Genomic DNA, 69,083 nt, shown 5'->3' on the forward strand with positions numbered 1-69,083 from the left:
CGGGTGTCGTAAATGTCCTGGAGGGATGGGAGAGAGGCACAGACTATCCTTTCAGCTGCTCTCACTGTGCGCTGGAGGGTCTTTCTACAGGATGCGGTGCAGTGATGCAGCTGGTCAGGATGCTCTCAATTGAGCCTCTGTAGAAGGTGCACATGATGGGGGCTGGGGCTCTGGCTTTCCTCAGTTTGTAGAGGAAGCAGAGGCGCTGTTGAGCCTTCTTGGCCAGTGATGCTGTGTTGGTGTCCCAGGAGAGGTCCTCTGTGACGTGCACACCCAGGAACTTGGTGCTGCTCACCCTCTCCACAGCAGCACCGTTGATAGACAGAGGAGCATGCTGGGTGTGTGCTCTCCCGAAGTCCACAACAATCTCATTTGTCTTGTCCGCATTCAGAGAGAGATTGTTGAGTGGTCACCACGTGGACATGTCGCTCACCTCACTCCTGTAGTCCGTCTCACCCCCGTTGCTGATGAGACCCACCACAGTCGTATCATCCGCAAACTTGATGAGGATGTTGGAGTTGTGCATTGCTGTGCAGTTGTGGGTCAGCAGGGTGAAGAGGAGGGGGCTCAAAACACATCTCTGGTGGGTCCCCGTGTTCAGGGTGATGGTGCTGGATGTGTTGCTGCTGACCCGTACTGCCTGTGGTCTCCTGGTCAGGAAGTCCAGCAGCCAGTTGCAAAGCGAGGTGTTGAGTCCCAGCCGGTCCAGTTTGTAGATCAGCTGTTGGGGGATGACTGTGTTGAATGCTGAGCTAAAGTCTTTGAACAGCATTCTAACGAATGCTTAGTGTCCAGGTGTGTGAGGGCTGAGTGGAGGGCAGTGGAGATGGCATCGTCAGTTGATCGGTTGGACTGACATGCAAACTGGAGGGGGTCAATGGAGAGGGGGAGGGAAGACTTGATGTGATGCATGACCAGCCGCTCGAAGCACCTCATCAGGATGGGAGTGAGTGCTACTGGACGGTAGTCGTTGACGCAGGAACGAGACGACTTCTTCAGGACCAGGATAATGGTGGAGGCTTTGAAGCAGGTGGGGACAACAGCCTGACTCAGTAGATATCCGTGAAGACATCTGTGAGTTCAGCTGCACAGTCTCTCAGCACATGACCAGGTATGTTGTCTGGGCCTGGAGCTTTGTGTGTGTTGATCCTGCTGAAAGATCTCCTCACACTGTCTGGACTCAGCATCAGCACCTGGTCACCTGGAGGGGTGGAGTCTTGTGTGCAGGGGGGTTGTTGTCTGCCTCAAAATGAGCGAAGAAGTTGTTCAGCTCATTCAGCAGGGAGGTGGGCTTATAGTGCGTAATGGTCTGTATTCCTTGCCATAGACTCCTGGTGTCTCTGCTGTTGCTGAAGTTGTGGCTGATCCTCCTGGAGTGCTGCCTCTTGGCCTCTCTGATGCCACGGGAGAGGTTGGCCCTTGCTGTCCTCAGGCTCTCCTCATCCCCGGATCTGAAGGCGGTGTTCCGGACCCTCAGTAGCCTGTAGACCTCCCCTGTCAGCCACGGCTTCTGATTGGCCCAGACAGTGATGAACTTAGTGGTGGTGACATCGTCCATACACTTGCTGATGAAGGCAATTACTGTCTCTGTGTACTCCTGGAGGTCAGTGGTGGAGTTGTAGGTGGCAGCTTGTTTGAACATGTCCCAGTCTGTAGAGACGAAACAGTCTTCTATTCAGAGCTACTATGTCCAGTCAACAGCCTTCAGAAGCCAATGAGAGTCAGTGCTGGAAAGAAGCCCCTCCCCCTTCTTTTAGCCACAGACTGAACCAATTGCAGCCAGTTTAGTGGATGATTGATGTTCCATGAAGCCAATGAGCTGCTCTAAACAACGATATGCTACTTGCTCTCTAATAGAGAATCTGGTTACAAAATATAATTCCTCTGAGTGTCACCTTTCAGTGGAGCTCAAGTTATGGATTTTTTATTCAAATATGTGTCTGAATGGTACAGTTTGGAAACACCTGGTTATAAACTTAGAAAAAAGGGCAAAAGAAACTCAGTTTTGGTCATTTTTATATGTTATAACAAAGACTTTATTCTCTGATAATTTTGTGTTATCCAGATGAGATCTGTCCTCAGTTTCCTCTGAAGGCAACAGACAGCAAAAAATAAATGAATAAATTCAGGTGAACCCAACAACTTCTTATTTTTAACTGTGTGCCAACTTTGATTCTTCAACAACAAAACCATTTAGAGTGATTTTGACTTTTGTGATAGAAATTTCAGAGTTCAGCTTTCAGAAGAGACCAAGACCATGAATGAGCTCCAAACTATTCATGAACAGCATTCAATTTACTTTGGGTTTGTCCTAAATAGGTGTTTTTCTACAAAAAGGCCAGAATACTAAACTTATTAAGTTTATTAATTATAGCTTAATAAAGACAAAAATAGATTACATGTTAGATGCTCACTTTAAATATATGGCTTTAGAAAACTAAAAACTATCAAATGGGATTGAAGTGACTCTAGAGTGTGAGTGTTCTGAAGAAGATTTAATTCATGTTCAGGAACATTATTTAGACTTTATTCCAAATCAGTTGAAGTGCTGAGATCAAAATACAAAACTACAAATCCACATAGCTCCTCAACTCTGACTGAAATCTTCAATGTGTTTCACTTCATTCAATAATGGAAGTGAATTTCTAGTGACTTGAATTCTTTTCCCACTCTGTCTCTCTGTCCATTTTCAGCTGAGGTGAAATTTAATACTCTTCTATTAAAGGACTGTTCTCCTGAAGCACATTCACACTTTGCACATAATCAGTTCAATGACTCTTAAAGGTGACAGTAGGATTATTTCAAATGAGAGGAAATAATCTGTAGCTACATGAATTATTTTCTGTATCGCAATAAATCTCAATAAATGTTTAATAGATGGAATGAAGCTGTTTCAATCATCCTTTTCAAATAATTAACGAACACAGATTATAACACTGCCATGACGTAAATAATACATCGTGGCTTTTCAAAATAAAAGCAACACAGTTGTATTGCACAGCATAAATACTTGTTCATTTGCTTGTGACTGACAGACCGCGGGCCAGACAGGGATGTCCAAAGGGCCGTATGTGGCCCGCGGGCCGTAAAATGCCCACGTCTGAATTAGATGATTCGTTTAACATCTGCTTTAATTTAAAACAAGATGAACTTCTGGTCTTATTTTATTTATTTGACATTTTAAGAGATGAAACCAGTCTATCTCTAAGTTTAACACAGAGAGACAAACAACCATTCTCACTCATAACTATGACCAATGTAGAATCACCAATGAACCTTCATGTCTTTGGAGGGTGGGAGGAAGCTGGAGAACCTGGAGAGAACCCACACAGACACAAGGAGAACATGGAAAATCCAAACAGAAAGGTCCCAGTCGGCCGATGGATTCAAACCCTTCTTTCTGTGAGACATCAGTGCTAACCACCACTCCACTGTGCCGTCCCTTCTATGTGTTGTTTTCATGTGTTTTCTTAATTTCTAACTGTTGAAATATCAACAACATCAATAAATATGATGTTAAATGTCAAAACGAATCTGTTTAAACTGGTCTACTCTGTGTTTGGACTCTGCTTCATGACCTTCACTACCCTCCCTGTCCACTCTTGTTGTTGTTGTTGTTTGTTTCTGATTGTTTTGTTATATATATATATTTTATTTAGTTTTGTCTATTGTTTATTCTCTGTGAGGTGACCTTGGGTGACCTGGAAGGTTCTAAAAAATAAAATGTATTATTATTAATATTATTATAATTCTCATCTGATCTTCTACCACTTAATCCTCACTAGGGTCGTGGGGGTTGATGGAGTCTATCCCAGCTGTCAAATGTCAAGAGTTGGGCTACACCCTGGACAGGTCTCCAGCCTGTCACAGGGCAAACACAGAGACAAACAACCATTCACACTCACACTCACATCTAGGATCCATTTAGAGTCACTAATCAGCCCAATGAGCATGTCTTTGAAGGTGGGAGGAAACTGGAGTATTATTATTATTATTATTATTATTATTATTATTATTATTATCATTATTATTATTATTATTATTATTATTATTATTATTATTATTATTATTATATTATTATTATTATTATTATTATTATTATTATTATTATTATTATAATTATTATTATTATTAAATAAATAGTGAGAGCAGGAAAGAAGAATCTCCCTCAGCTCAGTAGTTTGTGACTCTGTCTGAGATGGAGGTGAAATATGTGAACCTGGGCTCTGGTTTACTGCTCTCTTCCTGTCACAAACACTGTTTGACATCTGTTCATCTGTTGGTTTTTGTTCAGGCTGCTCACATCATTTCTCACTGTGGGTATCATAGCAGGAGCAGTAGTAGGAGGCTGAATGATTGACTTTAACTTTCTTTATCTCCAACTCCCAACTGTTCTGTTTATTCACAGATGAGAAATCATTTTCCTGAGGATGATTATAACCTTTAGTAATTTCACCATCACTTTTATCAATATCAAGAATCAAAGTGAATGTTTCTTTCTTCTGGTACCAGTATATATCATCATCATAACACTGGCCAGTTCCTTCACATCTGAAGGAGACTGTTTGACCAACTCTCCTGGTCCATGTTAACTGGTCCTGGGTCAGATCTGCTGCCATGGCAACCAGGGCTGTAGAGACACAGACAGATAGATGAAGGTTAGTGAGACAGCGTTTGTTAAAGGTGGAGTTTGTTGGAAACACTCACCTGAACACGGACAGCACAGAGCAGCAGCTGGGAGGAAAAGCATTTTGTGTGGTGGTGTATCCTCTGGTGAACCTGGGGAGAAGTGGAGCTCTGATGCAGCTGAGGCCCAACAAGGACGAGCTGTGACACGAGACGAGGCCACGTGGTTTCTAGCAGGTCCTCAAAGCTCCCATCAGCCCCTGCAGCCCACAGATGAGACGGCTGCTGATGAGTGACAGCTCAGATCAAGCTGCTGTGTCCTTTCATGGTCTTGATTTGAATCTGACAGCAGATGAAACAAATCTGGGTCACATGATGCAGAAAGACTAAAAAACATTCATGTTCCCACAAACACATTCAGGTTGGTGGTGACTTTAGTAACACAGACTGTTCTCTGTTGTTGAAGAACATTTTAAGAGATGAAACCATTAAAAATCCTCCACAGAGCAGGTTTACTGTGTAATATGTAACATCAATGTGCAGCTTTAATATCTCTCAGGACATACAGGAGGAATTTGACAAGTGAAAGCAGAAGATCAAATGTTTGACTTCAACTCCTAAAAGTAGAATCAAAGCTCAGTGACTCTGAGAGATTCTGGTCAGTTAGAAGAGATTTCCTGCTCTGACATGTTTGATAAATACAGACCTGATCAGCTCTGATCATTTTGTTGCTGCCTGAGACTGAAATGAAGAAGCAAAGAGAAGCATCGCCACCCTGTGGTGAGTCACTGGAAGTACAAAGGCATCCAGACACAAATGACTCGCAGTGGTTCAGTAAAACAGCTCTGAGCTCTGGATGCAGAACATCCACCATGTTATGGACAAACAGAGTCATTATGGAGCCAGCTGCTTGTTCATTACCACTGTAGCTGTTCACATCTGCAGCTTCACCATTCAAAGAAAAACTCCAATGATGAGTTTGATCAATGAAAGGAAGAAAGAAAATGAAAATCTCATCCTCCACAAATCATTTCATTCCTCCTTCTTTTCATACTGGATCTCTACTTTCATGATATTCAGCAGATATGTCTGCTGTAAAACATGTTCTATGGAGAGAAGAAGGTTATGTTCCATGTGAAGGTTTTTCAGGGCAGCAGTTAATGACTGAATCAGCAGAAAAGGAGTGGTTTAAAACTGGTTTCAGGATTAAATTTGGATTTACTACAGTAAACACACAGGTGTTGGACTTATACCATAGACTGTAAATATACAATCAGTGGTTAGAGGTGATAGCATGAAATGTACAGTCAGTAAAGTTATGCATACATTCATTACCACCTGCTAGGACTACTGCAACTCTCTCTACACCAGAATCAATTAATCATCTCTCTCCTGTCTACAATTAATTCAAAATGTTGCAGCCAAATTCCTGACAGGGTCTCGAAAGAGAGACCACATCACCCCTGTCCTTCCCTCCCTCCACTGGCTGCCAGTTAAATTTCGAATTGATTTTAAACTTTATTTATTTATTCGTTTATAAAGCCCAGAATGGAGCAGCCCCCTCCTACCTGTCAGAACTTCTAACTCCTTACTACCCTTCCAGGCCCCTCAGGTCCGCTGACCAAGGGCTTTTAAAAGTTCCACGCTCTCTTCATTAACTCAGGGGTGACCGTGCTTTTGTGGCCGCTGCCCCAAATTTGATTGATTGATTGATTGATTGATTGATTGATTGATTGATTGATTGATTGGTTGATTGATACGTACTTTAAAAATCAAAAGTAAGTATATCATAAAAACAATATCAAGAGGACATTTCAGAGCATCACTGCAACAACAAGAAACAAGAAAAGGTGTCATTGAAATTGAGTCATGTTGTAATGTGATTTTTATGTTTTAACGTCATATAACACGTTATGATGTGAAAACTGACCCATTTTTATTTTTCTGGTGTTTCAGCTCTTCTCTGTTTATATATTTTACTATGAGATAGAATTACTTGCATGCTTTTGTGAATAAAATAACATAATATATAATCAAATATATCAATTTCATTGTTTTCAATTCCAACAATTTCATCATTGATGATATTTAAAGCATTGAAATGAATTCATATGTTTAAAAGTCACATTTCTCTTCCTGTCTGATTCTAAACATCTAAAGAGCCAGATGTGTTGAGTTCATCTTAATTATTTTCAACCTTCAGATTGATTCAGTGTTTCAGAAAGCTTCGGTTTCTCCATCACTACTTCCGCCTGGTGTCCCACTGTGAAGGTCTGGATGAAACAGGGAGTAAATCTTTGGTTCCTTGTCGATATGTTCGTTATTCTGGTGCAGACTTTAAACTGTCGACTGTATAGAGAAGACAATGACACTAATTTATAGAAAAAATCTTTCAATAACCACAATGATTTAAATATTGTGTCAGAGTGAATACATTTAGTCTTCAGTTGAAAAAAAATCCAATATTACATAGAGTATATGTATTCAAAGGTAACTGAAACAATCCCATCAAGCTTTGGTACAATGTTGTGTCCTGTTGGGAGATGAGGAGGATGAAAGGGATGGAGCCTGCTGGGTGAGCATCCAGTTGCAGCCAATCACAAGTTAGATGTGGTCCGTTCTCCCAATCACCTCTGGCACAGTCCTATTATTAGATAGGGATTAGAAACAAAGAAAAAACACAGCACACATGCAGCACACATGACAGCCCTGTAAAATGACCACAGTCATAACACTATGGTTACACTTGGTGGTGAGCGCTCAGTACGTTTACATGCACGGCTTAATTGAGCTTTGCTCGATAATCAACTTTCTGATTGCGGCGAATAAACAGGATCATATAATAAATAAGAGTCGTTCATGTATCAGGCCGGCATTTCAAACAATCACCAGATGGATAATAGTTCAGCTTTTTTAATGTTGTACGTAATGTGTGCGTTTCTTATGGTGCAGATAAGATGGCGCTATCCCTCAGGTAGTTCTTCTACCAGCTCTGTTTACCTTCTTCTTCTGCGTCAGTGTTTCTTGGATGTTTTTGTTCCAGGGTCATATGCCAGCGCTGTGGTTGTCGCACATGTTCACACACGTTATCCACTTAAAAGTCTGACTAAGGCATATACATGCCGGAGATAATTGATTTCCAATCACATTATTTTGTGTGTTAATCAGATAGGGAGAACATGTTTCTTAGGTGATGGTCTTGATGTGTTGTATACATTGCACTTCCAGGAAAGAGGACAGTTCTAAGGAAGTAAACTGTGGGCCGGGCCATTACCTGTTAATGTTATGGTGCTCTCAGTTACAACATTCCCCTTTTGGCCAACAATGTCCACACCGAGTTTGTGCCAAGGTAAAGGGGGACAGGTGTCATCGGTGCAGTCCTCCTTGTTTGTCACTGTGAATGATTTAAGGGATTTAGTAAAGGACAGGATCATCGTTCATCATAACTTCCCTATTTTACCAACACGTTCAGCGGCAGTAAAAAGACTGGGTTTGGGTGTGGTCGCATCAACTGTGCGGCTCACTCAACGCCTGTTCTTCCCTAAAAAGGATTTTGGACAGTTTTGGACATTTTACGTTACCCCTACTTCACCTGCCTGGCTCATGAGTAATTCTTTTTTTGATTAGGTAATTTTTAGAACAGGATCTGTTAGGGATATTTCTAATTAGGTATTACATGATTGAGATTTTAATTGATTTTTAGATATTCATATCTTATGTTAACAAATATCTGATTTTGGATTTGATTGATTAATTGAGCTGTTGCAAATTGCTTATGCTGAACCTGCAAATAAAATTTGGCTCTAAAGGTCAGAAGTCTTTGCTGACGATTATTTCTCCCTTTTTGCTGGTACTCAAGACAGTAAAACTATAGGCAACCTGAATGGTAGCTCCGACACCTAGCTCTATTTGGTCACACTAGTCGATTCCACTTAAAACTATTCTTATGTCCCTAGGGCTTCCAGCCTAGCCTTTAAATTATAACCTGGCACGTACCAAGTGCACAGATCCATTAGGGGTAAGCCACCACAACTGACGGGACTCAACATCGGACCCAGCTGCGGGAAGCCTCCCTGACTGGCGGGTCAGGGGGACGTGAGGAAGTGGAGCAGACGTCAGAATTAAGGGTGGTTAGAAGCCAGGCGAGTTACCCCGCCTACAGCTTGAGCAGTGCTATCACTGAGTTCAGTTGGAGTAATACTCTGCTGATGTGAAGCCGTAACCCTATATAAACGAAGAAGCTGTCTTACCTGTTACCTGTGGGGATCTAACAAAACCCTCTCTGTGTCCAAGCTCTCACAAAGAGATGGAACTTCAGCACTGGACAGCTCCCTTGAAACCCCTCTATTGCCAAGCTCTGACTTCAGCACTGGACAGTTCCTCTGAACCCTTCTCTACTCTACTGAAACATTACAAGAAACAAATCAAGAACATACCCACTCCCTCCCCACCCACACACACACGCCCTACACACACACACTCACACCCATATACAATGTAAGAGCTGTTGAGACATGGCAGGGCACTGAGGGTTAGGACAAGGAGGATGCTACCTTTAGGGGGCCCGTCCATGCAACCAAGGGGATGCCGCTGTGAGGCTCACCCAGTGAGTGTGGCAGGCCCCCACGAGGAAACACTGGAGAATTAAAAGACTAAGACAGTAAGATGTGGTAGGGATAAGAATAAATAAATAAATAAATAAAATAAGTTAATGAAATGAAATTAGCAAGAAAGTAATACAAACATATCATAAACGTAAGTAAATGAGTAAGTACTAAGAACAGTGGAATAAAAGTATTAAAATGCATGAAAAACACTAATAAATAAACAAATAAATAAAACAAAATAATGTAAAAGCCTGATTAAAGAGATGAGTCTTGAGACTCGTTTTAAAAGTTCAACAGTCGCTGTGGCCCTGAGTTTCTCCAGCTGTTCTACAGTCGGGGGCCATAATAACTGAAAGTCACCTCCTCATGTGTCCTAGATCTAACTTGTGGTTGGTTAAAAGGCCAGTGCCAGAGGACCTCAGGGTCGACAAGGGTTGATACGGTAAAAGCAAGTCAGACAGATAAGAAGGCCTAAGACCATTAAGACCTTTACAAACTACTAAAAGAACGTTAAAAAAAGTTAACTTCAGCACTGGACAGCTCCTCTGAACCCCTCCGTATGCCAGACACATACACACACAAGCAAGCAGCCCCTCCCAGAATAATCTTTTGTCAAAGATTGAAACCATCTGCTTCAAGTAAACGAGCTAAACTACCATCACCTATTTGCCCAGTTCACAAGATAAAGGCAGTTGCTCAAAGCAAGAAACTGTCTTTGAACTTGTGACATCCTCTGCAACTTGTGAAGAACAGAGTGACACTAGGAAATAAAAGGAACTGCTGCAAACTTCCATGCAAGCTCATTTGCTGTCAAGGTTCCATGTCTGTCTGTGTCATGTTCCATGTCTGTCTGTGTCATGTTTTGATGTCTTGTTCCATGTTTCTATGTCATGATTGTTTTGTCAAGGCTCCATGTCTGTCGATGTCATGTTGTTTCCTGTTTTATTTTGTTAAGTAGCTGGGGTTCCTTTTTTGTTTCTCCTTGTCTGTTTATTGTTAATTTGTGTCACCTCCATTTTCTTGTCATCCCTCAGTCCTCATGTGTATGTATAGCCCTACCTTTCCCTTTGTTCCTTGTCGCGTCGTTGATGTTACCTTTACGTCTCCACGCCATGATCCATGTTTCCTCGTCCCTGTTCCATGTTGTGTTCCATGAACACAACATGGGACAATACCACTGCTAGCTGGGCCTCCACCTCTGCTAGCTGGGCTCCCACCTCTGCTAGCCGGGCCTCCACCACCGCTAGCTGGGCCTCCACCTCTGCTAGCCGGGCCTCCACCACCGCTAGCTGGGCCTCCACCACCGCTAGCTGGGCCTCCACCTCTGCTAGCTGGGCCTCTACCTTTGCTAGCTGGGCCTCCACCTTTGCTAGCTGGGCCTCCACCTCAGCTACCTGGGCCTCCACCTCAGCTACCTGGGCCTACACCCCCATTAGCTGGGCTTCCACCTTCGTTTACTGGGCCAACGGTAGGCGGAGGTCTTTTGGCTGATGTGGAAACAAGCAGTGCAAAGCCACTTGCAAACATTGCCAATAAAATAAACAAGAGGCTGCCAAATCCTGCAATATTAAAACACTGTAAATTTAGGGTGTTTCAAACCGTGAATAACTCTAAACTAATATGGGATTCAATACATAAATCAAAAGGCATTCTCTGTGCACACTTAAATATACGAAGTATTCTACCAAAAAGTGATCAGGTCCATCACCTTCTCACCGACTCTAATATTGACTTCCTCTGCCTATCTGAGACATGGCTTCGTGAATCTTCGCCCTCAGCAATACTGTCTGTACCTGGTTATAAAATTTTCAGAAAAGACAGACAGGGTTCCAAGGGAGGAGGTGTTATGATTTATGCCAAGACACCTTTAACTGCAATGAGATATATGTCACAGATGAAAATGGATTAGAAATTCTTGGACTAACTGTTTCCTTGTCACAGCAAATGTCTTTTATTCTTATAGTTATTTATAGGCCTCCTTCTTCTAATGTGGATTTTTTTGAAAAGTTGGAAATTTTATTGAAACAACTCAATCCTGCAAAAGAGGTGATAATAATGGGTGACTTAAATGTTAATTGGAAAGTTAACAAAGTTAGGAAAAATTTGAAAAAGGTTATGGATGAGATGGATATGACTCAGGTAATTAATGGCCCTACAAGAATTACAAATTTCACGAGCACCCAGATTGATTTAACTTTTACTAATAGACCAGAAAGGATTTTGAAGTCATACAATATGCTCACAGGAATGTCTGATCACAATCTTATAATGATCACAAGAAAATTAAATAAAAAACGCTTCAAACCCTTGGCCGCTACTGAACTCTATAGGATACCAAAACAGGAAAAACAAAACTTTCAAGACTCAATCAAAGAAGTAAACTGGGATAAATTGTTCACCGGCAAAAACTTGGATATGGATTGTTCTAATATGGCTAATAAAATACAACAAATAATTACACAATTTACACGGATAATTAAATTAAAAGCTAGAAAGAACGGCCTTCCCTGGTTAAACAGATCTATTCTTAAACTCATGAAAGAACGAGACAACTCTTTGAAGTTGTCACTCAAATTAGGGCACAACAGACACCAATTTGTTTCGTTGAGAAATAGGGTAGTGAAAGAAATAAGAAAGTCTAAAGCTGACTTTTTCATTACTGCCTTGAATAGTGCAAGGGGGAATTCTAAAATAACCTGGAATTATATTAAAAAACTATTGGGTGATCCCCAAAAAACAAAACAAAACTAATGCAAATTCAATTAAATGGAAATGTCTTGACAGAACCTCAAGTGATGGCTGACGCTTTCAACAACTACTTCATTGAGTCTGTGTCAGAAATTTCTGATAAGTTCACAGTAAAACAAAGGAGGGAATAACCTGTATCGTCTGCAACGCAGTCTTTAACCTTTACAAATATTACTGAGACTAAAGTTATTGATTTAATTCGATCACTCAAACCATCAAAAGCAAAGGATGTTTTTGGAATGGATTCGAACATGCTCAAAGATCTAGGTTCAGCTCTTGCCACTCCGATTGCCTCAATCATCAATCTTTCAGCTTCATCGGGTCAATTTCCAAAGGCCTGGAAATCTGCCATTGTTACCCCTGTCTTTAAATTTGGTGACCCAACATCTCTGCATAACTACCGCCCAATAAGCATTCTTCCAGCCATTTCCAAAATCGCAGAAAAATGGGTGTCGCAGCAGATTGTCCATCATTTAAACAGCAGCTCCCCCTCTCTCCATGCCATGCAGTTTGGTTTCAGATCCAAGCATTCCACTGAGATGGCTACTTGCTTCCTTATTGAGAAAATAAAAAAATTTCTCGATAAGGGTGGAGTTGTAGGGGCGGTGTTTTTGGACCTCAGGAAAGCTTTTGATACAGTAAATCACTCTGTTCTTCTAATCAAACTCTCAAAATTTAACTTCTCTCAAAACGCTGTGGGATGGATTGAATCATATCTGCATGACCGAACACAATCTGTATCTGTTAACAACTGCATATCTGACTCTCTTAGGCTAACCTCTGGAGTCCCTCAGGGATCAATATTAGGCCCCCTTTTATTTAGTCTTTATATTAATGATTTGCCCACTGTCTGTCCAGAAACTGAATGCGTAATGTATGCAGACGATACGGTTTTCTTTGTTCATGGTCACACCAAAGACATTGTTGCCGCTCAACTCATCAAAGCAATGTCCTGTGTTACAAGTTGGTTGCAGGAGTGCTGTCTACAGCTAAATGTTTCTAAAACTGTAGGCATGTATTTCACTAAAACAAACAAAGTATCACTTGACCCCGACATACATGTTAATGGAGAAAAAATACAAATTGTCAACCAATATAAATATCTTGGGATAATAATCGATTCTGAGCTTTCCTTTAAAGCCCATATTGGCAAATTGTGTAAAAAAATCAAGTTAAACCTCGTTAATTTTCGTGCAATTCGAAATTAAATGTCTACTGAAGCCGCAAAAATGTACTTGCATTCGATGATTTTCAGTCATTTCAACTACTGCCTAACTAGCTGGTCCCAGGCTGGTCAGAGCTCAAAAAAACCATTGGAAATCTTGTACAAACAAGCAATTAAAGTTATGGATAAAAAACCTAGGCACTATCATCACTGTGAAATTTTAAAAAAGTATAGTATTTTAAATTGGGACAGTCTTCACACATTTGCAGACCTAAAACTGACCTACAAAGTGCTCCATAAATTGGCTCCAGATCCTCTGGCAGAGTTCATCAGCCAAAGAAACAGCCTTGAGCGTGTCACTCGAGGCTCTGTCAGAGGTGACTGTTATATTCCTTTGCGCAGGAGCACTTTCAGTTAGTCGGCCTGGTCAGTAAGGAGTGCAAGTTTGTGGAACTCAATACCTGAGGAGATTAAACTGCTCACGACATACAAGGGCTTTACAAAAAAACTGAAAACGTGGCTTATCAACACCTATAGCTGCCAACACTAAAATATGTTGTGATGCTCTGATGTTTTGATGTTATGATAAAATGTTGTGTTGTATTTTGATTGTTTTTTTTTTTTTTTTTTTTTTTTTTTTAATTATACAGTAAGTGTTGTTTATGTATCTTGTATTATATTGTACATGTATTGTATGCTTCTCATTGCCTTTTTTACATCAAGGCCAGGGGACTACAGATGAAAACTAGCCTTCTGGCTAATTCTGGCTTTTTTAACCATGGGTAATCATGTGTTCTATGAAATTGCACTGTCCCTTTCTTAAATAAACAGTATACCATGATACCTTGACATGTTTGATGGTTTTTTTCTATTTTTGGATTTTGGTTTTCCTGTCGTTGGCAGCATTTTTGGTTAATTATTAAAGACCTTTTTGTTTGAGATCCTGCCTCATCAATAGTCCTGCATCTGGGTCCTCACGTACAAACTCCAACCTCAACTCCCCAATGTGACATTTGCAGGCTGTCTAATGGGAATCAGTGTCACTTCAGGCGTAGCTAAAACCTTTCCTCTGGGTAAAGTCAACGTCAATCCCGTTAATGGGAAAACAAGGGCAAACTCCCACAGCCACTTCACCTGAAACCAAATCTAATACAGTAAAGACTTAATGCAACAATACACCAACATCTGTAATGCCAGAACAGAGAGTTATCTGTTATCAAAGGCTAAAACTCCCTCCAAAATGAAAGGCCTTCAATGGTATTTGAAACTACATCTGAGCATCAATTATGTAAATGTCCGGGGGGGCGCCGTCCCTTGGGTCCCTTGGGTCCCTTGGGTCCCTTCAGCCTTGGAAACGTCTTGGCAACCATTATGAATACTTGAATAAAGTAAAACATTCTGGGAGATAGTATTCAATGTTTTTCACCATTTTCCATAAGTTTGAAAGCTACAATAGATCAAAATCAATGATATTATTCATGATATACTTGTCTGTGCAGATACTCTTTAAGTCTATAGAGGAAGTGCATTTTATTCTATCACATCTCATTATTGACTGTATATCTACTTCATGCTCTATGGTAACCTACGTGTTGCAGTTCCTCCCTTTGGCCAGTAGAAGGCAATAAATGATTAAAATGCTGCGTTAAACGTCAACAAAACATGTTTAATGTTTATTTTTCAATAATGACGATAATACCAATTTATTCATTTTTATTTGGACAGTTTATATATAAAGGAAGAATAGGACATGTGAGCTAGGCTCTGAGAAGGGTTATTTTTTTTTTTTTGTTGTTATCAGGGTGAGAGGCAACTGAAGCCACTGCTGTTTGTTTGCTCTTTGTCAATTAAAATAAACCACACCAAATTTATATTAGCATTAGCATTAGCATTAGCAGCAGGTCAGAGCATCACTGGAAATTAACTGTTTGAGAGCTGAACACTGAAAGTTCATGGTCCTCTAACTGGACCCGTTAGGTCCAACAACTGCCGCAGCTGCGGAAGACAACGCCACGCTGGCAGAGGAGCTGAACCTCTTCTTTGCCCGCTTTGAGGTGAAACCAACACAGGCAGCCACACTACATCAAGCGACCCATAACACCATACTCCTCGTTGTAGAGGAACACGAGGTGAGGCGCACACTGCGGGCCGTCAACCCAAGGAAGGCTGCTGGACCTGATGGCGTCCCTTGACGTGTCCTGAAAGACTGCGCCGATCAGCTGGCTGGGGTCTTTACCAGGATCTTCAACCAGTCCCTAGCCCTGTCTACAGTCCCATCCTGCCTGAAATCTTCCACCATAGTCCCCATACCCAAGAAACCACACATTTCTTGCCTCAACGATTACCGGCCAGTGGCACTAACCCCTGTGGTGACGAAGTGTTTTGAAAAACTGGTCCGGGGTCACATCACAGCACTTCTCCCTCCTGGCTCTGACCCCCATCAGTTTGCCTACAGAGCTAACAGATCCACAGAAGACGCCGTGACCACAGCCCTCCATGCTGCTCTGTCACATCTGGAGCAGCAGGGGAGCTATGTGCGGATGCTCTTTGTGGACTACAGCTCTGCTTTTAATACTATTCTCCCTCACAGACTGGTGGACAAATTGGGGGACCTGGGTCTCCCTCACTCCACCTGCATGTGGATTCTGAGCTTCCTGACCAACCGACAGCAGAGAGTTAGGGTGGGAAAACATACATCCACTGCCCTCAGCCTTAGTACTGGCTCTCCACAGGGCTGTGTGCTGAGTCCCCTGCTCTATTGTCTGTACACATACGACTGCACCTCTGCCCAACACAGCAACACCATGTGGTGCAGGGAGAACAATCTGCTCCTCAACAACTCAAAGACAAAAGAACTCATAATAGACTACAGGAGGAAAAAAACGGACATTACATCACTAACCATCGGGGGAAAATGTGTGGAGAGGGTAGCTGACTTCCGTTTCCTGGGGGTCCACATTGAACAGGACCTCACATGGAACGCAAACACCTTTGAGCTGATAAAAAAGGCCCAGCAAAGACTGTACTTCCGGAGGGTTCTCAGGAAGAACGATATCAAGGAGAAACTGCTGGTGTCCTTTTACAAGTGCTCCATAGAGAGCATACTGACTTACTGCATCTGTGTATGGTACAACAGCAGCACTGTGGCTCAAAGGAAAGCTCTCCAAAGGGTCGTGAATACAGCCCAAAAAATCATTGGCTGCCCTCTCCCCTCACTGGAGGACTTGCACAGCGACCGCTGTTTCAAAAAAGCACAACACATCACAAAGGACACTTCTCACCCCGGACACTCTCTGTTTGCACTGCTGCCTTCAGGCAGACGATACAGAGCAATAAGAACAAGAACTAACCGTCTCAGAGACAGTTTTTACCCAACAGCTATAACAAAACTCAATGCAATCAAAACAACCCTCAATCAATATGAATGATGTGATGTGTGAGAATGTGGCTATTCTTATTTATTAGTTTTGTTTGTTTATTTATTTTTATTTTTTTGCACTGGCTGATGGCACTTTTAATTTCGTTGTACTCGTGACAATGACGATAAAGATCTATCTATCTATCTATCTATCTATCTATCTATCTATCTATCTATCTATCTATCTATCTATCTAGTGGATAAATCCTAATCACTCATTAATCACAGAGGTGTCTGATCAATAAAATCACATTTAATTAAAGTTGTTATTGTTTATTTCAAACTGTAAAAAGCATCTTTAATCATCAGAACCTCCCTGAACATGTTACCAGGACATGAGCTTGGACTCACTTCAACTCAGCTCAACTTCAGCTGTGTGGGTGGAGGCTCAGACGACAAAAGGTTTAAAGTAAACAAGAGAAAGGGAGGGGAGGCAGTGAGTGTGTACAGAAGCAGATATGAATCTGTTCTCAGTGGTTATTAGGCCAGAAAACAAACTGCTGACAGCCAATCAGACTTCCTTCCTGCAGCAGACGGGCTGTGTGGGTTTGTGCTCTGCAGCCTCCACACCGTTAGCTGTGGCTTTTCACTTTAATGACAGTTTCAACCACCAGCTCTGGTTAAAGAATCTTTCCAGGAAGCACCTGTGTTCTTCAACTGAGAGACAAGAAACACATTTATGTTCATCATTAAAAATTAGAACCAGTTCTTTTCATGTTAAATTGTTTTTCCAATTAAATGAAACTAATTATTTCATTGTTGTGATTAAAATCTTTCATCCTCTCATAAATTTCTCTCTCTGATGAATATAACTTTAAAGAAGTTGAACTCTGCCTGCAAAGAGTTTAAATTGATCCAATGAGAAGATTTTCAACTTCTATATGAAACAATGATGCTTCCTGTTCTTTATCATTAATCAGAACCCAACACAAACGTCACTGAGACAGAGACACAAACCCACGATATAAACAAGTCATGCTGTTGTTGTGAAGCAGGCGTCCATGTTAGTTCACCTCAAGTCTCATTATTTCCATGAGTTATAGTTGACAAAAGAGTCTGAATGTCCCAATCAGTTGTAATTCACCATGAGTTCACCTTATTAACCACACTGACCTACATTTCTCATGGAAATTAAATTCAAGCTTAATTTTTTATCAGTGCAGTCTGTGCTTCATTCACATGGTTCATAGACATCACATCCAACAGTCACTAATATACGAGCTAAAGTATTTGACTTGTTTTATTAAGTGACATGAAAAGAATAAAAATGTGTTTATTGAGTGTGATCCAGTGAAACAAAAGAGCAGCCTGGTGGAGTTTGATTTATTAGAAAGAAGAAACACAAGAGCAGAAGAAACGGCTGGAAACTGATGATGATTCAGCTTCGTTTTCATTATTATACAAGTCACAGTTAAAAGTGGAAATAAACTAGACGACTAGAGAATGAACATGTCATAAGAGCAGAATTCTATGTGAATATATGTGTTTCTATTTACAGGACGACAATCAACACGTGAAAGAACAGATACAGATTACAAAGAAGAACATTTCAACAACATTTACTGAAAACTGATGAAAGTGATGAATGAGATGAAGTGATGAGATGTGATGGAGAGAAAAGAGGAGCAGAAAACAGTCAGTCAGCATGTGTGGAGCTGGTGGACGGTCCCTTGTTTGTGAGGCTCGTCAGCAGAGAGAGTCCACAGCAGTACACCAGACTCTTCACTATCAGCACTGTGTACAGCAGACAGAGCAGCTTCACCCTGCACTCAGACTGGAAGGACACTGACAGACACACACACACACACACACACACACAGATATGAATTAGTGCAAGTGTCAGATTGATCCTGTGAAGTTGTTCTAGTGTCCTCATTGGACATTGGAGCTGTCCATGCAGAGAGGCAGCAGGTGATCTTACAGTGATGTTGCTGCAGAGCTGCCAGGTCTGCTGGCTCTCTCTCTGGAGGACAGGAGGCTGCTGGAGCTGGAACCCCTGAAACAGAAAAGGAGTCAAATGTTTGGAGCTGCAGTGACAAATGTCAGTCCTCTGCTCCTCTGATCTCTTTGACAGCGTCTCCACATGAAGCTGAACCACTGCTGGACACAGTCACCAAGCCTTCATTACCTTGTAGTGCCTGGGCCTCCACTCTGTCCTCCACTCTTTCTTCCAGTGTGTCCTCCACTATGCCTCCCTCGTGCTTGACGGAGCAGATGTATTTATATGTGTACAGATCATTTCTATCCACCAGTCTGATGGAGGCTCTGTGTCCTGACTCTCTGAGCTCCAGCTGATCTCCCTGAGCAGAGGTCAGATCCTCCAGAGAGCCGCCCTTCTTCTGTCTTTTCCAGGAGAACTGGACCACAGGAGGAAACATGGATGAGGCCAGACACAGCAGGGAGCTCTTCCCCTCCTGGTTGGGTCTGGATGCTGCTGGGTACATGCTCACCACGGGCTTCACTACCCGCTCATCTGAAGTTTGAAAGCACACACACATTGACACAGTCAACAGCAGCTTACAGCACTGATCTGGATTCAGCCTGATCCTGGAAACTACATGGACTCTGATCACTAAACTGCTCATCAATACACAACAAACATCAACCAGCATTAATGTTTTCAGCAGTCTGAGCTACAGTAGCTCGTCTGTTGGATCGGACCACAAGGGTCAATGATCCTCTGCTGCCCATGACCACCCTGTCTCTGGTTCTTGTCCTTCCTTAGACCACTTTTGATAGATACTGATCACTTTAGACCAGGAAAACCCCACAAGAGCTGCAGTTCTGGAGATGCTCTGAACCCAGTCGTCTAACCACTTCAACGGTCATAATGTTATGGCTGATCATTGTACATTTTCAGTATATATGATTAAATGTCTTCATGTAAATTTCTGTTTCTAAAATAACTGATGTTACATAAAATACATAAATAAATCAGAACAGGATACAGTAGTTGATCAATCATCAGTTGTATAATCAAACCTGCTCCCAGTAGAACAAACACACACTGGACAATCACAACACAAACTGGAATATCCTATATAGTACATTTGGAATAACTTGTGTTTCTATATCATTTATTCTTTCATATACAACATACATGAATGCATACGTAAATAGGATTTCTATTGCATTCAAATTACTATTTTTTGTATTTCTTTAATATTTTATTACTTCTTTATATTTCCTCTGTGCTCTGTCCTCAACCTGTCTAGTGCTGCAACGCTGCAAATTTCCCCACGATGGAATAAATAAAGGATTATCTTATTTTATCTTAATCAAATGACATTATTTGCTCATTTTCAACTTGTTTCAAAGAAGTTCGGAAACATGTCGACTGTGTTTCAGTACGTCGTCTTTTATTAATTAGAGTTATTGTAGTTTACAATATGAAATATTTTCCTTTTTATTTTATTTTATTTTATTTTATTTTATTTTATTTTATTTTATTTTATTTTATTTTATTTTATTTTATTTTATTAATTAGAAAGTACTTTCAGATTAAGACGTCATCTGTATAGCCACATTTGTTTCTCCCAAACCTCTACATAAGGTTCAGCGTTAATGGTTCGTTCACAAATGTGTAAGTTAATGAAGATCACCAACATTCAACACTGCTTTTTATTTTATGATATTATGAACTGTAGACCATGAAATACACAAATTATTTTCAGCTTCACGTTGAGAAATATTATTTGGTCCAAAAGTCGTTCACAGAGTCATGAAGCCTCTCTCCTCCACCACCATTTATTTCTAATTAACCTAATTAGCTGTGACATGAAATTTAAAGCAACTTCTCCTTAATATGTTTCATGTCTTTGTAATATTTTCAATAAAATAAAATTGAATAATTTTTAAATCCCTGATTTCTGTTTCTTGTTGTACGTTTGTCATTTCAGTGATTACAACATGTATTGAATATTACACATTTAAGACTTTAATCACTAATAAAACTCATCAATGTACAAATTTGTGTAAGTCATGTTCAAATGTTTAAATACTTTATGCTGATGATAGTAATAAAACATTGTTTGAGTTAATTCTATTTATTCTAACATCACATTCACTTAATGTTTTTATTCTTTTTCTATTAAAACATCATCAATTAAAGACACATTTACATCATATAAATATTAACTGACAGAGATTAGATCTGACAAGGTTCTAACTTTCAGAAATGATCCAGTTCAATCGATAGACACTTCAAAAAAATGTGAAATAGTTGAACATCAAATATCATCTTGTTTACACAGAATTACTGAGACGATCAAATCCTAAATGTTTGTAACGTCACTAATATTTACAGAAATAAAGAATAACTTTAGTTGTTGAGTGAGATTTCAACATGTTTTCAGAAGTGATTGAGCTTTTCTTATGTAACAATGGCTGCAGGATGAATTTGCTAATAATGAGGAAAAAACTAACATGTAAAGCCTGAAGCAGCACAAACTGACTTTAAACACGTTTCAGCTTCTACAATAAAACAAATGAAGGAAAAGAAATGTTTGTTCTTACCTGTGACAATGAGTTTAGTTCCAGAGCCGAAGATGTAGTACCAATAGCCGCTGTCCCACAGTGAAAAAGACTAATACAAAAACCTGTGTGCCGTTGAGAGAGTCAGCTGAGGTGAAGGAGTCAAAAGAGGAAGTGGGATCATATTTCAGCTCCTTGATGTGTTTCTCTATTGTTCAGATCTACATGACTGTCTCTTCTTCTTTTTTCTTTTCTCCACACTAGCAGCATGGCTCTGATGTTAATGTCAGTGGTTGGTCAGTCCACTACTTTAGTGATGTGTCATCAGCGCCTTAGAGACAGCTCATCCTGATGACGTTATTATCACTAAGGGGGACTTCAATCAGGGCAGGCTACAGACTCTATTCCCCAAATACTACCAACATGTGGACATGTTGCAAGAATAACACCTTAGATCATGTCCACAGTAACATACGGCTGCATACAGGGCTGCACACTCCCCCCACTTCAGACACTTGGACCACATCTCTTTGTTACTGTACCAGCCTACAGACCAATAAGTTTAATCTCTGGAGCACCCTGCAGGACTGTTTCTCTAGGACAGACTGGGATGTGTTTAAAGCTGCAGCCACAGTGGAAGACTCTTCTGTTAGCACACAGGACTACGCTGAGTATGTGACTGGGTACATCAGCACTTGTGTTTGTCCAATATTGTACACCCACGACCAACCCACAACACAGACAAGACTGAGGAGATGATAATTTCCATGAGGAAGGAGAGGAGCCCTGATCAGCTGCTGTTTACACAGGAAATTTGCGTACCTAGGGGTCCACATCATTGAAGACCTCACCTTGACACTGAATACCACACAGCTGGTCAAGAAGGCTCAACAGTGACTCTAATTCTTGAGGACACTGAGGAAGTTCAGCATGACGCCTTAGATCCTCAGCAACTTCTACAGCTGCATCGTTCAGAGCATCTTAACAAGCTGCATCACCGTGTTCTACAGCAGCACTAAGGACTGAAAACGCCTGCAGAGAGTGATGAAGACTGCTGAGAAGATCACCAAGACTCCACAGGAGACTCCACAGGACCACCAAGGACCCCACCCACCCCCCAAACAGACTGTTCACACTCCTACCCTCAGGCCTGATGTGCTGGAGTATGAAATGTAGTGACCTGATGAAGAAGTCCCTTTTCCTCCTCGACATTAAACTAAGTGTATATTATAGACAGGAGTCTATAATCATGGACTAAAATCATGGACGAGATCATCTCACACAATGTTTCTGTTTCTGTTCACATTTCATTTAATTGTGTACACTCATGTCCATTTAGATATTTGCACTAGTCTTTTTCTTTGATCTTTTTACATTCTGTTACTAAGATTTTTATATCGTTATGTATTTGGGTGGACGACAAAAGAAGAATTTTGTTATAAAGGGAAACATTTCTATACTACGGTGGCGACAAGGGCCAAACGGATGGCAACGACCTAATACGTCTCAGTTCGAGAAAAACAGCTTCAAGTACAGAAACGATGCAAAATCACAAACTCAAACACACAAACTCAAACGAGGTACAAAAAGGGGAACGTGGTGCAAATGAAAAAAGTCGTTTACTTATTTGCTCAACTAACTACTATTACTGACTTCATTTCCCATTGTTGTTGTGTTGTTGACATTGTTATATTTATATTTTTGTTACATCATATGCAATTTTGTCAATAATGCAAACCATTGTGAGTTACGGTAATTCAACAACTGTGTACTTTAACAGATCGCTGAAGATCCCCTCGGTTCTGAAAGAATTAAAACAGGTTAAAAAAGGTGCTCATGAATACTGGTAAATTCAGGTAATTCAGACACACACACTCTGTCAGCTGACAGTTAAAACAATTGTAGGGGAGAGTGGGGTAAAGTGGGACATGTTTTACATTTGCTGCCCTCTCAGCGAGCTAAAATGATATGTCATGATATATGTTATCAGTAAAATGTACACATTTTCCATTAATTCAGGATGTTTCCTATCAATGGAAATGGTCAGAATGTATTCAGGATGAAGGGCAGTGAAAATGTAATTGTTTTTTAAAAAGTGGTCTTGTGTCTCAGTTTACCGCAGCTTCAGGGTAATGTGAGACAGACCAAAGAAATCAAGGGGGTAAAGTGAACCAGCTCGGGTTAAAGTGATCCACTTACTTTTTCCACTCTGAAACCAGCATAACAACACATGTTGTAACATTTAGAAGTGGGGATTGGTCAATTAAGCACTTTTTTTCCTAAACACTTGAAAGTAACTCTAAACAAAATGAAATACAATATAATATAATTCAAAATGTTTTAATTAACATTCAAATGACAGATACAACTTAGATTAGAACCCAGTCAGAACGCAGGACCTTTAGAACCAGCTTGAAAAGCCTGGGACCCACAAAACAGGAAGAACATCCGCTCTCATTCTCTACAACTAGGCCTACTCTACATTCCAGCCCTGAAGGTTACAGGGAAAGATGAGGAGTTGCTCTCTCTGTGTGGTTCCTCCAGGCCTTTTAGGTTGAGGCAGCTTCTTCACCACATCACTTTTATAGAACATGTTCCACATCATTTTCCTTTATAGCAAACATGGGTCTCTCCCACTCTTTCGGGAGGCATCAGTGTTAATGACAGAGCTGCTGTACAGCAACCTGTAAAAAAAAAAAAAAAAAAAAAAATGTAAAAAATAAAAATAAAATAAAATAATGAATAAAAAAATAAAATAAAATAAGAAGAAATCAAATGAAATTACTGAGAGATTAATAATAAAAGAACGATTTAATTTGTAATTTTACTACATTTGTTTGTTGATTGAATTACTGTAATTTATTTTGAAAGGACAACAGGAAAAGGGGAAAGCTTAGCATGCAGAACAAAGGATTTGAGGATTTGCAGAACAAGGGATTTGAACTTAGGGCTGCTGCAGCCAGAAATATAGCATCTGCTTATGTGGCATCAGCACTACCAAGAGAGCTACAGAACACCTGCAATTAAATGCTTGGAGATGCCACTACTTTATTGCAACTGCTGCTTCAGAAGAAGCAGACGAACTGGTGAGTATAAATCAGTGTGGGATCACATGCAAACACAGGCCCATTAACACTTTTGTGAATAATATCTTTAGAATGTAAAACATAAAAATAGGACGGCACAGTGCGGTGGAGACAGAAAGACATGCAACGCTCTCGGCGAATGATTGTCTCCGTGTTAGCCCTGTGATAGGCTGGCGACCTGTCCAGGGTGGACCCCGCCCCTCGCCCGATGACAGCTGGGATAGACTGCAGCAACCTATCACAACATTTATTCACCATATTTATAGGTAATTTCATTGTTTTAAAATGTACAAATGTTTCTATTTAAACTTTAAAACCAATGTAAAAATAGACAAAATCTTGTGAAATTTGCAACTATAAATTGTATTTTAATTATGGAAAATAACCATATTTTTATAATGAAGTCATTTTCTGTTATTTCACAGTTTGTTTTTGTATCCAGAAGATTATTTATTTATTTATTTGTTTGTTTGTTTTTTCTCAGTGTATGGAGAGGGAACTAGTCAGGAACATGTCTGACCTCAATGAGAAACTGATCATCTGTTGTAATGTTGTAGCTTAATGTTACTGAACGTTGCTAAAGTGTGTTGGTGCTGTGAAGTTGTGCTAAAGCTGATGATTTATTCCCACTAACTAGCATCAATTTATCCTGGAGCTGACATCCGTTGGGTTTCTCCTCATCTTTCTGTCACCTGTTCCCTCATCATTTCCTCTCAGTTCCCACTTTCAGCATGTTAAACTGAATGGACAGAGAGAGAGTGAGAAGTAAACAGCTGCATCATTTTATTTTGTACAATCATCAGTGAAGTGGTTAATTATTATTATTATTATTATTATTAGTAGTAGTAGTAGTAGTAGTAGTAGTAGTAGTAGTAGTATTATCATTATTATTATTATTAAGTGCAGAATAATTGTGTGTTTAAGTGAAAATGTTTTACTTTCATGTTGCAAAAGTATGATATAAGGTGTTTATATTTTATTTTAACTGTTGCAGTATTTTTTATATTACATTTAAAGTTAAGTGTGTGAGTGACTTGAGTTCAGGGTTTGATAAGAGGAGAGTATTTTTAACAGATGCATTTACGATTTATTTCAGTAAAACTAAAAGCTAGAAAAGAAATTCTTGTTGATACGATGAACACAACATTAAAAGAGCCCATATTTCATTCATTTTATTTCTCTGATAATATCAGGGTTCTTCTTGGTTTTACTGAGTTCCTGTTTAGTAACAATTGTTAAACTGATGATTCACAAAAAGATTCAAATACCTCAGTAAATGGTGAGTCTATTGATAATGACATCATGATCTTCAAGGGTTTGAGGATTGGGTTCACTGTGATGAAGAAAGAGATTAAATGAAACTAAGATGAAAATGTTTGAAACCATGATCTGATAGAAAAGGAACCAACCCAAAGATTCATGTGTTCATAGATGAACTCTGAGGAATATTTATGATTTACCTCAGATCAAGTTTGTTATTCAGGTTTCCATAACATGACTCATTTAACCCTTTAAAATCTAAAAGCATGCAGCATTTGAATCACCATATCTCACAATGGTTTGCACTAAATTGTGTGGCTGAACACTGGGATGTTGTGGCATCAGCCACACTTTGAATTTTGTCAATCACTGGTTACGGTAATTAAACTGCTGCAAGCTTTTATTTATGCGCAGGCTGATGTTTAAGTCTTAAAGATTTAAACTAGAGACCAGAACGAACCCAAGATACATAGGGAAGTTTATTTTACTACACTTTGTATATGGGAAATATGAGACATAAATAGATTACATGTGTGCTGCTCACTTTAAATATATGGCTTTAGAAAACTAAAAACTATCAAATGGGATTGAAGTGACTCTAGACTCTGAGTGTTCTGGAGGAGATTTAATTCATGTTCAGGAACATTATTTAGACTTTATTCCAAATCAAATGATTCATGATTTATCTTCCACCAGTCCTCTTGACTGTGTGATGACATGTTGTGATTTAGTTAGCATGGATGCTACAAAGAGGAACATGAACTATTGAATGAAGCTTTATTTCTGTGTCTTTGGTTTTTGGGAGGTGTGAGAGTATTTCTACAATTGTAGGTTCAACCATCTGCAGTCATTGAAGGACAAACACAGCAGGGACCTCTGGACTGGGTGTGGAAGGAGAGGATGAGAAAGAGGAGGAAGAGCTGGTCCTTTAGTTTGTGTCAGTAATCAGCATTGAGTTAGAGACTGTCCAAGAGTCTAGAATAACCAGGGTGGACAGAAGACAGCAGAGGACTGATGGTGAACGAGGCTGAGGACAGATCTGGATCAGAGAGACTCTGTGGACAGTAAGAAGACATCCTCAGGACATACAGAGAGTTTGAGAAAGATGATAGAAGATGAGAGTGAAAGTGATTTACTGAGTATGTGATGATTGTATTTGATGAAGATTAATGTGATGCTGATGGCTACAAAATAAATATGATGCATGATGGAAAATTCTCTTTCAGGGCCTGTGTCTGGAGCTAAAGAAGGATGAATGAAAGGAGTGGAAACATACACAATACTAGGAAGGTGGTCATAATGTTATGGCTGATCGATGTGGAGCTTCATCTTCATCTGGAACATTTGACTGAAATCACTCATTATCATGAACTAAATCCTAAAATATCTTTGTGTTCTTTTGCTCTTTCGTTTAATTCTTTTGATTCATTTTACATTGTTTGTGATTATTCTGTTAAAATATCAACAACATCAATAAATCTGATGTCAAATAAATAGCGAGAGCAGGAAAGAAGAATCTCCCTCAGCTCAGTAGTTTGTGACTCTGTCTGAGATGGAGGTGAAATATGTTAACCTGGGCTCTGGTTTACTGCTCTCTTCCTGTCACAAACACTGTTTGACATCTGTTCATCTGTTGGTTTTTGTTCAGGCTGCTCACATCATTTCTCACTGTGGGTATCTCTCTTCCGACAGTAGCAGTAGTAGGAGGCTGAATGATCGACTTTAACTTTCTTTATCTCCAACTCCCAGCTGTTCTGTTTATTCACAGATGAGAAATCATCTCTCTGAGGATGACCGTAACGTTTATCAATTTGACCATTACTTTTAGCTATATTAAGAATCAGTTTGAATGTTTCTGTTTCTTTCTTCTGGTACCAGTATACATAAGGCAAAGCACTATCACACTGGCCAGTTCCTTCACATCTGAAGGAGACTGTTTGACCAACTCTCCTGGTCAATGTTAACTGGTCCTGGGTCAGATCTGCTGCCATGGCAACCAGGGCTGTAGAGACACAGACAGATAGATGAAGGTTAGTGAGACAGTGTTTGTTAAAGGTGGAGTTTGTTGGAAACACTCACCTGAACACAGACAGCACAGAGCAGCAGCTGGGAGGAAAGCATTTTGTGTGGTGGTGTATCCTCTGGTGAACCTGGGAGAAGTGGAGCTCTGATGCAGCTGAGGCCCAACAAGGACGAGCTGTGACATGAGACGAGGCCACGTGGTTTCTAGCAGGTCCTCAAAGCTCCCATCAGCCCCTGCAGCCCACAGATGAGACGGCTGCTGATGATTGACAGCTCAGATCAAGCTGCTGTGTCCTTTCATGGTCTTGATTTGAATCTGACAGCAGATGAAAAAAATCTGGGTCACATGATGCAGAAAGACTAAAAAACATTCATGTTCCCACAAACACATTCAGGTTGGTTGTGAATTTAGTAACACAGACTGTTCTCTGTTGTTGAAGAGCTGAGATCAAAATACAAAACTACAAATCCACACAGCTCCTCAACTCTGACTGAACTCTTCAATGTGTTTCACTTGATTCAATAATGGAAGTGAATTTCTAGTGACTTGAATTCTTTTCCCACTCTGTCTCTCTGTCCATTTTCAGCTGAGGTGAAAGTTAATACTCTTCTATTAAAGGACTGTTCTCCTGAAGCACATTCACACTTTGCACATAATCAGTTCAATGACTCTTAAAGGTGACAGTAGGATTATTTCAAATGAGAGGAAAAGATCTTTAAAAGACTTTAAATCATGAAACAATCACTGAAAACTCATGAAACTATGATAATTCATGAATTAGATCAGGGCTGGGCAATTATTTTCTACAGGGGCCACATGAAAAATCTGAGCTGTGTTGGAGGCCGAACCAAACGGAAACTTGAACTTAATTCTCAATATTAAATTTCTCCCGTTGTAAAAAGCAGCAAATTATATATGTTGATAAGCTGCTACTGGTAATCAGAAGTATAAGAATAATCTGTAAATATTTATTTAAATTTATGAATTTTGGTGTAGGTCGAAGAGGAAAATAAAACACAACGGATCTGTAGTTTTGGATATAACGCATCGTAATGTTGGAAAGCTTCGGTGCACCAAGGAGGGACCGTGTAGCTACATGAATTATTTTCTGTATCGCAATAAATCTCAATAAATGTTTAATCGATGGAACGAAGCTGTTTCAATCATCCTTTTCAAATAATTAACAAAAAAGTGCCATGACGTGAAAAACACATCATGGCTTTTCAAAATAAAAGCAACACAGTCGTGTTGCACAGCATAAATACTTGTTCATTTGCTTGTGACTGACAGACCGCGGGCCAGACAGGGATGTCCAAAGGGCCGTATGTGGCCCGCGGGCCGTAAAATGCCCACGTCTGAATTAGATGATTCGTTTAAACGTCTGCTTTAATTTAAAACAAGATGAACTTCTGGTCTGATTTTATTTATTTGACATTTTAAGAGATGAAACCAGTCTATCTCAAGTTTAACACAGAGAGACAAACAACCATTCTCACTCATAACTATGACCAATGTAGAATCATCAATGAACCTTCAATGTCTTGGAGGGTGGGAGGAAGCTGGAGAACCTGGAGAGAACCCACACAGACACAAGGAGAACATGGAAAATCCAAACAGAAAGGTCCCAGTCGTCCGATTGGATTCAAACCCTTCTTTCGGTGAGACATCAGTGCTAACCACCACTCCACTGTGCCGTCCCTTCTATGTGTTGTTGTCATGTTTTTTCTTAATTTCTAACTGTTGAAATATCAAAAACATCAATAAATATGATGTTAAATCTGTTCAAACTGGTCTATTCTGTGTTTGGACTCTGCTTCATGACATTCACTAAACTCCCTGTCCACTCTTGTTGTTGTTGTTTGCTTCTGATTGCTTTGTGATATATATTTTATTTTGTTTTTTCTATTTTTTAATTCTCTGTTAGGTGACCTTGGGTGACCTGACAGGTGCCAAAAAATAAAATGTATTATTATTAATATTATTATAATTCTCATCTCATCTTCTATCACTTAATCCTCACTAGGGTCGTGGTGGTTGATGGAGTCTATTCCAACTGTCAAAGGTTGAGAGTTGGGCTACACCCTGGACAGGTCTCCAGCCTGTCACAGGGCAAACACAGAGACAAACAACCATTCACACTCACACTCACACCTAGGATTAATTTAGAGTCATTAATCAGCCCAATGAGCATGTCTTTGGAGGTGGGAGGAAACTGGAGTATTATTATTATTATTATTATTATATTATTATTATTATTATTATTATTATTATCATTATTATATTATTATTATTAAATGAATAGTGAGAGCAGGAAAGAAGAATCTCCCTCAGCTCAGTAGTTTGTGACTCTGTCTGAGATGGAGGTGAAATATGTGAACCTGGGCTCTGGTTTACTGCTCTCTTCCTGTCACAAACACTGTTTGACATCTGTTCATCTGTTGGTTTTTGTTCAGGCTGCTCACATCATTTCTCACTGTGGGTATCTCTCTTCCGACAGTAGCAGTAGTAGGAGGCTGAATGATCGACTTTAACTTTCTTTATCTCCAACTCCCAGCTGTTCTGTTTATTCACAGCTGAGAAATCATCTTCCTGAGGATGATTATAACCTTTCACAAGTTGACCATCACTTTTATCAATCCGAAGAATCAGTTTGAATGTTTCTGTTTCTTTCTTCTGGTACCAGTAAATCCAATCATTATCACACTGGCCAGTTCCTTCACATCTGAAGGAGACTGTTTGACCAACTCTCTTGGTCCATGTTAACTGGTCCTGGGTCAGATCTGCTGCCATGGCAACCAGGGCTGTAGAGACACAGACAGATAGATGAAGGTTAGTGAGACAGTGTTTGTTAAAGGTGGAGTTTGTTGGAAACACTCACCTGAACACAGACAGCACAGAGCAGCAGCTGGGAGGAAAAGCATTTTGTGTGGTGGTGTATCCTCTGGTGAACCTGGGGAGAAGTGGAGCTCTGATGCAGCTGAGGCCCAACAAGGACGAGCTGTGACATGAGACGAGGCCACGTGGTTTCTAGCAGGTCCTCAAAGCTCCCATCAGCCCCTGCAGCCCACAGATGAGACGGCTGCTGATGATTGACAGCTCAGATCAAGCTGCTGTGTCCTTTCATGGTCTTGATTTGAATCTGACAGCAGATGAAAAACATCTGGGTCACATGATGCAGAAAGACTAAAAAACATTCATGTTCCCACAAACACATTGAGGTTGGTGGTGAATTTAGTAACACAGACTGTTCTCTGTTGTTGAAGAGCATTTTAAGAGATGAAACCATTTAAAATCCTCCACAGAGCAGGTTTACTGTGTAATATGTAACATCAATGTGCAGCTTTAATATCTCTCAGGACATACAGGAGGAATTTGACAAGTGAAAGCAGAAGATCAAATGTTTGACTTCAACTCCTAAAAGTAGAATCAAAGCTCAGTGACTCTGAGAGATTCTGGTCAGTTACAAGAGATTTCCTGCTCTGACATGTTTGATAAATACGGACCTGAGGTATAGGTGTCATCGGTTTAGTTCTTCTTGTTTTGTCATTGAGCTGCCTCAGTTCCTCTGAACCCTCTCTACTGCCAAGCTCTCACAGGGAGAGGTAACTTCAGCACTGGACAGCTCCTATGAACCCCTTCGTATGCCAGACATATACACACAAGGGAGTGGCCCCTCCCAAAATAATCTTTTGTCAACGAAACCATCTGCTTCAAGTAAACAAGCTAAACTACCATCACCTATTTGCTCAGTTCACAAGATAAAGGCAGTTACTCAAAGCAAGAAACTATCTTTGAACTTGTGACATCATCTACGACTTCTGAAGAATAGAGTGACACTAGAATCAGGAAATAAAAGGAAGTGCTGCAAACTTCCATGCAAGCTCATTTGCAGGCTGTCTAATGGGAATCAGTGCCACTTCAGGTGCAGCAAAAACCTTTCCACTGGGAAAATCAATCAAAGTCAAACTCAATCCCTTTCGTGGGAAAACAGGGACAAACTCCTACAGCCACTTCATCTAAAACCAAGTCTCATTCCACAAAGACTTACTGCAACAATACACCAACATCTGTAATGCCAAAACAGAGATTGATCTGTTATCAAATAGTAAAAACCCGTCCATAATGAAAGGCCTTCAATGGGACAATGACGCAATAACTCACTTCAAGCCTGTGCAAAATTGCAAATTTGGAATTTTAAAAATAAATAAATAATAAATAATTCGTTGTTTGAAAATTTGTTTTTAAAAGAACTGGCTTCACCCCCAAACGGGGACGTTGAATGGGAAAATTACAGGAAGGGAATTAAATAATTCAATCCAGAAAAATTCCTTATACCCAAGTACACAAATTTATTTGCCACATTTTTTTTAAAAATGAACAAATGACACAAAATTGAAACTAGTAAAAATTTAAAAAATTATTTATTATTATAGATGATTTTTTATTTTTAATTACTAATGAAAAACCTTTGCTGTATTTAAAAATGAATGTGTATGTACATTTATAGTGTAATTATTTGTGAAATATGTAAACAGACTGTATGGAATATCTGTAAAGCATGTTTCGGAATACACCACTTACTTTTCCCACGTTGTTTTGTATTTATGTATACTTGTTGTGCAGTTACTTTTTTTTAAGTCCATAGAGGAAGGAATTTTATACTATCACTTTCCAATATTGACTGTTTATCTACTTTAGCGTGTTGCTTTCCTCCCGGTGGTCAGTAGAGGGCAGTAAATGTTTAAAATGTACTTTAAAAACGTCAGAAAAAACATGTTTATTTTTAAAGGACGATAATACCAATTTTTTTTTTATTATGTTTTTTGGACAGTTTATTATAAAGGAAGAAGGGGACAGTGAGCTGGGCTCTGAGAAGGGTTAGTTTTTTTTTTATCGGGGTGAGAGGCAACAGAATCACTGCTGTTTTTTTTGCTCTTTGTCAATTAAATAAACCACCCCAAAATTTTATGTTAGCATTAGCAAGGCGCAGGCGGATCAGGGAAAATTGAACTGTTTGAGAGTGAACACTAAAAAGCTCATGACCTTTTATTTTTTTGTTGTTTATTTCAAACTGTAAAAAGCATCTTTAACCATCAGAACCCCCCTGAACTGTTCCGGCATGAGTTGGACTCACTTAACTCTGTGGGGGTGGAGGTCAGGGGAAAAAAGTTTTACACAAAAACAGGAGAAAGGGGGGGGAGGCAGTGAGTGTGTACCGATTAATCTGTTTCTCAGTGGTTTTTAGGACGGGAAAAAAAACTGTGAAGCCAATCAGACTTCCTTCCTGCGCAGAGGGGTGTGTGGGTTTGTGCTCTGCCCTCCACACGTTAGCTGTGGCTTTTCACTTTAAGACAGTTTCAACCACCAGCTCGGGTTAAAAACTTTCCAGGAAGCCCTGTGTTCTTCAATGGAGAAAAGAAACACATTTATGTTCATCATTAAAAACCGTTTTTTCATGTTAAATTTTTTTTCCCAATTAAATAAAAACACTTATTTTATTGTGTTGTTTTTTAAAATCTTTCATCCTCTCATGTTTTCCTCTTGATTAATTAATTTTAAAAAGAAGTTGAACTCTGCCTCCAAGGTTTAAATTGACCAAATAAGAAGATTTGAACTTCTATTTAAAACAATGATGCTTCCCTTTTCTTTATCTTAATAAAAACCAAACCCAAAAACTCACGAGACAGAGACACAAACCCACGATAAAAAAAAAGTCATGCTGTTGTTGTAAAGCAGGGTCCATGTTGGTTCCCCTCAAGTTCATATTTCCATGATTTTATAGTTGACAAAAGGTCTGAATGCCCCAATCTTGTAATTCACCAGAGTTCACCTTATTAACCACACTGCCCAATTTCTCAGGGAAATTAAATTAAAGCTTATTTTTTATCATGCGTCTGTGCTTATTCACGGGGTTTCATAGACATACACCCAAAGTCACAATATACGAGCTAAAGTATTTGACTTGCTTTATTAAACACATGAAAAGAATAAAAATGTGTTTTTTGAGTGTGATCCATGAAAAAAAAGACAGCCTGGTGGATTTTGGGCATTTATTAAAAGAAAAAAAACCAAGAGCGAAAAACAGCTGGAAATGATGATGTTTCAGCTTCATTTTATTATTAACAAGTACAGTTAAAAGTGGAAAAAAACAGACGCTAGAGAATGAAATGTCATAAGAGCGATTTCTTGTAAAAATTTATGTGTTTCTTTTTACGGACGAGATCAACACGTGGATGAACAGATACAGATTACAAAAAAAACATTTCAAAAAATTTTTCTGAAAACTGATAAAGTGTGAATGAGATGAAGTGTTTGGGGATGTGATGGAGAAAAAAGGGAGCAAAAACAGAGTCAGCATGTGTGGAGCTGGTGGAGGGCCCCTTGTTTGTGAGGCTCGTCGCAGAGAGAGTCCCAAGTACCCAGACTTCATTTCGTGGATGAGAAGGCAGTTCAGACGAGACGGGAAGGCACTGACGAACACCACACAGATAAAATTAGTGCAAGGCAGTTTGATCCGAAATTTGGTTTTAGTGTCCTTGACATTGGAGCTGCCCTGCGGGGCGCAGGTGATCTTACAGTGAGTTGTGCAGACTGCCAGGTCTGCTGGCCTCCCGGGGACAGGAGGCTGCGGACTGGAACCCCTGAAAGAAAAGGGTCAAAGTTTGGACTGCGGAAAAATGTCAGCCCTCTGCTCTTGATCTCTTTGACAGGTCTCCACTGAAGCTGAACCACGCGCCCACAGCCCCAAAAGCCTTCTTTACCTTGTAGTGTTTGGGCCTCATCTGCCTCCACTCTTTTTTCCAATGTGCCTCCACACGCCTCCCGTGCTTGACGGAGCAGATGTATTATCATGTAAATCATTTCTATCCACCAGCTGATGGAGGCTCTGTGCCCTGACTCTCTGAGCCCAGTGATCCCCTGAGCAGAGGTAAGATCCCCAAAGCCGCCCTTCTTCGTCTTTTCGGGAAAACGGACCCAGGGGAAACATGGATGGGGGGCCAGACACGCGGGGGAGCTTTTTCCCCCTGTTGGGTCTGGAGGTTGCTGGGTAAACGCTCACCCCGGGCTTACTACCGCCATCTGAAGTTTGACGCACCCCCAAACATTGAACAGTCAACAGCAGCTTACAGCACGGGTCGGATTCAGCCTGATCCGGAAACTACGGGGGACTTGATCAATAAACTACTACAATACACAACAAACATCAACCAGCATTAATGTTTCCAGCGTTGGCTACAGTTGCTCGTCGTTGGATCGGCCCACAAGGTCAATGATCCTCTGTGCCCAGGCCCACCCTGTCTCTGGTTCTTGCCCTTTCCTTTAAACCCACTTTTGATAGATACTGACCTTTGACCAGAAAATCCCACAAGAGCTGCAGTTCGGGAGAGTCGAACCCAGTCGTCAAACCCCTTCAACGGTATAATGATGGGGATATTGTACATATTCTATATATTATAAATATCTTCAGTACTTTTCAATTTCTAAAAAAACTGATGCTAATGAAATAAATAAAAAAAATCAGAACAGAATACAGTAGTTACAATCATCATTGTAAAATCAAACCTGTTCCAGTAGAAAAAACACACAGGGGAAAATCAAAACCCAAAAACTGGAATACCTTAAAAATTTTGGAAAAACGGTGTTTGTATTCCTTTATCTTTCATATAAATATTACTACATACATATGTAAATAAGATTTCATTGCTTTTTAAGTTAATAATTATTTGTATTTCTTTAATATTTTTTACTTTTTTATTTTTCCCTCTGTGTTGTAATCAAAACGTCTACTGCTGCAACGTGAAAATGTCCCCCCGGGGGAAAAAATAAAGGATTTCTTATTTTCTTAATCAAAGACATTATTTGCTCATTTTCCATGTAATTAAAAGAATTTAGGAAACTGTCGACTGTGTTTCAGTACGTCTTCTTTTTCAAAAAGAGTTATTGTATTACAACGGAAATTTTTTGTATTTTATTTTATTTTATTTTATTTTTTTTATTTTTTTTATTTTTTTTTATTTTATTTTAATTCAAAATTAAAAGGGCCTTTCAGAAAAAGACGTCATCGTATAGCCACATTTTTTCTCCAAAAACTTCAACATAATTTCAGCTTAATGGTTTCGTTCACAAATGTGTAAGTTAATAAAAGATCCCCAAACATTAAACACTGCTTTTTATTTTATATATTATGAACTGTAGACCAAAAATACACAAATTTTTTTTCACTTCAATTTGAAAAATTATTTGGCCCAAAAAGTCTTCACGAGTCATAAAGCCCTTCCCCCACCCCCTTATTTTAATTAACCTAATTTAGCTGTGACAAAAAATTTAAAAATCAACTTCCCTTAATCTTTTCATGTCTTTGAAACATTTTCAATAAAATAAATTTTAATTAAGAACAAATCCCTAAATTTGTTTTCATTTGCCCTTTTGTCATTTCAGTGATTACAAATGTTTGAATATTAAAATTTTTAAGAGTCAGACTTTAATCACAAATAAAACTCTAAATAAAAAAAGTTTGTGTCAGTCTGTTCAAATTTTTAAAAATTTAAAGCTGATGATAGTAAAAAACATTTTTAAAGTTAATTCTATTTATTCAACATAAATTCACTTAACATTTTTTATCCTTTTTCTTTTAAAAAATCACAATTAAAAACATTTACATCATATAAAATATTAACTGACAGAGATTAGTTTGACAGGTTTCTAACTTTCAAAAAATGATCCAGTTCAATCGATAACATTTTCCAAAACAACTGAAATATTAAACATAAAATACATTTTTTAGAAGAATTACTGAGACATCAATCCAAAATTTTTGAAAACGTCACTAATATTTACAGAAATAAAGAAAACTTTAGTGTTGAGTGGATTTCTACATGTTTTCAGAAGTGTTTGAGCTTTTTTATGTAACAATGCCTGCGGGATGAATTCTCAATAATGGGGAAAAAACTAAAATGAAACCCTGAAGCAAAAAACTCTTTAAAACGTTTCTTTTTCTACAAAAAAACTGGAAAGGGAAAAAGAAATTTTTGTTCTTACCTGTTACATACATTTATTTCCCAGACCCAAAAGATGAAGTAGTGTTCCCACACAGTAAAAAAAGTAATAAAAAAAACCGTGTGTTTTTGGGAAAGAGTCAGCGGGAGGTAAAGGGAGTAAAAAAGGGGAAAGTGGGATCATATTTCAGCCCTGATGTGTTTCTCTATTGTTCAAACTACATGACTGTCTTTTTTTCTTTTTCTTTTTCCACACTAGCAGCATGGCTTGATGTTATGTCATGGTTGGTCACCCACTTTTTTGTCCTCAGGGACTGGATCTGACTCAAGGAGGGATAGGATTGACATCCCACACACACACCCACAACCAACACACAACACACACCACACACAGTTTCATGATCAGGAATTTTAAAAACCCATCAAAACCAATTTTGTCTAACTCAGTGGTCGGGAAGGTCTGATTCGACCAGCTTTCTATGGAGAGGGAACTAGTCGGAAAAATGTCTGACCCATGAGAAATGATTTTTTGTTGTAATGTTGTAGCTTAATTTTACTAAACGTTGCAAAGTGTTTGATGCTGTAAATTTTTTGTGTAAAGCTAATGATTTATTCCCACAAACAGCATCAATTTATCCGGGAGCTGACATCTGTTGGGTTTCTCCTCATCTTTCTGTACCTTTTCCCCTCACTTTCCCTTCATTTCCCCACGTTCAGCATGTTAAACTAAATGGACAGAGAGAGGGGGAAACAAAAACACTGCTCATTTTTTTTTTGCTGTTTGATGTTTAAAGCACTATAAATACACACAGGACCAGGGGGAAAGAAGAGACCAGTGAAATAATGATAACAACCAGCAGGAAAAACAATAAAAATAAAGGGAAAAAACACAGGGAGAGAAACCCAAACAGGAAATCAACAAATAAATAGGAAACTAAAACCCATAGGACGACATGATCATGACATTCTTTTTTATTTTTTGTTTAGTGTAGAGTAAATGGGGTTTTAAAGTTAAAAATTTATTTTTATTTTTCAAAAGCACCATAAAAGGGTGTATTCTTTTTTTTAACTGTTGCAGTATTTTAAATATTGCATTTAAAGTTCAGTGTTTGAGTCATTGAGTTTAGAGTTTGATGGGGGGAAGTTTTTTAAAACGATGTTTTTAAGACCCCAAACCCAATTTTTCATTTATTTGTTTTTTTCCCAGTAAAGAAAAAAAAACAAAATAAAGTCTTGTTAATAGATGAAGCACAATTAAAAGACCCCAGGGCTCCCCCCATAGTAGTAAAACCCCCAAATCTATATTTAACCCCAGGATTTTAGCTACTTTGGGAAAAGGGTGCTACATGGTGATTTTTTGACTAATCCATCATCAGATAACTTTTAAATTTGCTCATATTTTGTTTTTATGACAAAACTGTAAACTAACAACTCCTGACTTTCTGGTTTGATTTCTCTGCAAGTTGTTCGGGTTTCCCTAATAATTTGTTTCTCTGTCTGAAGAAAATTGTCCGTATTTATTTTTACATCTGGACTAACAACAAACTTGGTTTTAAACAGTCAAAGTCAAATATCAGATTTAGTTTTGAGTAATTTTTTTTGGCATGAGGTTCTGTTTTTTTCATTTTTTTGATAAAATAAAGGGTTTTTCTTGGTTTTACTGAGTTTGTTTAGTAAAATTGTTTAACTGATCATTTTCAAAAAAATTCAACTACCTCTAAATGGTGAGTCTATTTATAATGACATCATGACCTTCAAGGGGTTTTGGGGTTGGGTCACTGTGTTGAAGAAAGAGTTTAAATAATAAAAAAATGTTTGTTTGGGAAAATGGCCGCTGAACTCTGACATTTTGATTTACATCTCAAGAACCATTCAGAGCTACTATGTCCCCGTCAACAGCCTTCAGAAGCCAATGAGAGTCAGCGTTTTGGGGAAAAAGCCCTCCCCCTTTTTTACCACAGACTGAACCGTTCAGCCAGTTTAGTGGATGTTGATGTTTCATGAAGCCAATGACTGCTCAAAACAACAATATGCACTTGCTCCTAATGAGAATTGGTTAAAAATAAATTTCCCCTTTAGTGTCACCGTTTATGGAGCTCAAGTTTTGGTATTTTATTCAAAAAATGTTGATGGGACAGTTTGAAACACTGGTTATAAACTTAGAAAAAAGGCAAAAAAAAAACCAGTTTTTGGGATTATTATATCTTATGGAAAAACTTTATTTTTGTAATTTGTGTTATCCGATGAGATCTGTCCCCATTTCCTTGAAGGGATCAGATAGCAAATAAATGAATAAATAAATAAAATAAAATAAAATAAATAAAATAAAAAAAATAAAAAAAAATGAAAAACTGGCGAACCCCCAACTTTTCATTTTTAACTGTGTGCCACTTGATTCTCAACAACAAATCCCCTTGGGTGATTCTGAATTTTTTGATAGAAATTTCAGAGTTCAGCTTTTAGAAAGACCAAGCCTGAATGAGCTCCAAATATTAGAACTCATTCAATTTACTTTGGGTTTGTCCCAAATATTGTTTTTCTGTGTGATTTAAGTAACAAGTGATTTTCGGGGTATGTGAAAATTCATTTTTATGAAGATAAATGTTCGATGGCTACAAAATAAATATGAGTATTTATCCTAAACTTCTGTGGGTGATCCATAGGCCCCCCCCCCCTTAAAAGGTTTTTCCCAATAAGAACATCCTGCTGAAAACACCAAGGGCACCCTCATTTTGCTCAGTGTTTGTGACTCGTCTGAGATGGAGGTAAATATGTGAACCTGGGGTTGGTTTTTTTGCTTCTTCCGTCCAAACACGGTTTTACATTGTTCTCTGTTTGGTTTTTTTTCAGGTGCTACATCTTTTTTCACTGTGGGTATCAACCTTAGACAGGAGCAGTAGTTGGGGCGAATGATCGACTTTTACTTTCTTTTCTCCAACTCCCACGTTCTGTTTTTTCACAGATGAGAAAATCATCTTTTTGAGGATGATTTGGGTACTGTATAAATTTCACCCTCAGTTTTATCAATACCAAGAAAATTTCTCTAAATGTTTCGGTTCTTTTTTCTGGTACCAGTTACAAAACTATCACCTGGCCAGTTCTCCCCATCTGAAGGAGACTGTTTCAACTCTCTTGGTCAAAGTTAACTGGTCCGGGGCAGATCTGTGCCCGGAAACCAGGGCTGTAGAGACACGACAGATAGATGAAAAGGTATGAGCTGGTTTTAAAGGTGGGGTTTGTTGGAAACACTCACCCGAACACAGAAGCACAGAGCAGCAGCTGGGAAAAAGCATTTTTTGGGGGGGGGTATCCCCTGGGGAACCTGGGGAGAAGTGGAGCCTAGCGTGGGCCCAAAAAGGCGAGTGGACAGAGACGAGGCATGGTTTTTAGCAGGGCCTCAAAGCTCCCCTCAGCCCCTGGCCCCCGATGGGCGGCTGCTGGGTGATTGAACTCAGTAAGGTGGTCCTTTTATGGTCCCTTTATTTGAATCTGACAGAGATGAAAAACTCTGGGGCACTGATGCAGAAAAACTAAAAAACATCATGTTCCCACAAACACATTCAGGTTGGTGGGGACTTTAGTAACACAGCTGTTCTTTTGTTGAAGAGCTGAGATGAAAATACATATTTTTGTTTCCAGCATTTGGTTTTTTTCTAAATGTGGGACACTGCAAATTGTCAAGTCAATCACTCCTTTATTGTCAAATTTTGACATGTGCAACACAAAACAGGCTAAAATTCCTTCCTCAAAGGCCTACAAAAGCAGCGCTAAACAAAAAGGGAAACAAGAAGTGCAAATGTTGAGAATTATAAAAATATAAAGAACAAAAAAATAAATAAAAAAAAATAAAATAAAAATACCCTTTTAACAAATAGAACAAAATGTGCAAAATATACAATGTACAAAGTGATGTCTGCCCTGAGTTGAATAGTGAGAAATATGGGTGGAATGAATGAATCTTTTTATATCGTTATGTACGCAGTCTTTTTTTATCCCCTAAGACTTGCCCGTGAGTAGTGTCCGTAGCGGTGGTGTTTTGGGGGGGGGTGGGGTGGTAAGGTCATTGGTTTTGTGGAGTTGGTGAGCAGCAGGTGGAGGGGGCAGAGGGGGGTGAGAGTTCAGTTTCCTGCAGCCTGGTGGATGAAGCGTCCCCCCAGTCTGCTGGTCCCGGGCCCCCCAGACTCCCCAGTCTCCCCCTGTGGCAGCGGCTCAGGGAAAACTGTGTGAAAGGGGGTGGGTCACCCCCAAAGCAAAAGGGGGTTTGCGCAGATGCGTAAATGTTGTAAATGTCCTGCAGGGATGGGAGAGGCACCGTTCCTTTCATGCTTCACTGTGCGTGGAGGGCTTTTACAGGGTGCGGTTTAGGCTCTGTACCAAACAGTGATCAGCTGGGCAGGTCTCTCAATGGGCCCCTTTTAGAAGGGGCACATGATGGGGGCTGGGGCCCGACTTTCCCAGTTTGCAGAGGAAGTAGAGGCGCTGTTGAGCCTTCTTGGCCAGTGATCCTGGTTGGTGTCCCCGGAGAGGTCCTCTGTGCATGCCCCCCGGAAATTTTGGGTGCTACCCCTCCCCAGCAGCACCCTTGATGGGCAGAGGAGCTGCTGGGGTGTGCTCTCCCGAAGCCACAACTCTCATTTTTCTTGTCCGCATTTAGAGAGAGTATTGGGTTTGGGCACCCCTGACCCTGTCGCTCACCTCTCTCCTGAGTCCGTCCACCCCCATTGCTGTGAGACCCACCACAAACGTTTATCCCCAAAATTGATGAGGGGTTGGGTTGTGCATTGCTGTGCAGTCGTGGGGCAGCAGGTGAAGGGAGGGGGCTCAAAAAACTACCTGGTGGGTCTCCGGTTTAGAGTGATGGTGTGATGTGTTGCTGCCGACCCGACTGTCTGTGGTCTTGGTCGGAAAATCCCGCAGCCCGTTGTACAGCGAGGTTTTTTAGTCCCAGCCGGTCCAGTTTGTAGATCAAACGTTGGGGGATGACTGTGTTTAATGCTGAGCTAAAGTCTTTTAAACAGCTTCAACGTAAGAGTCCAGGTTTGTGGGGTGTGTGGAGAAGGCTCGCGTTGATCGGTTGGACCGAATGCAAAAATGGAGGGGTCAATGGGGAGGGGGGGGAGAAGACTTGATGTGTGATGACCCCCCGCTGAAGCCTTCTCCCCCCCAAAGGAGGGGGGGATTCTTCAGGACCGGGGTGATGGTGGCGGTTTGAAGCAGGGGGGGACAACAGCCTACTCAGTGAGATGTTGAAGATGTCGTGAAAAACATTTTTGAGTTCAGTGCACAGTCTCTCAGCACACACCAATATGTTTCTGGGGCCCGAGCTTTTCACGTGTTGTCCTGCTGAAAGACCCCCACATGTCTGGACTCAGCATCAGCACCCGGTTACCTGAGGGGGGAAGTGTTGTGTGCAGGGGGGGTTTTTGTCGCCTCAAAATGAGCGAAAAAGTTTTTCAGTCATTCGCGGGAGGTGGGGCTGTCACAGGTCTGTGGGAGGGGTTTTTGTGCGAATGGTCGTATTCCTCGCCATGACTCCCGGTTTCTCGCTGTTTTCTGAAGTTGTGCTGATCCCCCTGGGGTGCTGCCTCTTGGCCCTCTGATGCCCCCGGGAAGGTTGGCCCTTGCTGTCCTCAGGCTCTCCCCACCCCGGATCTGAAGGCGGGGTTTCCGGACCCTCGTAGCCCGTAGACCCCCCCGTCAACCACAGCTTCTGTTGGCCCCGCGTGATGAAAATTTGTGGGGTGACATCGTCCATACACTTGCTGAGAAGGCAATTACTGTCTCTGTGAATCCTGGAGGCGTGGTGGAGTTTTAGGTGGCAGCTTTTTTGAAATTCCCAGTTGGGAGACGAAACAGTCTTGAAGTGACTTAAGGGGCCCCTCGGCCACACTCGTCCTGCTTCCCAAAATGGGTTGGGGGACCCTTTTAACCCGTGGGCTGATCCGGGGATTTTTGTTTTTTGGGGGAAAAAGGCCCCCTGAACTTGACATTTTGATTGACCCTCAATGAACCAATTCAAGGGTACTATGTCCATCAACACCTCAGAGCCAAAGAGATCAGTGCTGAAAAAGAAGCCCCTCCCCCTTCTTTTAGCCAAGACGAACCAATTGAGTCAGTTTAGGGATATTTATGTTTCTGAAAACCAATGAGCTGTTGAACAACAATATGCCCCTTGCTCTCTAATAGAGAATCGGGTACAAGATATAATTCCTCTGAATGTCACCTTTTAGTGGAGTCAAGTTTTTGGTTTTTTTTTCAATATGTGTCTGAATGCTACAGTTTTGGGAAAAACTGGGTTTTAAACTTAGAAAATAAGGCAAAAAAAAACCAGTTTTGATCTTTTGATATTTTTTAACAAAGACTTTTTCTATGATAATTTAATGTTTTCCAATGAGATCTGTCCAGTTTCCTCGAAGGCAAACAGACAGCAAAAATAAATGAATAAATAAATTCAGGGGAACCCCAAAACTTTTTATTTTTAATTGTCCCAACTTTGATTCTTCAACAACAAAAACCATTTTGAGTGATTTGACTTTTGTGATGAAATTTCAGGTTCACTTTCAGAAGAGACCAAGCCAGATAGCTCCAAATATTCATGAAAAGCATTCAATTTACTTTGGGTTTTCCCCAAAAGGGGTTTTTACAAAAAAGGGCCCAAAAAAATAAACTTTTTTAAGTTTTTTTAATTATAGATTAAAAAGACATAAAAAGATTACATGTTAGTGCTCATGTAACCAGGGGTTTTTAAACCCCCGTTAATTTAGTTGCTTTGGGAAAAGTATTTTTTAGATCTATTTATGTTCTAAAGGGTTTTCCCCCAAATTAAAGCATGACTATTTTTTACAAGAGTGGGCATAAAACTCTTCTCCTATAAAAAAAAAAACTGTAATGTGTTCTGCCCCTTTAAAGACGGGCGTTGGGTTTAGGTGTTTTTCAGTGAGCCAAAAATGACAGGTGGTGCATCGTACTTAGCGCAAACTTGCAAGTCCACTGACATGCATGGTGGGGGGTTAGATTGAGAAGAGAAAAAAAAGGAAAGTTAGAATTTAAAAGAAAAAAACCAGAAGTCTGAAAATAAACGAGAAGAGACTATCAGCGAGCTGCGAGTTCCCCAGAGGACGACTAAAAAGTGAAACAATTGATTTCCGGTGAGTAACGATCGATGTTTACATTTGCATGATTTTTCTACAGGGCTAAAACACTGAAAATAAAATTAAAGTTTTTCCCCGAACTCTCTTAAAACAGTCGGGTAAACTCGAAACAGGGTTTGGGAAAAATGTATTAGTGTCAGAAGACTATTTTTGTGCTTTATGAATCTTGTGTTTTATTTTTTTTTTCTGTGAGTGAAAAAGTAGTAGGTTGGTGCAGGCTAATGAATGGAATCATGTTAGGCCTCGGCAGAAATAAAATTCATGCAGCTAAATAGTGAGTGTGTTTAGTTAAAATGGTGTTTTGTATGTTGTGAATAGTAAAGTTAAAGTATTCATGTGAATAAAATTTAGTTTTGTTAAAAAAGAGAGGGAGGGAAAAAGAGTTATTTTGAAATGTTTATGTGAATTCATGTTTTGGTTACTATGAGTTAAGATAGATATTAAAAATTCATGGAAAATGGTAGTAGAAGAAAAGTGAAATTTACACTGAGTAGTACATTTATTTATTTACATTCGAGTTGACCTTTTTATTATGGACTAAATGAGATAATTTTCCTGCATGGTTGTGTAGGCTGGTTTTTTTTGAGTCCTTCGCCTGGGTCCTCAGTCCTTGGTTCCTACCCTGTCATCCATCCCCATCTCCATCCCAGTGGCTACTTTCCCTTGGACGTGGGGTCATCCATATCTCCATCCACATCTTCATCTTCACCGTGATACTTACCATTGGACGTTCACTGTTAAAGAGGGCGGTAGGACTTTGAGTGCACTCGTTTTATTTTTATTTATTTGGGCCCATTTTTCCATTTTTCTCCTAGTTTTTTATTCATTTGAACTTTTGGGACAGTTTGCTTTTCAGTACCTGAGATCTCAGAGGTTTTTGTTACTTGTATTTTATATATTTTTTTTGTATTTTGGGTTCAATTGTGGTTGAAAGATCTTTGTATAATATACCTCCTTTAAACTTTCAGTCTGTTGTGTGTTATTTGGGGTAGACATTACAGATCTAAATCAAAATTTAGTTGAGTAGATACCAGTAGTCTCCTCATCGAGTCTAGAGTTAGAGTTGGTCCTCATTTCCTGTTTGATATTAACCCTGTCTTAGAGTGACAGGTGCAGGGAGGGGTTACATTAGCATACCCACCTTCATGAGACTGATTTTTGGTAAATCGGCTGTGGATTTAAGGTTAATTAAATCCTATTCATATTTTTATAGTAATTATTAATATTTCGATATTGATATTTTACTTATTTGATAGCCAATAACCACAGTGCACCATAAATAGCGCCCTCTATGTCAAATAGAGCTCGACATTTTTAGTGCATAACCTCGATCAGCACTGTCTGTAGGAGGCAGAGTTCAATCCCCAACATAAATGCTGCTTCCATGAGACGCATCATATTCTCCACATTCTTACTAGAATATATTTACACCACAGTTGGAGATGGAGATGATAACACTTGTGGACTTTATTACTGTGCTGGAAAAAACTTCCTTTGACCTTAAAACCTCAGGTAGGTAGGTTACTTTATTCATCCCCAAAGGGAAATTCGGTATATAAATTAGGTTTAGTAACTAGGAGAACCTGGAGAGAACCCACACAGACACAAGGAGAACATGGAAAATCCAAACAGAAAGGTCCCAGTCGGACGACGGATTCAAACCCTTCTTGCTGTGAGACATCAGTGCTAACCACCACTCCACTGTGACCTTCACTACCCTCCCTGTCCACTCTTGTTGTTGTTGTTTGTTTCTGATTGTTTTGTTATATATATTTTATTTTGTTTTGTCTATTTTTGATTCTCTGTTAGGTGACCTTGGGTGACCTGAAAGGGTCCAAAAAATGAAATGTATTATTATTAATATTATTATAATTCTCATCTCATCTTCTACCACTTAATCCTCACTAGGGTCGTGGGGGTTGATGGAGTCTATCCCAGCTGTCAAAGGTTGAGAGTTGGGCTACACCCTGGACAGGTCTCCAGCCTGTCACAGGGCAAACACAGAGACAAACAACCATTCACACTCACACTCACACCTAGGATCCATTTAGAGTCACTAATCAGCCCAATGAGCATGTCTTTGGAGGTGGGAGGAAACTGGAGTATTATTATTATTATTATTATTATTATTATTATTATTATTATTATTATATAAATAGTGAGAGCAGGAAAGAAGAATCTCCCTCAGCTCAGTAGTTTGTGACTCTGTCTGAGATGGAGGTGAAATATGTGAACCTGGGCTCTGGTTTACTGCTCTCTTCCTGTCACAAACACTATTTGACATCTGTTCATCTGTTGGTTTTTGTTCAGGCTGCTCACATCATTTCTCACTGTGGGTATCATACCAACAGGAGCAGTAGTAGGAGGCTGAATGATCGACTTTAACTTTCTTTATCTCCAACTCCCAACTGTTCTGTTTTTTCACAGATGAGAAATCATCTTCCTGAGGATGATTATAACCTTTAGCAATCTGACCATCACTTTTACGAATACGAAGAATCAGCTTGAATGTTTCTGTTTCTTTCTTCTGGTACCAGAATACCCATGGCCAGCTACTTCTACACTGGTTAGTTCCTTCACATCTGAAGGAGACTGTTTGACCAACTCTCCTGATCAATGTTAACTGGTCCTGGGTCAGATCTGCTGCCATGGCAACCAGGGCTGTAGAGACACACACAGATAGATGAAGGTTAGTGAGACAGTGTTTGTTAAAGGTGGAGTTTGTTGGAAACACTCACCTGAACACAGACAGCACAGAGCAGCAGCTGGGAGGAAAAGCATTTTGTGTGGTGGTGTATCCTCTGGTGAACCTGGGGAGAAGTGGAGCTCTGATGCAGCTGAGGCCCAACAAGGACGAGCTGTGACATGAGACGAGGCCACGTGGTTTCTAGCAGGTCCTCAAAGCTCCCATCAGCCCCTGCAGCCCACAGATGAGACGGCTGCTGATGATTGACAGCTCAGATCAAGCTGCTGTGTCCTTTCATGGTCTTGATTTGAATCTGACAGCAGATGAAAGAAATCTGGGTCACATGATGCATAAAGACTAAAAAACATTCATGTTCCCACAAACACATTCAGGTTGGTGGTGAATTTAGTAACACAGACTGTTCTCTGTTGTTGAAGAGATGAGATGAAAATACAAAACTACAAATCCACACAGCTCCTCAACTCTGACTGAACTCTTCAATGTGTTTCACTTCATTCAATAATGGAAGTGAATTTCTAGTGACTTGAATTCTTTTCCCACTCTGTCTCTCTGTCCATTTTCAGCTGAGGTGAAAGTTAATACTCTTCTATTAAAGGACTGTTCTCCTGAAGCACATTCACACTTTCCACAAAATCAGTTCAATGACTCTTAAAGGTGACAGTAGGATTATTTCAAATGAGAGGAAAAGATCTTTAAAAGACTTTAAATCATGAAACAATCACTGAAAACTCATGAAACTATGTTCATTCATGAATTAGATCAGGGCTGGGCAATTATTTTCTACAGGGGGCCACATGAAAAATCTGAGCTGCGTTGGAGGCCGAACCAAACGGAAACTTGAACTTAATTCTCAATATTAAATTTCTCCCGTTGTAAAAAGCAGTAAATTATACATGTTGATAAGCTGCTACTGGTAAACAGAAGTATAAGAATATTCTGTAAGTATTTATTTAAATTTATGAATTTTGGTGTAGGTCGAAGAGGGAAAATAAAACACACAACGGATCTGTAGGTTTGGATATAACGCATCGTAATGTTGGAAACTTTGTCGTCGTTGGAAAGCTTCGGTGCACCAAGGAGGGACCGTGTAGCTACATGAATTATTTTCTGTATCGCAATAAATCTCAATAAATGTTTTAATAGATGGAACGAAGCTGTTTCAATCATCCTTTTCAAATAACTAACAATCACAGATTATAACAGTGCCGTGACGTAAATAATCCATCATGGCTTTTCAAAATAAAAGCAACACATTTGTATTGCACACCATAAATACTTGTTCATTTGCTTGTGACTGACAGACCGCGGGCCAGACAGGGATGTCCAAAGGGCCGTATGTGGCCCACGGGCCGTAAAATGCCCACGTCTGAATTAGATGATTTTTTTAACGTCTGCTTTAATTTAAAACAAGATGAACTTCTGGTCTTATTTGATTTATTTGACATTTTAAGAGATGAAACCAGTCTATCTCAAGTTTAACACAGAGAGACAAACAACCATTCTCACTCATAACTATGACCAATGTAGAATCATCAATGAACCTTCATGTCTTTGGAGGGTGGGAGGAAGCTGGAGAACCTGGAGAGAACCCACACACACACAAGGAGAACATGGAAAATCCAAACAGAAAGGTCCCAGTCGGCCGATGGATTCAAACCCTTCTTTCTGTGACACATCAATGCTAACCACCACTCCACTGGGCCATCCCTTCTATGTGTTGTTGTCATGTTTTTTCTTAATTTCTAACTGTTGAAATATCAACAACATCAATAGATATGATGTTAAATCTGTTCAAACTGGTCTATTCTGTGTTTGGACTCTGCTTCATGACAATCACTACCCTCCCTGTCCACTCTTGTTGTTGTTGTTGTTGTTTGTTTTCTTCTGATTGTTTTGTTATATATATTTTATTTTGTTTTGTCTATTTTTTATTCTCTATTAGGTGACCTTGGGTGACCTGAAAGGTGCCAAAAAATAAAATGTAATATCATTAATATTATTATTAAATAAATAGTGAGAGCAGGAAAGAAGAATCTCCCTCAGCTCAGTAGTTTTTGACTCTGTCTGAGATGGAGGTGAAATATGTGAACCTGGGCTCTGGTTTACTGCTCTCTTCCTGTCACAAACACTGTTTGACATCTGTTCATCTGTTGGTTTTTGTTCGGCTGCTCACATCATTTCTCACTGTGGGTATCTCTTTTTCCCCACAGGAGCAGTAGTAGGAGGCTGAATGATCGACTTTAACTTTCTTTATCTCCAACTCCCAACTGTTCTGATTATTCACAGATGAGAAATCATCTCTCTGAGGATGACCGTAACCTTTATAAATTCGAACCATTGCTTTTATCAATATAAAGAATCCGTTTGAATGTTTTTTTTCTTTTTCTGGTACCAGTATATATAGCTACCACTACACTGGTCAGTTCCACATCTGAAGGAGACTGTTTGCCAACTCCCCGGGTCAATGTTAATGGTCCTGGGTCAGATCTGCTCCCATGGCAACCAGGGCTGTAGGGACACAGACGGGATAGATGAAAGTTAGGGGAGACAGGTTTGTTTAAAGGTGGAGTTTGTTGGAAAAACACTCACCTGAACACAGACAGCACAGGCAGCAGCGGGAGGAAAAGCATTTTGTGTGGTGGTGTATCCTCTGGTAAACCCTGGGGAGAAGTGGGCTCTGATGCAGCTGAGGCCAACAAGGACGAGCTGTGACATGAGACGAGGAAACGTGGTTTCTACAGGTCCTCAAAGCCCCCTCAGCCCCTGCAGCCCACGATGAGACGGCTGCTGAGATTGACAGCTCAGATCGAGCTGCTTTGTCCTTTCATGGTCTTGATTTGAATCTGACAGCAGATGAAAAACATCTGGGTCACATGATGCAGAAAGACTAAAAAACATTCATGTTCCCACAAACACATTCAGGTTGGTGGTGAATTTAGTAACACAGACTGTTCTCTGTTGTTGAAGAGCATTTTAAGAGATGAAACCATGAAAAAATCCTCCACAGAGCAGGTTTACTGTGTAATTTGTAACATCAATGTGCAGTTTTAAATATCTCTCAGGACATACAGGAGGAATTTGACAAGTGAAAGCAGAAGATCAAATGTTTGACTTCAACTCCTAAAAGTAGAATCAAAGCTAGTGACTCTGAGAGATTTGGTCAATTAGAAAAGATTTCCTGCTCTGCCCTGTTTGATAAATTACAGACCTGATCGGCTCTGATCATTTTTTGTGGTGCCTGAGGCTGAAATGAAGAAGCAAAGAAGAAGCAGCGCCACCCTGTGGTGAGCACTGAAATACAAAGGCATTCAGAACAAATGACTCACAGTGGTTCAGTAAAACAGCTCTGAGCTCTGGATGCAGAACATCCCCCATGTTCTGGAAACAAACAGAGTCATTATGGAGCCAGTGCTTGTTCATTACCACTTTTAGCTGTTCACATCTGCAGCTTCATCATTCAAAGAAAAACTCCAAGATGAGTTTGATCAATGAAGGAAAAAAGAAATGAAAATCTCATCCTCCACAAATCATTTCATTCCTCCTTTTTCATACTGGATCTCTACTTTCATGATATTCAGCAGAATGTCTGCTTTATACATGTTCTATGGAGAGAAAGGTTATGTTCCATGTGAAGGTTTTTCAGGGCAGCAGTTAATGACTGAATCAGCAGAAAAAAAGTGGTTTAAAACTGGTTTCAGGATTAAACTTGGATTTACTACAGTAGACACACGGGTGCTGGACATTATACCATAGACTGTAAATATAAAATCGTGGTTAGAGGTGATAGCATGAAATGTACTGTCAGTATGTACTTTTAAAGATAAAAAGTAACGCACAGAAAAGTATATCAAAAAAAACAATACATCACTGCCACAACAAGAAAACAAAAAAAGGGTGTCATGAAATTGAATCATGTTTTAATGTGATTTTTATGTTGTAACATCATGTAACATCATGTCATGTGAAAACTGACCCATTTTTGTTTTTCTCGTGTTTCAATTATGCTCTTCTTTATTAATATATTTTACTAAGAGATCGAATTATTTGTATGTTTTTGTGAATAAAATAATCAAATATATCAGTTTCATTGTTTTCAGTTCCAACAATTTCATTGTTGATCATATTTAAAGCATTAAAATGTATTAATTTGTTTAAAAGTCATATTTCTCTTCCCTCCCTGATTCTAAAAATCTAAAGTGCCAGTGTGTTGAGTTCATCTTAATTATTTTCAACCCCCAGTTCAACCACATTGGCACATAGGCATTCACACATTATACATTACACACGCACACCTAAGGCCCAATTTAGAGTCACCAATCAGCCTAACGAGCAAGTCTTTGGAGGTGGGAGGAAATCGGATTTACCGGAGAAAACCCATGTGGACGCTTTCACCGATCCCTTACACCGTACTGTCTTTATTGAAAGAACATAAATCAAGCATTTAAAAAATTCACATACTGTAGTCTTTTTATTTTTAAACACTCCCTCACTGTTTTCGTTCCTACTCGATATGTTATTTTATTGTGGTGCAGATTTTAATGGTTCACTGTATAGAGAAGGACAACGACACTAATAGAAAAAAAAATCTTTCTATAACTTCAGTGATTTAAATATTGTGTCAGAGTGAATTCAGTCTTCAGTTAAACATCTTTATGATCTCTATAAAGATTGAGAGACTTTACAGACAGTGGAAACTAAATTTAACTCTCCCCCTCTGTTGGAACCTTATTGTGGGACACCAGATGGACGTGGTTTGTTTTTAAAACAAAGTTAGTAGTGTTGTTGGGCGGTGCAGTGGATTGGTGGTAAACACATTTTTCAAGTAACAGAGAAAAATCGGATAAACTGACGGGAACATGTCCTCCACTCCCATTAGATGCGGTATGTGTATTTTCTGAGGGTTTAATACCCATTTTCCAGTTGACCTATTACATCATATAATAAACCAGAGTCGTTCATGTGTCAGGCCGGGTTTAAAACAACAATCAGATGGATAATAGTTCAGCTTTTTTAAATTTGTCGTATGTAAAGTGTGCGTTTTTTATGGTGCAGATAAGATGGCGCTATCCCTCAGGTAGTTCTCCTACCCACTCTGTTTACCTTCTTCTTCTGTGACCGTTTTTCTTGGATGTTTTTGTTCCAGGGTCATATACCAGCGCTGCAGTTGTGGCCCATGTGCACCGCCGTTATCCAAAAGCCTGATTAAGGCGTATACAAGCCGGAGAACATTGATAGGGAGAACTTTTAATCAGAGTAACGTGTTTACATGCACTTAAGTTGTCTAGTTAAAGTCGGATTAAGGCAATGATTTGTTTTGTTTTTTTTCCCGCGCATTTAAACCTAAACTTTAGGCTAATTGGTGACTCTAAAATTTACTAGCTGTGTGAGTGTGAGTGCAAATGGTTGTTTATTGTGTGTGTTCCTTTCTTGACATGTACAGACTTTACAAGGCTTCCTGGGTGTAGTTTAGGAGTTTTGACATGTGTCTTGGCGTCGGTGCATGTTTTCATGTGTACCTGTTTCTTTTTGACTCTGCCTCTCAATTCATGGTCTCAAGCAGAGTTTAGTTCCCATCTTTCTGCCATACTTGAGTTTGAAGGGTGATATTCCCATGGCTGCATGTGTTGAAGCTTTATAGACTTGCAGGAACTCAGTGATATGAGCTTGACATGGAGAATTCTCTCTCTGAGCAGTAAGGATACCACACTATTCAGCCTCTCTACTTTCCTTATGGATGGTAGATCATGGTCTTGATGTGTTGTATATGTTGCTGTTCCAGAAAAAAGGACAGTTCTGAGGAAGTAAACTGTGGGCCGGGCCATTATCTGTTAATGATATGGTCCTCTCAGTTAAACATTGTGCTCATGAAGCAAATCAATGTCAAGGCCAAGCTTGTGCTAAAGTAGAGGCAGAGGGATAGGTGTCCTTGGTGCAGTCCTTGTTTTGTCATTTAGCTGACTCAGTTCCTCTGAACCCCTCTCTACTGCCAAGCTCTCAGGGAGAGGTAACTTCAGCACTGGACAGCTCCTCTAAACTCCTCCGTATGCCAGACATATACACACAAGCAAGCAGCCCCTCCCAGAATAATCTTTTGTCAAAGATTCAAACCATCTGCTTCAAGTAAACAAGCTAAACTACCATCACCTTTTTGCTAAGTTCACAAGATAAAGGCAGTTGCTCAAAGCAAGAAACTGTTCTTTGAACTTGTCTCTGCAACTTCTGAAGAATAGAGTGACACTAGAATCAGGAAATAAAAGGAACTGTTAAAAAACTTCCAGCAAGCTCATTTGCAGGCTGTCTCATGTGAATCAGTGTCACTTCGGGTTTGCAGCCAAAACCTTTCCACCGGGTAAATCAATCAAAGTGAAAGTCAATCCCCTTAAGGGAAAAAAATAGGATGAACTCCCACAGCCACTTCACTTGAAACCAAGTCTAATTCAGCAAAGACTTACTGCAACAATACACCAACATCTGTAATGCCAAAACAGAGATTGATCTGTTATAAAATAGTAAAACCCTGTCCATAATGAAAGGCCTTCAATGGGACAATGACGCAATAACTCACTTCGGGCCTGTGCAAAATTCCGAATTCAGAATTAAAAATAAATAAATAAATAAATAATTCATTCGAAGAATTTGTATTTGAATTGAACTGGCTTCACCTCCAACAGGACATCAAATTGGAATTACAGGAAGTGGAATTAAATTAATGTCAATCCAGATAAATTCCTTAGAGCCAAGTAACAGGAATAATTTGCCACATTTATTTGAAAATGAACAAATGACACAAAATTCAAACTAGCTCTGACCATCAATTTTGTCAGTGGAGAGGCTTGGAAACAGCTTGGCAACCATTTTGAATACTTGAATAAAGTAAAGCTTTCTGGGAAATAGTATTAAATATCTTTTCACCACTTTCCATAAATTTGAAAGCTAAAATACATCAAATTAAAATATTATGTTATTATTTATAGATGATGCTTTTATTCTTAATTACCAATGAAAAACTTTTGCTGTAATTAAAATAGAATGTGTACGTGACATTTATAGTAGTAATTTTTTGGGGATGAAATATGTAAACAGACATGTATGGAATATACAGTAAAGCATGTTTCTGGAAAACACCACTTTCACATTTCCACGTTGTATTGTATTTATGATATACTTGTCTGGCAGTTAGTCTTTTTTTAAAGTCTATAGAGGAGGTGAATTTTATACTATCACGTCTCACTATTGACTGTATATCTACTTTATGCAGTGTTGCAGTTCCTCCCTTTGGTCAGTAGACGGCAGTAAATGTTTAAAATGCTACGTTAAACGTCAACAAAACATGTTTACTTTTAAAAATGACGATAATACCAATTTATTCATGTTTATTTGGACAGTTTATATTATAAGGAAGAATGGGACATGTGTGCTAGGCTCTGAGAAGGGTTATGTTTCTTTTTTTTGTTATCAGGGTGAGAGGCAACAGAAGTCACTGCTGTTTGTTTGCTCTTTGTCAATTAAAATAAACCACACCAAATTTATATTAGCATTAGCATTAGCGCAGTCAGAGCATCACTGGAAATTGAACTTTTGGAGGCTGAACACTGAAGTTTCATGTTCCTCTAACTGGACCTGTTAGGATAAATCCTAATCACTCATTAATCACAGAGGTGTCTGATCAATAAAATCACATTTAATTAACCCTTGTATGCTCTTCACTTTTAGGACCCTCTGGTATCCCTCGGGTCAAATTGAGGGGACATATTTCGGGTGTTAAAAACAATTCTAATGTTAAATTTTACTTCATAAACCATTAACATATATTGTCTTTACTTCAATTTCAAACAATTGAGATAACGTTCATGTTTAATGATTGCAATCAGTCTCTACTAGAGCACAATTAACATTGGAAGCGTGACTGCTCTTTTTGTCATAAGGTAAGCATTGTAGTCAAGTATGTCTTCTGACTTACGGTCCACCCTACTACTTATTACTCCATCCCTGTGTAGAGTGCTCATGAGCACCACATTTTGTCCTTTTTTTGTTATGTAAGATTCCAGGGCAGTGTTGGCTGTGAACATGAAGGTGGAGAATGGACTGGCCTTTTCATGACAGTTTGAACCTCAGGTGGAAGCTCTGTCCTATTTTTCTGGACTGTTCCAACCATTATCAGATTTCTTTTGAGAAGCTCCTGTCCCAGGCTGTACGATGTAAAAAATAAAATGTCACAGGTAATGTTGTGGCCACTGAGGCCTTGGAACCTCCCTGAACATGTTACCAGGACATGAGCTTTGACTCACTTCAACTCTGTGTGGGTGGAGGCTCAGAGGAAAAAAGGTTTACAGTAAACAAGAGAAAGGGAGGGGAGGCAGGAGTGTGTACAGAAGCAGATATGAATCTGTTCTCAGTGGTTATTAGGGACAGAAAACAAAACTGCTGACAGCCAATCAGACTTCCTTCCTGCAGCAGACGGGCTGTGTGGGTTTGTGCTCTGCAGCCCCCCACACCGTTAGCTGGGGCTTTCACTTTAATGACAGTTTAAACCCACCAGCTCTGGTTAAAGAATCTTTAAAGGAAGCACCTGTGTTCTTCAACTGAGAGACAAGAAACTCATTTATGTTCATGATTAAAAATTAGAACCAGCTCTTTTCATGTTAAATTGTTTTTCCAATTAAATGAAACTAATTATTTCATTGTTGTGATTAAAATCTTTCATCCTCTCATGAATTTCTCTCTCTGATGAATATAACTTTAAAGAAGTTGAACTCTGCCTGCAAAGAGTTTAAATTGATCCAATGAGAAGATTTCAACTTCTATATGAAACAATGATGCTTCCTGTTCTTTATCATTAATCAGAACCCAACACAACGTCACTGAGACAGAGACACAAACCCACGATATAAACAAGTCATGCTGTTGTTGTGAAGCAGGCGTCCATGTTGGTTCACCTCAAGTCTCATTATTTTCCCTTTGAGTTCTAGTTGACAAAGAGTTGAATGTCCCAATCAGTTGTAATTCCCCATGAGTTCACCTTATTAACCACACTGACCACATTTCTCATGGAAATTAAATTCAAGCTTCATTTTTTATCATTGCAGTCTGTGCTCATTCACAGGTTTCATAGAATCACATCCAACACCACTAATTACGACTAAAGTATTTGACTTGTTTTATTAAGACACATAAAAGAATAAAAATGTTTTTATGAGTGTGGACCCATTTGAAACAAAAGAGCACCTGGTTTGAGTTTGATTTATTAGAAAGAAGAAACACAAGAGCAGAAAAAACGCTGGAAACTGATGAATGATTCAGCTTCATTTTCATTATTATACAAGTCCAGTTAAAAGTGGAAATAAACAAACGACTAAGAATGAAATGTCATAAGAGCAGATTTCTATTGTGAATAAATGTTTTTCTATTTACAGGACGACAATAAAACCTTTGAATGAACGTACAGATTACAAAGAAAACATTTCAACAACATTTAACTGAAAACTGATAAAAGGGAAAATGAATGAACTGAATGATGAGATGGGATGGAGAGAAAAGAGGAGCAGAAAACAGTCAGTCAGCATGTGTGGAGCTGGTGGACGGTCCCTTTTTTGTGGGCTCGTCAGCAGAGGAGTCCACAGCAGTACACCAGACTCTTCACTATCAGCATGTGTACTGCAGACAGAGCAGCTTCACCCTGCCTGAGACTGGAAGGACACTGACAGACACACAAACACACACACACAGATATGAATTAGTGCAAGTGTCAGATTGATCCTGTAAAGTTGTTCTGTGTCCTCTTTGGAATTGGAGCTGTCCATGCAGAGAGGCAGCAGGTGATTTACAGTGATGTTGCGCAAGCTGCCAGGTCTGCTGGCTCTCTCTTTTGGAGGACAGGAGGCTGCTGGAGCTGGAACCCTGAAAAGAAAAGGAGTCAAATGTTTGGAGCTGCAGTGACAAATGTCAGTCCTCTGCTCCTCTGATCTCTTTGACAGCGGTCTCCACATGAAGCTGAACCACTGCTGGACACAGTCACCAACCCTTCATTACCTTGTAGTGCTTGGGCCTCCACTCTGTCCTCCACTCTTTTTTCCCAGTGTGTCCTCCACTATGCCTCCCTCGTGCTTGAGGGAAAGCAGATGTATTTATATGTGTACAGATCATTTCTATCCACCAGTCTGATGGAGGCTCTGTGTCCTGATCTTTTGAGCCCCAGCTGATTCCCTGAGCAGAGGTCAGCTTCTCCAGAGAGCCGCCCTTTTTTCTGTCTTTTCCAGGAGAACGGGGACCACAGGAGGAAACATGGATGAGGCCAGACACAGCAGGGAGCTCTTCCCCTCCGGGTTTGGGGTCTGGATGCTGCTGGGTACACGCTCACCACGGGCTTCACTACCTGCTCATCTGAAGTTTGACAGCACACACACATTGGACACAGTCAACAGCAGCTTACAGCACTGGTCTGGATTCAGCCTGATTCTGGAAACTACACGGACTCGGGATCACAAAAATACTCATTCATACACAACAAACATCAACCAGCATTAATGTTTCCAGCAGTCTGAGCTACAGTAGCTCGTTGTTGGATCGGACAAAAGGGGTCAATGATCCTCTGCTGCCCATGACCCCCCCTGTCTCTGGTTCTTGTCCTTCCTTAGACCACTTTTGATAGATACTGACCCACTTTGAACAGGAAAACCCCACAAGAGCTGCAGTTCGGGGAAGATGCTCTGAACCCAGTTGTCTAACCACTTCAACGGTCATAATGTTATGGCTGATCAGTGTACATATTCAGTACATATGATAACTTGTCTTCATGTAAATTTTTGTTTCTAAAATAACTGATGTTACATAAAATAAATAAATAAATCAGAACAGAATACAGTAGTTGATCAATCATCAGTTGTATAATCAAACCTGCTCCCAGTAGAACAAACACACACTGAACATTCACAACACAAACTGGAATATCCTCAATACATTTGGAATAACTTCTGTTTCTATATCCTTTATTCTTTCATATACAATATACATGCATGCATATGTAAATAGGATTTCTATTGGATTAAAATTCTATTATTTGTATTTAATTAACAATTTTTTACTTCTTTATTTTTCCTCTGTGCTCTGTCCTCAAACTGTCTACTGCTGCAACGCTGCAAATTTCCTCACGGTGGAATAAATAAAGGATTTTCTTATTTTATCTTAATCAAATGACTTTATTTGCTCATTTTCAATTTGTTTCAAAGAAGTTAGGAAACACGTCGACTGTGTTTCAATATGTCGTCTTTTATCAGTTATCGTAGTTTACAACGTGAAATATTTTCCTATTTTATTTTATTTTATTTTATTTTATTTTATTTTATTTTATTTCATTAATTAGAAAGGCCTTTCAGAATAAGACGTCATCTGTATAGCCACATTTGTTTCTCCAAAACCTCTACATAAGGTTCAGCGTTAATGGTTCGTTCACAAATGTGTAAGTTAATGAAGATCACCAACATTCAATACTGCTTTTTATTTTATGATATTATGAACTGTAGACCATGAAATACACTAATTATTTTCAGCTTCACATTGAAAAATATTATTTGGTCCAAAAGTCGTTCACAGAGTCATGAAGCCTCTCTCCTCCACCACCATTTATTTCTAATTAACCTAATTAGCTGTGACATGAAATTAAAGCAACTTCTACTTAATATATTTCATGTCTTTGTAATATTTTCGATAAAATAAAATTAAATAATTTTCAAATCCCTGAATTCTGTTTCCAGTTGTACGTTTGTCATTTCAGTGATTACAAAATGTATTGAATATTACACATTAAAGAGCACAGACTTTAATCACTAATAAAACTCATCAATATACAAGTTTGTGTCAGTCATGTTCAAATGTTTAAATACTTTATCTGATGATTAGTAATAAAAAAATTGTTTGAATTAATTCTATTTATTCTAACATCACATTCACTTAATGTTTTTTATTCCTTTTCTATGAAAACATTCATTAAAGACACATTTACATCATATAAAATTAACTGACAGAGATTAGATCTGACAAGGTTCTAACTTTCAGAAAAGATCCGTTCAATCGATAGACACTTCAAAACAAATCTGAAATAGGGTTTAACATCAAATATCATCTTGTTTACACAGAATTACTGAGACGATTCAAATCCTAAATGTTTGTAAGTCACTAATATTTACAGAAATAAAGAATAACTTTAGTTGTTGAGTGAGATTTTTAACATGTTTTTAGAAGTGATTGAGCTTTTCTTATGTAACAATGGCTGCGGATGAATTCTCTAATAATGAGGAAAAACTAACATGTAAAGCCTGAAGCAGCACAAACTGACTTTAAACACGTTTCATCTTCTACAATAAAACAAGTGAAGGAAAAGAAATGTTTGTTCTTACCTGTTACATACAGTTTAGTTCCAGAGCCAAAGATGAGGTAGCTGCCACACGGTGAAAAAGACTAATACAAAAACCTGTGTGCTGTTGAGAGAGTCAGCTGAGGTGAAGGAGTCAAAAGAGGAAGTGGGATCATATTTCAGCTCCTTGATGTGTTTCTCTATTGTTCGATCTACATGACTGTCTCTTCTTTTTTCTTTTCTTTTCTCCACACTAGCAGCATGGCTCTGATGTTAATGTCAGTGGTTGGTCAGTCCACTACTTTAGTGATGTGTCATCAGCGCTTAGAGACAGCTCATCTGATGATGTTATTATCACTAAGGGGAGCTTCAATCAGGGGAGGCTACAGACTCTATTCCCCAAATACTACCAACAGTGGACATGTTGCAAGAATAACACCTTAGATCATGTCCACAGTAACATACGGCTGCATACAGGGCTGCACCACTCCCCCCACTTCAGACACTTGGACACATGTCTTTGTTACTGTACCAGCTACAGACCAATAAATTTAATCTCTGGAGCACCCTGCAGGAATGTTTTTCTAGGACAGATGGGATGTGTTCAAAGCTGCAGCCACAGTGGGAGGGCTTTCTGTTAGCCACACAGGGGCTACGCTGAGTTGTGACTGGGTACATCAGCCCCTTGTGTTTGTCCAATATTGTACACCACGACCAACCACAACACAGACAAGACTGAGGAGATGATAATTTCCATGAGGAAGGAGAGGAAACCTGATCAGCTGCTGTTCCACACAGGAACTTTGCATACCTAGGGGGTCCACATCATTTGAAGACCTCACCTGGACACTGAATACCACACAGCTGGTCCCAAAAAGGCTTCAACAGTGACCTCTAATTCTTGAGACACTGAGGAAGTTCAGCATGATGCCTTAGATCCTCAGCAACTTCTCAGCTGCGTCGTTCAGAGCAACTTCTTAACAAGCTGGATCACTTGTTGTTCTACAGCAGCAATAAGGACTGCAAACGCCTGCAGAGAGTGATGAAGACTGCTGAGAAGATCACCAAGACTCCACAGGAGACTCCACAGGACCACCAAGGACCCCACCCACCCCCCAAACAGACTGTTCACACTCCTACCCTCAGGCCTGATGCGCTGGAGTATGAAATCTAGTGACCTGATGAAGAAGTCCTTTTTCCTCCCTGACATTAAACTAAGTATATATTATAGACAGGAGTGTATAATCATGGACTATAATCATGGACGAGATAATCTCACACAATGTTTCTGTTTCTGTTCACATTTCAGTTAATTATGTACACTCATGTCCATTTAGATATTTGCACTAGTCTTTTTCTTCAATCTTTTTATATTCTGTTATGTTATAAAGGGAAACATTTCTATACTACAGTGGATACAAGGGCCAAACGGATGGCAACGACATAATACGTCTCAGTTCGAGAAAAACAGCTTCAAGTACAGAAACGATGCAAAATCACAAACTCAAACACACAAACTCAAACGAGGTACAAAAAGGGGAACGTGGTGCAAATGAAAAAAGTCGTTGACTTATTTGCTCTACTAACTACTATTACTGACTTCATTTCACATTGTTGTTGTGTTGTTGACATTGTTATATTTATATTTTTGTTAAATCATATGCAATTTTGTCAATAATGCAAACTGTAAGGTGAGTTACTGTAATTCAAAAACTGTGTACTGTAACAGATCGCTGAAAATCCCCTCGGTTCTGAAAGAATTAACAAGGTTAAAAAAGGTGCTCATGAATACTGGTAATTTCAGGTAATTCAGACACACACACTCTGTCAGCTGACAGTTAAAAAAAATTGTAGGGGAGAGTGGGTAAAGTGAGACATTTTTTACATTTGCTGCCCTCTCAGCGAGCTAAAATGATATGACATGATATATGTTATCACTAAAATGTACACATTTTCCATTAATTCAGGATGAAGGGCAGTGAAAATGTAATTGTTTTTTAAAAAGTGGTCTTGTGTCTCAGTTTACCCCAGCTTCGGGGTAAAGTGAGACATACCAGAGAAATCAAGGGGATGAAGTGAATCACCTCGGGTTAAAGTGATCCACTTACTTTTTCCACTCTGAAACCAGCATAACAACACATGTTGTAACATTTAGAAGTGGAGATTGGTCAACTAAGCACATTTTTCCTAAACAAAGTCAAATACAAAATAATATAATTCAAAATGTTTTAATTAACATTCAAATGACAGATACAAGTTAGATTAGAACCCAGTCAGAACACAGGACCCTTAGAACCAGCTTGAAAAGCCTGGGACCCACAAAACAGGAAGAACATCCGCTCTCATTCTCTACAACTAGGCAACTCTGCTGCAGCCAGAAATATTTGCATCTGCTTATGTGGCATCAGCACTACCAAGAGAGCTACAGAACACCTGCAATTAAATGCTTGGAGGATGCCCCTACTTTATTGCCACTGCTGCTTCAGAAGAAGCAGAAAACTGGTGAGTATAAATCAGTGTGGGATCACATGCAAACACAGGCCAATTAACACTTTTGTGAATAATATCTTTAGAATGTAAAACATAAAAATAGGACGGCCACAGTGCGGTGGAGACAGAAAGACATGCAACGCTCTGGGCGAATGATTGTCTCTGTGTTAGCCTGTGATAGGCTGGTGACCTGTCCAGGGTGGACCCCGCCCCTCGCCCGATGACAGCTGGGATAGACTGCAGCAACCTATCACAACATTTATTCACCATATTTATAGGTAATTTCATTGTTTTAAAATGTAAAATATGTTTCTATTTAAACTTTAAAACCAATGTAAAAATAGACAAAATCTTGTGAAAATTGCAACTATAAATTATATTTTAATTATGGAAAATAACCATATTTTTATAATAAAATAATTTTCGTTTTTTCACAGTATGTTGTTGATGCCAGAAGATTCCTTTTTTTTTTTTTTTTTTTTTCTCAGTGTATGGAGAGGGAACTAGTCAGGAACACGTCTGACCTCAATGAGAAACTGATCATATGTTGTAATGTTGTAGCTTAATGTTACTGAAAAGTTGCTAAAGTGTGTTGATGCTGTGAAGTTGTGCTAAAGCTAATGATTTATTCCCCCTAACTAGCATCAATTTTTTCCTGGAGCTCACATCCGTTGGGTTTCTCTTGATCTTTCTGTCACCTGTTCCCTCATCATTTCCTCTCAGGTCCCACGTTCAGCATGTTAAACTGAATGGACAGAGAGAGAGTGAGAACTAAAAAGCTGAATTATTTTATTTTGTACAATCATCAGTGAAGTGGTTAATTATTATTATTATTATCATTATTATTATTATTTATTTATTTATTTTTTTTAGTGCAGAATAATTGTGTGTTTGTGTGTTTGAAAATGTTTTACTTTCATGTTGCAAAAGTATGATATAAGGTATATTTTATTTTAACGGTTGCAGTATTTTTACTATTACATTTAAAGTTAAGTTGTTGTGAGTGACTTGGGGTTCAGGGTTTGATAAGAGGAGAGTGTTTTTTAACAGATGCTTGTTGATACGATGAACACACATTAAAAGAGCCCATATTTTTATTCATTTAATTTTTCTGATAATATCAGGGTTTTCTTGGTTTTAATGAGTTCCTGTTTAGTAACAATTTTTAAACTGATCATTCACAAAAAGATTCAACTACCTCAGTAAATGGTGAGTCTAAATTTATAATGACATCATGACCTTCAAGGGTTTGAGGATTGGGGTTTACTGTGATGAAGAAAGAGATTAAATGAAACTAAGATGAAAATGTTTGAAACCATGATCTGATTTGAAAGGAACCAACCCCAAAGATTCATGTGTTCATAGATGAACTTGAGGGGAAAATTTCTGATTTACCTCAGATCAAGTTTATTATTCTGGTTTCCATAACATGACTCATTTAACCCTTTAAAATCTAAAAGCATGCAGCATTTGAATCACCATATCTCACAATGGTTTGCACTAAATTGTGTGGCTGAACATTTGGATGTTGTGGCATCAGCCACACTTTGAAGTTTGTCAATCACTGGTTACGGTAATTAAACTGCTGCAAGCTTTTATTTATGCGCAGGCTGATGTTTAAGTCTTAAAGGGTTTAAACTAGGACCAAAAACAACCCGAGATACATGGGAAGTTTATTTTACTACACTTTGTATGTTGGAAATTATGAGACATAAATAGATTACATGTAAGCAGAGGATGAGGATGAAAGTGATTTTCTGAGTATGTGATGATTGTATTCGATGAAGATTTAAAGTGATGCTGATGGCTACAAAATAAATATGATGCATGATGGAAAATTCTCTTTTTAGGGCTGTGTCTGGAGCTAAAGAAGGATGAATGGGAAAGGGCCATAATGTTATGGCTGATCGATATGGAGCTTCATCTTCATCTGGAACATTTGTCTGAAAACATTCATTTCATGAACTAAATCCTAAAATAAACTCTGTGTTCTCTTGCTCTTTTGTTTTGATTAACTTCGTGTTTTTGGTGTTTGTTCTGTTTTTTGTTTTTTTTTTTTTTTTTTTTCATCAATAGCAAATCAATAAATCTGATGTCAAATAAATAGTAAGAGCAGGAAAGAAGAATCTCCCCCAGCTCAGTAGTTTGTGACTCTGTCTGAGATGGAGGTGAAATATGTGAACCTGGGCTCTGGTTTACTGCTCTCTTCCTGTCACAAACACTGTTTTTACATCTGTTCATCTGTTGGTTTTTGTTCAAACTGCTCACATCATTTCTCACTGTGGGTATCTCTTTCAGACAGGAGCAGTAGTAGGAGGCTGAATGATCGACTTTAACTTTCTCTTTTTCAACTCACAAGCGTTCTGATTACACACAGTGAGAAATCATCTTGGTGAGGATGATTATATTTATTGATTCCACCATCACTTTTTTAATATCAAGAATCACTCTGAATGTTTCTGATTCTTTTTCTGGTACCAGTATATATAGCTACCATACACTGGTCAGTTCCACATCTGAAGGAGACTGTTTGACACTCTCCCTGGGCCATGTTAACTGGTCCCGGGTCAGATCTGCTGCCATGGCAACCAGGGCTGTAGAGACAAAAGACAGATAGATGAAGGTTAGTGAGACAGTGTTTGTTAAAGGTGGAGTTTGTTGGGAAAAACTCACCTGAACACAGACAGCACAGAGCAGCAGCTGGGAGGAAAAACATTTGTGTGGTGGTGGGATCCTCTGGTGAACCTGGGAGAAGTGGAGCTCTGATGCCCGCTCAGGCCCAACAAGGACGAGCTGTGACATGAGACGAGGCACGTGGTTTTAGCAGGTCCTCAAAGCTCCCATCAGTCCCTGCAGCCCCCGATGAGACGGCTGCTGATGATTGACAGCTCAGATCAAGCTGCTGTGTCCTTTCATGGGGCTTGATTTGAATCTGACAGAGATGAAAAAATCTGGGTCACATGATGCAGAAAGACTAAAAACTTTCATGTTCCCACAACCCCATTCAGGTTGGTGGTGAATTTAGTAACACAGACTGTTCTCTGTTGTTTTAAAGAGCTGAGATGAAAATACAAAACTACAAATCCACACAGCTCCTCAACTCTGACTGAACTCTTCAATGTGTTTCATTTCATTCAATAATGGAAGTGAATTTCTAGTGACTTGAATTCTTTTCCCACTCTGTCTCTCTGTCCATTTTCAGCTGAGGTGAAAGTTAATACTCTTCTATGAAAGGACTCTTCTCCTGAAGCACATTCACACTTTTCCACCAAATCAGTTCAATGACTCTTAAAGGTGACAGTAGGGTTATTTCAAATGAGAGGAAAAGATCTTTAAAAGACTTTAAATCATGGAACAATCACTGAAAACTCATGAAACTATGTTCATTCATGAATTAGATCAGGGCTGGGCAATTATTTTCTACAGGGGGGCCCCATGAAAATCTGAGCTGTGTTGGAGGCCCAACCAAAGGAAACTTGAACTTAATTTCAATATTAAATTTCTCCCGTTGAAAAAAACAGTAAATTATACATGTTGATAAGCTGCTACTGGTAAACAGAAGTATAAGAATATTCTGTAAGTATTTATTTAAAAAATTTATGAATTTTGGTGTAGGGCGAAGAGGAAAATAAAAAACACACAGATCTGTAGTTTTGGATATAAGCATCGTAATTTTTGGAAACTTTGTCCTCTTTTTGGAAAGCTTCGGTGCACCAAGGAGGGACCGGTGTAGCTACATGAATTATTTTCTGTATCGCAATAAATCTCAAAAAAATGTTTAATCGATGGAACGAAGCTGTTTCAATCATCCTTTTCAAATAACTAACAATCACGGTTATAACAGTGCCGTGACGGTAAATAATCCCCATCCATGGCTTTTCAAAATAAAAGCAACACAGTCGTATTGCACACCATAAATACTTGTTAATTTGCTTGTGCTGACAGACCGCGGGCCAGACAGGGATGTCTAAAGGGCCGTTAAAGTGGCCCACGGGCCGTAAAATGCCCACGTCTGAATTAGATGATTCGTTTAACATCTGCTTTAATTTAAAACAAGATGAACTTCTGGTCTTATTTTGTTATTTGACATTTTAAGAGATGAAACCAGTCTATCTCAAGTTTAACACAGAGAGACAAAACCAATTCTCACTCATAACTATGACCAATGTAGAATCATCAATGATCCTTCATGTCTTTGGAGGGTGGAGGAAGCTGGAGAACCTGGAGAGAACCCACACAGACACAAGGAGAAATGGAAAATCCCAAAAAGAAAGGTCCCAGTCGGGGCGATGGATTCAAACCCTTCTTTCTGTGACACATCAATGCTAACCACCACTCCACTGGGCCGTCCCTTCTATGTGTTGTTGTCATGTTTTTTCTTAATTTTAACTGTTGAAATATCAACAACATCAATAAATATGATGTTAAATCTGTTCAAACTGGTTATTCTGTGTTTGGACTCTGCTTCATGACATTCACTACCCTCCCTGTCCCTCTTTATGTTGTTGTTGTTGTTTGTTTTCTTCTGATTGTTTTGTTATATATATTTTATTTTGTTTTGTCTATTTTTTTATTCTCTATTAGGTGACCTTGGGTGACCTGAAAAGGGGCCAAAAAATAAAATGTAATATATTAATATTATTATTAAATAAATAGTGAGAGCAGGAAAAAAAAATCTCCTCAGCTCAGTAGTTTTTGACTCTGTCTGAGATGGAGGTGAAATATGTGAACCTGGGCTCTGGTTTACTGCTCTCTTCCTGTCACAAACACTGTTTGACATCTGTTCATCTGTTGGTTTTTGTTCAGGCTTCTCACATCATTTCTCACTGTGGGTACCCACAGGAGCAGTAGTAGGAGGCTGAATGATCGACTTTAACTTTCTTGATCTCCAACTCCAACTGTTCTGATTATTCACAGATGAGGGAAAAAATCCTCTGAGGATGACCGTAACCTTTAAAATTGAACCATTGCTTTTATCAATATAAAGAATCCGTTTGAATGTTTCTTTTTCTTTCTTCTGGTACCAGTATATATAGCTACACTACACTGGGCAGTTCCACATCTGAAGAGACTGTTTGACCAACTCTCCTGGTCAAAAGTTAACTGGTCCTGGGTCAGATCTGCTGCCATGGCAACCAGGGCTGTAGAGACACAGACAGATAGATGAAAGTTAGTGAGACAGTGTTTGTTAAAAGGGGGGAGTTTGTTGGAAACACTCACCTGAACACAGACAGCCAGAGCAGCAGCTGGGAGGAAAAGCATTTTGTGTGGTGGTGTTTCCCCTGGTGAAAACCCGGGGAGAAGTGGAGCTCTGAAGCAGCTGAGGCCCAACAAGGACGAGCTGTGACATGAGACAAGGCCACGTGGTTTCTAGCAGGTCCTCAAAGCTCCCATCAGCCCCTGCAGCCCACAGATGAGAAAGGCTGCTGATGATTGACAGCTCAGATCAAGCTGCTGTATCCTTTCATGGTCTTGATTTGAATCTGAAAGCAGATGAAAAACATCTGGGTCACATGATGCAGAAGACTCAAAAACATTCATGTTCCCCCAAACACATTCAGGGTTTGGTGGTGAATTTAGTAACACAGACTGTTCTCTGTTGTTGAAGAGCGTTTTTAAGAGATGAAACCCTTAAAAATCCTCCACAGAGCAGGTTTACTGTGTAATATGTAACATCAATGTGCAGCTTTAATATCTCTCAGGACATACAGGAGGAATTTGACAAGTGAAAGCAGAAGATCAAATGTTTGACTTCAACTCCTAAAAGTAGAATCAAAGCTCAGTGACTCTGAGAGATTCTGGTCAGTTAGAAGAGATTTTTCCCGCTTGACATGTTTGATAAATACAGACCTGATCAGCTCTGATCATTTTTTTTGGTGCCTGAGGCTGAAATGAAAAAAGCAAAAAAGAAGCGAGCGCCACCCTGTGGTGAGTCACTGGAAATACAAAAGGGATTCAGACACAAATGACTCACAGTGGTTCAGTAAAACAGCTCTGAGCTTGGTGCAGAACATCCACCATGTTCTGGACAAACAGAGTCATTATGGAGCCAGCTGCTTGTTCATTACCACTGTAGCTGTTCACATCTGCAGCTTCATCATTCAAAGAAAAAATCCAAAGATGAGTTTGATCAATGAAAGGAAGAAAGAAAATGAAAATCTCATCCTCCACAAATCATTTCATTCCTCCTTCTTTTCATACTGGATCTCTACTTTCATGATATTCAGCAGATATGTCTGCTTTAATACATGTTTCTATGGAGAGAAGAAGGTTATGTTCCATGTGAAGGTTTTTCAGGGCAGCAGTTAATGACTGAATCAGCAGAAAAAAAGTGGTTTAAAACTGGTTTTCAGGATTAAATTTGGATTTACTACAGTAGACACACAGGTGCTGGACTTATACCATAGACTGTAAATATACAATCAGTGGTTAGAGGTGATAGCATGAAATGTACTGTCAGTATGTACTTTAAAGATAAAAAGTAACCGCACAAAGAAGTATATCATGAAAACAATATAACAGGGACATTTCAGAGCATCACTGCCACAACAAGAAACAAGAAAAGGTGTCACTGAAATTGAATCATGTTTTAATGTGATTTTTATGTTGTAACATCATGTAACATCATGTCATGTGAAAACTGACCCATTTTTGTTTTTCTTGTGTTTCAATGATGCTCTTCTTTATTAATATATTTTACTAAGAGATCGAATTATTTGTATGTTTTTGTGAATAAAATAATCAAATATATCAGTTTCATTGTTTTCAGTTCCAACAATTTCATTGTTGATCATATTTAAAGCATTAAAATGCATTAATTTGTTTAAAAGTCATATTTCTCTTCCTGCCTGATTCTAAAAATCTAAAGTGCCAGATGTGTTGAGTTCATCTTAATTATTTTCAACCCCCAGTTCAACCACATTGGCACATAGGCATTCACACATTATACATATACACACGCACACCTAAGGTCAATTTAGAGTCACCAATCAGCCTAACGAGCAAGTCTTTGGAGGTGGGAGGAAATCGGAGTACCCGGAGAAAACCCATGTGGACGCATCACCGATCCCTTACACCGTACTGTCTTTATTGAAAGAACATAAATCAAGCATTTCAAAATTCACATACTGTAGATCTTTTATTTTTAAACAGTGCCTCACTGTTTTCGTTCCTACTCGATATGTTAGTTATTGTGGTGCAGATTTTAAATAGTTCACTGTATAGAGAAGACAACGACACTAATAGAAAAAAAAATCTTTCTATAACATCAGTGATTTAAATATTGTGTCAGAGTGAATTCAGTCTTCAGTTAAACATCATATGATCTCTATAAAGATTGAGAGACTTTACAGACAGTGGAACTAAATGTTAACTCTCCCCCTCTGTTGGAACCTTATTGTGGGACACCAGATGGACGTGGTTTGTTTTTAAAACTAGTTAGTAGTGTTGTTGGGCGGTACAGTGGATTGGTGGTAAACACAGTTTACAAGTAACAGAGAAAATTGGACAACTGACGGGAACATGTCCTCCACTACCACTAGGTGGCGGTATGTGTATTTTCTGGGGTTAATACCACCCATTTTCCAGTTGACCTATTACATCATATAATAAACCAGAGTCGTTCATGTGTCAGGCCGGGATTTCAAACAACAACCAGATGGATAATAGTTCAGCTTTTTTAATGTCGTACGTAATGTGTGTGTTTCTTATGGTGCAGATAAGATGGCGCTATCCCTCAGGTAGTTCTCCTACCCGCTCTGTTTACCTTCTTCTTCTACGACCGTCTTTCTTGGATGTTTTTGTTCCAGGGTCATATACCAGCTCTGCGGTTGTGGCCAATGTGCACATCCATTATCCAAAAGCCTGATTAAGGCGTATACAAGTCGGAGAATATTGATAGGGAGAACTCCAATTTTAATCAGAGTAACGTGTTTACATGCACTTAAGTTGTCCAGTTAAAGTCGGATTAAGGCAATAATTTGTT

The 69,083-nt window shown here is 39.3% G+C and overlaps 1 protein-coding gene across 1 annotated transcript; it reads right to left on the bottom strand.

The window, feature by feature from the left end:
- Positions 1-18,301: 18,301 nt before the first annotated feature.
- Positions 18,302-30,327, bottom strand: LOC125011013 (immunoglobulin lambda-1 light chain-like). The gene is made up of 6 exons (XM_047590005.1): positions 30,285-30,327; positions 29,902-30,207; positions 21,562-21,583; positions 21,080-21,129; positions 18,693-19,037; positions 18,302-18,560 (listed from the first exon to the last, which is right to left on the bottom strand). The coding sequence occupies exons 1-6, from the start codon at positions 30,325-30,327 to the stop codon at positions 18,334-18,336; spliced, it is 993 nt and encodes a 330-aa protein (XP_047445961.1). The 3' UTR covers positions 18,302-18,333.
- Positions 30,328-69,083: the final 38,756 nt, after the last annotated feature.

The sequence above is a fragment of the Mugil cephalus genome, chromosome 7 (assembly GCF_022458985.1).
Source record: "Mugil cephalus isolate CIBA_MC_2020 chromosome 7, CIBA_Mcephalus_1.1, whole genome shotgun sequence".
Classification (NCBI taxonomy): Eukaryota; Metazoa; Chordata; class Actinopteri; order Mugiliformes; family Mugilidae; genus Mugil; species Mugil cephalus.

Excerpts from the sequence above, each read along its gene's own strand:
- LOC125011013 (XM_047590005.1), bottom strand. The coding sequence starts at position 30,327 with ATGCTTTTCCTCCCAGCTGCTGCTCTGTGCTGTCTGTGTTCAG. Across the intron at positions 21,584-29,901 it reads AGCCTCCTACTACTGCTACT|GCTGGTACAGTAACAAAGAG; the intron begins GTCGGAAGAGAG and ends ATTGGTCTGTAG. Across the intron at positions 18,561-18,692 it reads GGAGGCCCAGGCACTACAAG|GGGTTCCAGCTCCAGCAGCC; the intron begins GTAATGAAGGCT and ends TTTCTGTTTCAG.